This window comes from Molossus molossus, unplaced genomic scaffold (genome assembly GCF_014108415.1).
Source record: "Molossus molossus isolate mMolMol1 unplaced genomic scaffold, mMolMol1.p scaffold_m16_p_2, whole genome shotgun sequence".
Taxonomy (NCBI): domain Eukaryota; kingdom Metazoa; phylum Chordata; class Mammalia; order Chiroptera; family Molossidae; genus Molossus; species Molossus molossus.
The window spans coordinates 3,572,877-3,643,952 of NW_023425355.1; the positions used below are offsets into that span (position 1 = coordinate 3,572,877).

The following is a 71,076-nucleotide window of genomic DNA, read 5'->3' on the forward strand; positions in this document are numbered from 1 at the left end:
ATCTGGGGATGGATGATGGAGTTCTCACCTGTGACCACAGAAACCACAAGGGGGTGACAATATTTCTAAAATCCCAATAAAAAGAGCTGTCAACCCAAAATTCAATGCCCAGTGAAAATACCCTTCAGGAATGAAGCAGAAGTAAAGACATTTCAGACAAAAGAAAACTAAGAGAACTTGTCACCAGCAGATCCATTCTATAAGAAATTTTAAAGACAGTTCTTCATCTGAGAGGGCAAAGACAGAAACTTGGGACAGGAGTGGATTTGCTCCTGTTTGTCCTGCGGGCCCCCAGCACCCTCCCCGTCCTCTTACACTTCATCCCAATCTGGGTGCCCAGCCCTTTGCCCCCTGATGGGTCAGAGTCCTGGGCCCGGGCCCAGAGGCTGGGCAGCAGGCTAAGGGAATGTGCATGGGGTGTGGGATTTGGGGATGCACAAGGGCACTGAATGCCACTCCTGACTTGCTGGGAAACCTCGGGCAGGTTTTTTGTCCTCTCTGAGCTTCCCTCTATCTGGCTAGTGGGGATAATTGCCCTTTTGTGTGGCTGAGACAAGAGGGATGTGTGGATGTGACACAGCCATCCAGATGTGAGGGGTGGTTAGTATCACGCCTCTGCTGGCCTCCCTCCTTGCCAACCAGCCAAGCATCTGCAGCAGGGGTTGGAGGCAGGCCACTTAGCAACTTGGCTTCCTTTTACTTCCTCCCTGGGGCTTTTGCAGTTCTGGGTTCCAAGGCTTTGATGGAAGGGGTAGGAGCTGCCTCTTCGATTGAAGCCTGAGCTGCCTCATCCAGGCCTACCTCTTTCCATGATTCTTTCTGGGCCCAATAGTTCCTTCACGCATGCTATCAAAAGAGAAGGAAGTAGGCCAGAAGTGGGGTCTCTTCTGCCAGGGGTAGCTGGGGGCACCATCTAATGCTGGTGTGCTCTGTGTTCAGATGGCAGGTTGGGGGCTTCTCCAGCCGGAGGCTGGGCATTGAGTGCCAAGCTTGAAGACAGGATGAAGAGGTGAGTAGGTGTAACAGCTGCTGTGGCTGAGTTACAAGGTGGCAAGGACAGGAATGCAGCTGGGCCTGGACACAGAGCCAAGGCTGCTGGAGGAGCCCAGAGATTTTGCTTTTAAAAACAAACCATAGCCCTGGCCGGTTTTGCTCAGTGGTTAGAGTATCGGCCCACAGACCAGAGACCTGGGTTCAGTTCCCCCTAAGGGCACATACCTCAGTTGCAGTTTGTCCCTGGCCCTGGTTGGGGTCATGTAGGTGGCAGTCACTTGATGTGTCTCTCTCACATCAATGTTTCTCTCTCTCTCTTCCTCCCTCTCTCCCTCCTGCTCTATCTGAAGATAAATGCATTAAAAAAAATGTCCTCGGGTGAGAATAAAACAACAACAACAACAAGTCACTTGCCAGTTTTTGGCATTCTCCTCTCCTTCTCAAGCCTCAGTTTCCCATTTGCACTGTATGTACACGTGTCTGTGTGCATGTGTGTGTAGGGGACTGCTGGATTCCTAATGTCTAAGGCCTCCTCAAACTCTGACACACCATGGTTCCATGTGACTGAGTTAAGGCCTGAGGCGGGAGGCCCAGGGGAGGAGAGTGTCCTGAAAGCTATCTGGAGGAGCTGATACAATGTGGTCTTCAGTAGAACACGTAGTTGTTCCACTGAGGACCTGGGAGTTCCAACTCTGCTCATTATCGTTTTACATAACCTTGGGCAAGTCATATAATGTCCCTGATGTCCCAAGCCAGCTTTGCCTTTCCCGCACAGCCCCCACCTTTGTAGGTCATTGCTATCTCTGTGGGCCATATGGAGGATAGAAGATCCCCTTTGCACCTGATCAGAGGGTTTGCAGAACAGCTATGAGAGGGGGTCAGCACCAGTAGGCCCCCAGTGTGGTTCCCACAGCCAGCTGGGCCTGGCCCCCTGACTCTTTGACAGGCTGGCACCAGGCTCTCTCAACCCCTGGAGCATTGAGCAAACCCTTCTAAGTGATTTTTCTGGGGGCAGGCACAGGTCTAGGCCTTACTGTTTCATTAGCAGGTGCCCTTCTCAGCAGATGGCAGAGGGTTTTGGTACCCTACTTTCCCTGTTTATCTTGTAGTGACGTCACATGCTAGTGCACAGGGCTTTGAATTAGCCTGGGGTCAGGCTCAAGGTGATTAGGACTAGTGAGGAAGGCAGGGATGTTGGCCCCTCCAGATGTGACCCTAAAGGACACCCAGGGAGAGGAAAAAGAAGTTGTTTAGAGACATAGCAAGTTCAGAAAGCCTGGAGGTTCTTGGGGAGCTGAGAGAAGCCCAAGGGCTTGGTCAGTTAGAAAACGAAGTCAGCTTGTGTCTAGGCTGGAGTAGTTGGATGGAGAACGGCAAGGAGAAAGGGGAGTCTGTGTGGGCAGAAGGCCAGAAAGCTCAGAGTCCCCTCTCCGAGCACCCTAACAGCCAGTAAGTTGCTCCCCACGTAAAGAAGCAGGAGCACTTGCCCAGTCAGTGTAGCTCAGTGGTTGAGCATCAGCCAATGCAACAGGAGGTTGCTGGTTTGATTTGGGAACCCAGGAGCTCCAGGTTGTGGGCCAAATCCCATGTGTGGGGCAGGCAGGAGGCAGCCAATCCATGTTCTCTCTCATTGATGTTTCTATCTCTCTCCCTCTCCTGTCCTCTCTCTCTAAAATCAATAAAGAAAATAAATAAATAAATAAAAAGAAGCAGGAACACTTAGGAAATGATTCCCAATTTCAGCGTTAACTGGTTGGGGTGGGGGTGGAGCAGTGCCAAGAGTACCCTTGACTCTGTAACATTCTTCTCTGCCTCCTGGGTGCCTGCCCTTCTCCTGAGGTTGGTTCTCCACTTTCCACAACCAGACTGTGAGCCACCCTAAAGTCTTCCAGTAGAGTCTGTTTCAGTTTAATTTAGCTGAAGTCAGATTCAACCCAAACCTCTGCTGCATAGAATCCCTGCCAGGTGAAAGTTAAGAACCAGTGTCCCCACCTAGTTCAAGAACAGACTCAATACACAATGAACGATTGTGCCAATTCATATCTAGGCTCTTTGGGTTGTGGAGCAACACATTAAGGTGCCCTATTTCCAAGCCCTGAGGCTAAGGCACATAGTAGGTGTTCAGTGATGGATGAATGGATAAATGAATGAGTAAATTGCCTTCGCTCTCAGCTATCCCATCCATCATGTCCTTGGTGCCAGACTACATTTATTCCTGCCCACCTGACCTCAGAGAGAAGGAAGAGAAAATCACAGTTACTCATGGGAGGGCAGAGCTGACCTGGGCCTTATTCTGTAGTGTCCAACTGGCTCAGTTGGGGCAGCCAAAGCCCAGAGAGGTGAAGAGACTAGTCAAAGGTGTTAGGACTTGGCTCTCCTGCCTCCATCATAACACGTCAGGAATTTTTGTTATATTTGTGTTCTAGAGGTCTCACTCCAAAGCAGTCCCTTCCCAGAATGCACTAGGACTTCAAAGCATGGCAGGATGGCATCTGGGCTCTCCCCACTCCCCTTAGCCCCCGGCACTCCTGGGGCTAGAGGGTAGGAGTGCCTTTGATCAGCCAGGAGTGTTGACTGTCCTTCACTGGGCCTGACAGCAGAGATGAGCCAGAGGCTGGCCCATGCCCTCTGCATGCCGGAGGAGCACACAACATCACTAAAGAGAAAGTCCAGCCTCCAGCCTGGGGCCTCCCGCATCTGGGGCGCGCCACCCAAAGCCTGCACAGCTGGCCAGCAGGGAGGCCCCCAGCTGGGGGATGTTTGTGCTAATCCCCAACAATGGAAGCAGCTTGATAGCTAGGCTGAAGTCTCCAGGGTGGGCTGCCACTTAGTGCTGGGGGCTTTGCTTCCCAGAGACTTTCCATTTCCACATTCCTCCCCTCAAGTTCCTGCCTCCTGCAGCCCACAGCCCCAGCTTCTCCCACCATTTATCACCACTTCTTCATATAAGGTTATGGGTGTGGGAGAAAGGGCCCTGGACTGGGAGTCTAGAAATTTGCCACTGTCTTGCTATGTAATTTCAAGTCAGTCCCTTGCCCTCTCTGGACCTCAGTCTGCCTAGCTGCAAGGCGACTGAGGTAGATGCAACTGTCATGGCATTGCTGCTCTGTGAGTCTCTGAATCAAGGGATGTGATTTGTAACTGACAATGACCCATCCATATCTAAGAGTTGTTTATTCTCTGTCTTGTTGGGCTCAGTTGAGAGGTCTCAGCACTCTATCCCCTGGCTATGTCCCTGAACCCAGTGTTATAGGAATAAGGAAATAAGATGTCAGGGTGGCCTTTGATCAGGCTGGGAGAAAAGAAGAACAGAGGGAAGTGGAGATTGTGTACTCAACCAAATATGTCCCCTCTGTCCTTGCAATATACCCAGGAACAAGGTGTTCTCCATTAAGAACAGGTTTTCTAGGTCCAGAGCTTACACCCTGTTCCCAGAGCTAGTGATGCTCAAGCAAAGTGCCCCTTCTTGGGAGAGAAGATCATGCCATAAGACCTCCCCAGCCAATGAAGGATGGAGGCCTGTGCTTGTCTTCCCAGGTCAATCTACAAGATTCCTGGAGGCCCTAGTGCCCAACCACCACTATGACCTGTGAGACTGGGGAAAACCTGTACATCAAGCCCCAAACTGAGACTGTCTGGCAAGGGGGTTCCCCACCAGGCTTTTCTCCCTTGGGGATTCCTCAGGACTTTTGGGTAATGGGCTGGGAGAAAAATAAAGGGGTAGAAAGCTTCCTGGGGGTGGGATGGTTATAGAACCATCCTTGGGGGTGTGCTGTGGATCAGAGGCCTATGAGCATGGAGTGCCACTGGGAAAAGGTGGTGTGTTCACCCTGTGCCCATCATTTCTTTATTCAGCTCTGACAACCCAGAAGAGAGATCTTCTTAGCTATATTTTCTAAGCAAGGAAACTGAGGCGTTGTGCAGTCAAAGGGATTTCCCAGGTGTCTAACAGCTCAGAGTCAGAAGTCACCTCTAGGTTTGTCTGCAGACCTAGGTCTCTCCTGATCCCATATCACACTGCTATAGTTCAGAAATAGCAGAGCACGTTCAACAGGAGAGACCATGAGGGCTTCTCAGAGAAGATGGCTTAAGGGTGGACATTTGGGATAGATAGATGGGAAGGAGGGGACTATTCCAAGGGTGTGGGGGATGGGATTGTGTATACTAAAGACAAGGGGTCAAAGTGTGAAAAGGCACGTTGGAAGGACAGCAAGGAGTCAGATTAGCTAGATGGGGTGGATGGGAGAGCAAAGGGAAGGCCTCCTCTTCCTTTCTGGGCTCTTCTGGAACGAGCAGGGGAGACCTGCTTGTAGGCTCCAGCCCTCGGCCGTGGGAAGGGTGGAGGACCGAGTAGCAGCCTCATATTCCCCAGTGATCTCAGCTGTTCAGCTCTCCCAGGGTGCAACACGGGGCAGAGCTGGACCCTGGACTCACACCTGCTGTGGGGTCCAGGGATGCAGATGGAGCTACCTGGGCATCCCTGGGCTACCATGCTTGTGCCCAGCAGCTCAGCCAGCCCAGCTCTGCCAAGGGCCCCCACAGAGGCCAGAGCTCCAGGCTCCTTGGGTTCCTGTCTTCTTGTTGGCCGGAGGGAACATAGTGGGACAGAAGGTCAAGGAGACATGTGACTAAGGGAGGCTGGGGCTCTTGCATTGAGAACATTGGATGTGGAGTCTGGGCAGGGTGAGCCCCAGCTGATGGGCTGAGCAGGCTTAGACAGATGACCTTTCATCCTTGCTGTCAGCAACAAATTTTATTTGAATCTCTTTTATGTGCCAGGCACACAGAATTTTTTTCATCTCTATGATACCTTTTCGAGAGAGACATTATTATCCCCATTTTGCAGATGTAGAAAACAAGGCCCAGAGAAGAGAAGTGACTTACACAAGCTCATGCAACAGGAAAGTGGCAGAGCTGGTATTTAAATGCATGTCTATCTGAATCCAGAGCCCATGTGCTCTCCAATGTGCCCGGTCACCTCCTGCTAAGAAACTAGAGGAGGAGGAGGAGGAACCCATGGTTGCTTCACCAGTGAGTGGCTCAGCCCAAGGGGCAAAGCCAGCGCTTGTCCTCCCCTCTGCAGCTCAGTGCTTATCCTCGGCTTCATGTGGGCTCCTTCCTACCAGCAGCAGCTTAGGTGGTCATTTTATGTCGCAGAGCCTTAGCTTCCTCCCAGGCAAAATGAGGATAATGTTGCCCTAGTCTGTCATGATGTCATGCATATCAACCAAAATAACCTGGGAAGGAGCTGAGGTCCCAGGAGAACAGGGAACAGGGAAGAAGTGGTCTGAGAGAGTTTGCCAAAGAACAGTCTCCTGTACTTCCAAGGCCTTTCTCGTTCTATTCAACAACCAGATGCTGGTGATGGTGTATTGGTGGTGGCAGTGGTGATAGCTGGGGTGCCACCTATGAAATGAAACATTTATTCCCTTTGATCTAGCAACTCTGCATTAGGAATCAGACAAGTATATGATGGGTGTTTATTGCCTTCTTGTTTGTATTAGCCCCAAATGGAAAACAAACGAAAAGCCCCACACTAGGGGATTGGTTAAATCATTTATGATTATGGTATATAGAGTGCACACAATAGAATTAGAATACACTTCCAGTAAAGGTGGTCACAGTTGCTTCTGTACCAACCCCATTTGGAAGGTTGATCAATACACTGTAAAAACAGAACCCCTTCCCAAACACTCCTGCTCAAAAACTGAGATCCCAGCCCTGGCTAGTTTGGCTCAGCAGTTGGAGCGTCGGCCTGTGGACCAGAGAGTCCTGGATTCGGTTCCCACTAGGGGCACGTACCAAAAAACAAACAAACAAACAAACAAACAAAAACTAAGATCCCAGCATGCACAGAGGCGCACAGCCATGATCACTGGTGCAGTCTGCCATCCCCAGGTCAGAGCGCAGGTAATCAGGAGTGGGGGTCCCAGAGCTCAGCTCCTGGGGGCCTGCAAGCACACCGTGGGTGGGAGACTGAATCCAGGCCCACCATGGAAGTCAGTGGGAGGAGGGAGAGGGCTCTCCCAGTAAGAGCTGGAAATACCAGCTGCTGCTAGGAGTTCTGACTACAAGGCTAGGCCATGGGGAGATGGGAGGGGCCAGACCCAGCCTCATGACCAAGAAGTGAAATGAGCCCAGAGGTTACAGCAGGAGACCCCTGACATCCCCTAGGACAGAGCCCTGAGCTGCCATTATAAGACCTGATTCTGGGTTTGGAGGTCTAAGGGGCCAGTGGAGACAACCACAAAAGCACTGAGGGAGAAAAACAATGAAACATAAACACACGGAAAACACCAACTCTCCCTCTGCAAACGAGGCTGAAACCAAAAATTCCAAAACACATAAAGAAATCTAGCACTCAGAGAAAGCCAAAAAAATCTACAATCAGCAAATAAATTTACTCCAGATGAAGTTTTGGAGAGCAGGCTGACAAATTTTGAAAATAAGCATGTCTAGGATGTTCACAGAGATAAATTAAGGCATGATATTCCTTAAAAGGATAAGATATGAGTCAATAAAAATAGGAAGAGAGATAAGAAAGGAAAATCAATTTGAAATCTTTGAAATAAAAATATATATATATGATTGTTGGGAAAAAAAAGGAGACCTCAATAAATAGGACAGCTCTAACCTCGACCCAGTCATGAAAAGAATTAGTGAATTGGAGGCTAGGACTGAGGGAATCACACCAGCATAGAGACCCAAACTTTGAAAGAGCAGGTAACAGGCACGAAGGTGGATACCAAGAGGCCCTAGCTTAACTCTAATAGAAGGTCCAAACAGATAATCGGGAACAAATGAGGAAAAGGCAATGGTGACTCTTAAGAGACAATAGCTGAATTTTTCATCTCTATGATACCTCTCCAAGAGAGGCCTTATTATCCCCATTTTATAGATGTAGAAACCAAGGCCCAGAGAGAAGTGACTTACCCACAAAAGCCACTGGAGAAGTGACTTTTCCAGAATTGAAAAAAGGTGTCAGTTCTCAGGAAGAAGGGGCACTCACTCCAAAGACTGAGCAGAATAAGTAAAAAGTCTATATTTGGACACTTTGTAGAAAATTGAGGTAAGAGAAGACCTTACAGGCAGCAGCAGAGAGACAGCTGTCCAAAGGAACAAGCCCACCTACCATGCTGACATCATGCGGGCAGGGTGTTGTTGAGGCTTCCCTGGTAGGCCACCTTGAATAACGGCCAGAGACACAGTTTTGCTAGCTTTGACCTGCCCCTCTCTGGCATCCTGCTGACCTGCCACTCCCTTTCCAGTCCTTGTTGTAACCAAGCTCAACGGTTTCTCCTTCCCCAACGTGGTCCAGCCATTTTCCTTTCTTCACTGATAAAGCAGCCCTTTCTAAGACCACCACCATCTCTCCAGACCTGACACATGAGAGCAATAAAGGGCAGGCCATGTGAGATCAATAGTGTGTCCCACCTACTTGATAGTCACATGCACTCAACTCTGAATCCCTGCATTGTGACTTCCCAACGACATGCCTTTGATTAGGCAAATTATTTTTGGGTTGATGAAATGGGGATAATAGTTCATTTCCATAGTGTCATTGTACAAATAAAGAGAATCCTAGAAATTAACGTGTAAGCTATAATGTGGGAGATGATTGTGACCATCTCTCCCTATTTCTAGCTTGTATGGAATCTAGCATCTTTCCCTGTCATTTCAAGTATCCTCACTCACAACAACCTTATGGGATAGGTGATATTATCCTATTTACAGAGGAGAAAACTGAGGCTCAGAGCAATAGAAGGTCTACCTCCCTGAGAACTAAGTGGAGGAATCAGGACTCACGCTCAGTCTGCTCTTTCATTCAGGGCCTGGCCTTGGCCTGAATTCTAGGGTAGCTGGTGGGAGCCCCTATTCTTCAGGGAGACTGAAGAGATAGGGCCCAACTTCCCGGTGGATGTTTGGGGACAGCTGCAGAGCAAAGGAGTTTGGGAGATTGGGGTGGGGGAGGGTATGCAACGAAGGGGAGGGATCTTCTGACTGCACTCTAGTCAGGTACCACACTAAGCAAGCTACCTGCCTAGCCAATCCCTGTAAGTTTCAGCCCAGCTCCAGTCCACAATGCTTGTGTCATCTAGGCAAGTCATTTACTGCTCTGTGCCTCAGTTTCCTCATCTTTCTGTTAGGGATAATAGCAGTCCCTGCCTCCTGGAGCTCTGGGCAGAATGAAATGAGGTCACGGGTGTTAGCAAGGTGCTCACAGCCAGTGGTGGCCTCTCTGCACCCCTTCCCTTGCTCCTTGTTCTAGACTGCCTGGCTATTTGAAAAGGGCAGTTACTGTGGCTGGGCAGGCCTTTGATCAGTGAGAGTGGACTAGTCATTCATTCTTGTATCTGCTCATGTATTCCAGTGTTCATTGATCACCTACTATGTGCCAGGTACTGCTCCAGGCACTGGTAATAGAGCAGTGGGCCAAACAAACAAGGGCTCTGCATGCTAGACATAGATACTCAACTTCCACCCAGCTGCCCGGCCCTGGGCCACTGCAGAGAAACTGAGAGGTCATGTAATCTGCCCTCTGTCTCCAATCAACTGTTCCCGCCCAGACTGCTAAATCCGGCTGCCGTCTATCAAGCGATGTCTCTGGAGTCCAGGACGTAGGATGCGAGCCTGATGCTGCTGCTCCTTCACTTCTAGACCTAAGACAAGTTGTGTAATGGCTCTCAGCCTCCATTTTCTCTACCAAATGGGCAGAAGAACAGTGCCTACGTCACAGGGTCGCTACGAGGATGAAATGACATAACATGCACTGTGCTTGAAACAGTGCCCAGCGCATGGTAAGTGCCCAAGGCAGGATAATGGTACTATTCTTGCCATTCGTACTATTGTCCTTATTCTCATTACCTGGTCCAGGGTGTCACAGGCCTTTGAATCTGTGCCCAGCTTCAGTTTAGAAAGATATGCCTCTTCCTGGCCCTGTGACCAGGCCAAGGGACCAGGAAGCCCTCCTACTCTGGTCGTTGGGGAAGCCAATGTGAATTTGGAGCCCACTCTCAGGTGTCCCCAGTCACGGTGGAGAGAGCACAGTGGGCTTCCCTCCAATGCCCCTTCTCCAGAAGGTGTGCTGTGACCAGTGCATCTGAAATTGCCAACTCCCCACTACTCTCCCCACCCCCTCCATGGCTTTCTTTTTCTCCCCAACACTTATCACCATCTTTCATACCACATATTTTCCTTATTTATTCCTTTTTAAAATTGTGGCCTGCCTCTCCGCTCTAGAATGTAAGCAGGAAGAGACTGTCAACTCTGTAGGCCCAAGGCCAAGAGATAAGCCAGATACCCGGCCTGCTGGTTAATAACTACAGGACAGTCTCTGCCTTAATCTCAGCCTCAGTTTTTCTAACATAACCACGAGGTGGGTGGAACGGGTAGTTTCAAAGAGCCTCCTCGGCTCTGACTTAGAACATTCTGTGCTTTGGTGCAGTTCTCACGGTGCACAGAGCAGAGCCCTGGCCTTCACTTAGACCAGCCTGTGATAGGAAGCCGTGACACAGGCCATGTCAGGGCCACAAGCAGAATTCTATCCCTCTTCAACCTGGCCTTCCCCAGCCCCAACCTTTGTCAGGAAGGCCCTGGGCTTATGAGCAGGGTGGCTGGTCCCCCTTCCAACCTGAGCTCCCTTTCCTGGCTCATGGGGCTTCAACCTGTGCCCTCCTCCCCTCTGACAATATTGCCACATGCACCACTTGAAGGCAACATGTTTGGTCATGATGTGAGCATGTGTTCTCATGAGCTGCCCTCTCTGTTCAAAAGCTGTCTCGTGGTTTACACGTGGGGTAAAACAACCCCATTGCACAGTTAGCTTGTTCAGAAAACACCAGCTCCTGGGTGTAAGTCCTGCCTTGAATTCTGTCTTCCCTCTTATTCTGAGCACAAGACATCTGCTAGGGCCCCGCATAGGAAAGGCCAGACCTGGCACCTAGCACCCAACCCCTATCTCAGCCCCACTGCCCTGCCAAGAAAGAGGCCCCATCTGGAGGAGGCAGCTGTCTCCATCCTAGCATGGGGCCCTTCCATTCGCACAGTTGACAATATTTCTTAGGTGACTACTGTGTGCTAAGAACTGCCGTATGAGTTGGGGCAGAGGTGGCAGTAATACATGGGCCTAAGGCATCTTTCAGAGACCCACAGTTGGCACATATACGGTGGTGGAAGCTACGGGCAAGGATAAAGTATCTGAGGAGAGAATATATAGAGTGAGAAGAAAAGGGGCTTGGGATGGAACCTGAGAAACCCAAACCCGTCAGAATTGGGCAGAGAAAGAGATGGTAGAGAGGAAGTGGTTGGGGGAGGGGGCTCCTGGGCATCAAGCCAAACAAGAAAGTGGATTTCCAGGAGGGAGGAATGATCAACCATCAAATGAGTCCAGTGAAGGAGATGGGGGCTCAAGCAAGGGCTGGGGTTTTGTGGTTAAAGAACAGTGTTGTTGAGCAGTGCACATGAAAGGCAACCTGTCATGTCATGGAGCAAAGAGGACACAGTGAAACCAACAAGGGAGGAAAGCAATGTTTATTGAGCACCTACTCTACGTCAGGTCCTCTGCTTGGCATACTGTATGTCTCATTGTTTCATTCACTCAGTCAACAAGCTTCCTAGATGCAGGAGCTTCATGAAAAGCAAAGACAAGTAAGACCCTTGCCCTCATGGATTTCATAGTCCCCGGGGAGGGGGGGGGGCATGGGAAAAAGGAGCCAGACATGAATCAAAATATCCAACAAATAAATGTGAAGTGACCACGGGGACATGGTTAGGAAGGAGAGGCATAAAGTGTTACTGAGATGCTATAATCCTGAACTGGAAGTCAGCCAGCAGGAGCAGCGTGGAGAAGGAGGAAGGCAGAGTGAGTCAAGGCGAGGATAGAGGCTGGCCAGGGGGGCTAGATAAGGCTTCACAGGCCATCATGTGGGGTATTGCCTTTACCCTAAAAGCATGGGAAAGCCATGGTAACATTTGAAGCAGAGAATGACATGCTCAAAGCTGTGTTTTGGAAATTCCACTCTGGCTGTTATGTGACGAGAGGGCAAGAGACCATTTGGGCTGAGCAGTTGGGAAGTGATTTGCCTGAGTCCAGTAAAAGATAGTGGTAGCTTGTACAAGAGTGGAGACAAAGAAGACTGAAGCAAGTGGATGGATTAAAAATATGTTTAGGTATTATTTACAATAGCAAAAGATTACATATAGCTAGCTGGTGCTCACAAATAAGCGACTGGTAAAATAAACCATAGTAGATCCAATAGTCCATGTAAACACACTGAGGAAAGTTTCTAAGTATGGAGCAGAAAGATTGACAAGATACATGGTGAAAAATGCCAGGTACGGAAGGGTGTGTATAGCATTGTGTATTTGTGGAAGAAAGGCAGAACTAAGAATATGCACTGTATTCATTTTTCCATAAAGATGCAGGGCAAGGCTACCCCACAGTGACTTGGGAAGAAAAATGATCGGGATTGACTATGGGGTTGGTAATGCGGGAGATTTGGAGAATGACTCTCAGGCTGTCACATCTGGGGAGGAAATGGATGTGATTGGTTTGGGACAGGCTGAGTGGGAAGTACCTTCAAAGAGTGAGTTGAGAAGAGAGAGGACAGTAGCTGGAGAAGGAAGTAATGTCAAGGAAGGTGGTTTGTTTGTTTTGGGGGGAGAGATCTGAGCACTCAAAAGCAATGGGGAAAGACCCATTTGAAAAAAGGGGTCACTGGTGGGGTCATACTCTCCAGGGGAGGCAGAATGACAGGAGACCCAAAGTCTAAATGGGAGTTTGGTATTAGATAAAAGGAAGTTCCTCTGTCATAACAGGAGATGACTGTCCAGGGAGGGAAATTTCAGGAGTCCATCAGGCTGTGGCCTCGGGCCCAAAGGCTTGTAAGGATCCCTACAGCCTAGAAGCCCCAGCCCTGTGCGGATGCCTGAGGTGGGCCCTGTGGATGGGGTGACTGGGGAACCATGGGTCCTGCTATTATTGACTGACTGCCTGCCACTCCTCAGGCCGAGGCTCACTACTTTAGACATCTTGTCTTCATAGCAGCACTGGGCGACATGTTATTATTATTAATTCCATTTTAGAGTTGAGCAAAGTGAGGCTCAGGAAGGCTCATGGTCACATCACTAGTAAGTGGCTGATCCAAAATGAACCACATCTCTTGACGCCTGGACCGTGGAGCCATGCAGAGGCTCTGACCATATCTGTGTAATCTGAAATCCCTCTAGAGTGGGTTCCTCACTCAGGGGGCCACTTTGCTCCCCCAGGGGACATCTGACAATGCCTGGAGATACATTTCGGTTGCCACAATTTGGGGTGGGGGGTTGCTACTAGCACCTAATGGATAGAAACCAGGGATGATGTTAAATGTGCTTCAGTGCACAGGACAGTCCTGGCAACACAGGTGGGGACCCAAGTGCCAAGGTGCCAAAGGCCTGCTTCAGAAGCTCTGGGGCCAAGCAGCTTGTCACTGTCCCCCCACCCCCACTCCACAAATGCAAGTGTCTTCATTGTTCATTGTTGCTACCGCCTTTTACTTCTGTAATCTGCATAGATTGTAAAACATCCCAACAATGCGGGAGTGTTTCAAGTAGTCAGTAAAAGCCGTGCCTGCTGTCTCCAGCCTCACTCCCCAGAGATAATCCTCGTTCCTGTAACTTCTAGTGAACAGGTTGAACTCCGGAAGCAGATAAAAGGACATTTTCTCCCTCAACTCCCTCTGTGACCTATTTCTCCTCGGCTTCTGGGATGAAATCTCCTGAAGATCCGTAACTTTTTCAGCCATTTTCAAAGATGTAAAAAAACCCTCCTCCAATTACTCTCAGGAACAAACTCGTGCAGCCTTGTCACGGACGAAACCCCAAACTTCACTGAAAGTTAGAGCTTTTCCCCACTGGGCCGCCATCGGGGACATGGCTGTGCTGTCTTGTCCCTGCCTACTGCTTGTAAGGCTGCACCACCACTTACTTAACCAGTTCCCTACTAATGCTCTTTGAGGTTGCTTCCAGTTTTTCACTCTTAGAAGCAATGGTGTGACAGCCTTGTACATATGTCTATCTGTGTATACTTATTAAGTGATGTCTTTAGGATAAATTCCTGGAAGTTAAAATACCAAGCCATGCATATTTAAAAGAGTGAAACACATTTCCAGATCATTCTTCACAGCAATTATATCAGCTTATGTTCCCCCCAGCAGAGTATGAGAGAGTCCATTAAGAGTCTTGGGCTCTCTATCTCCATTTCTATCTGTCTCTTTCTCTCTCTCTCCCTCCACAGTGCCTGGCACATGCAAATAAGGCTAGGCTGACATTAATTATTGAATGAATGGGCGTTGAGAGACTTAGCTGGGCATCCTGAAGCCCATGAGGAAAGTGCAAACTCTTTCTCCCAACCTTCTTCCTTCTCCTGAAGCCCCCTCCTCAGTCACCTTGTGCTCCTTACCCTCCCTTACCCTCCCACTTCTCTAGATTCTCTTGAATCTGTCATCTTCTCTCTGTCCATGACCAATGCTGAAATTCAGGCCTCACCATCTCTTGCCCAGAGTTCCCTGCTGGTCTCCACATGTCCAATTTTGCCATCTCTGAGACATTCTTGATACCTCAAGAGTAAAGGTTCTAAAATACCCTCTCGTCTGCCTCCCCCTCCCGAGGCTGGCTCTCCATGACCCACTCCATGGGCTATGCTATAGTCCATCTTTTCCCTGTTTCTGTCTCATCAACTGGGGGCTTCCCCTTCCCCCACTTACACTCCAGTCACACGATGCTGCCCCTACCTCAAGCACTGCAGTCTTTGGTTTTTTTCCCATTTGGTTCTCTCTGGCTGGACTCTCCTCCTCCTCTTTTCCTGTCATCAGGCAGGGAGTGGACATTCACTGCTCTGTGGCTTTGCAGCGTTCATTTTTCTCCCTTCCTTAGACTCCTGTTTCCTTTAAGTGAATTGTCTGTGCCTCACTGTGGGTAAGGTTGGTTGAACAGTAAACCTATGTATCAACGTCCTACCATGGAAGACAAAGGGACATAGCCTTCCTCTCCCCAGCCCAGCTTGGTCACTGGACACAGTCTTAGAACTTCAAATATGGAACAAGCAGTATAAGAATACAGGAAACAGCCTTTGTCCATTTCAGTGTGAGCATTCTGATGAAACCATCCTGTTTCCTATATCATCCCCTCCCCTCCCCCAATGTTGCCTTTTCTTACATCTATTTCCCAACCTGACTCTCTAGCCTTTTCCTTGATCTTGTAAGGTCCCTATAGTCTATCTCCAATCCCACAAATCCCCTTTACAATATTTCTTTATTGATTTTTAGAGAGAGAGAGTGAGAGAGAAAGAGAGAAACATTGATATGAGAGCAAAATGACAATTAATTGGCTGCCTCCTGTACACCCCATACCTGGGGTCGAGCCTGAAACCTGGGCATGTTCCCTGACTAGGAATTGAACTGGCAACCTTTCGATGCACGGGATGACACCCACCCAACTGAGCCACACCAGATTGCCAGGACAGATTGCCTTTCCTTTTCATTTAGTCAGATAGAAAGCTCAGCTCAAATGTCCCTTCCTTTGAGATAGACGGGGGGGGGGGGGGGGGATTAGAGAGATAGAGAGGTAGAGACAGAGAAAGAGAGAGACAGACCCAGACTCCTGGTTCTGCACAAGCATACTCTCAAAGCACTCCATGCAAAATGCAGTTCACACCAGGGTTTTTTTTTTCTGTCCCTTTCACTACGGAGGTTGGTACAATGGTCCTGTCCTTGTGAGCTCAGAGATAGCTCAGTACATGGTCCAGAATCAAATATTTAAGGCAACAAACATTTAAGGACTAAACTAATACACTGGTAGCTCCCCTTCACCCCCATCCAATGGCCTCAGTGGCTTGGACAGACTCTCATCGGGCCACAAGAATGATGCCAGCCCCTGCTTCCCTCATCAGGTTGGCTGGGTATAACATGGGCTAGCTTCTGTTTGGGACCCTCATTCTGTCTGTGCTGTGGGAAATGGGTAGGGAGGAAGGAGGAAAGCAGACAGGAGTGGGAACAGGAAGGTGGCTGTTGGAACAACTCCGGTAGAAGATGATGGCGAGCTGGGTTAAGATGGTTGCTGTGGGAATGGAGAGGGGAAGGGGCCAACTGATGAGATCCTGAACTGAGCACTGAAAGTGACTATGAAACTCAATACTTTCTGGCGATTCTCGAAACAAAACCTGGCCACTTGAGATGGCTTCCCTCAGAAGGAGGTGGCGAGGGAGCACGTGTGTGTGCACGGGAGCATTGTTAAGGGCGGTGTTGCACCGTCTCCAGCATTCCCCTCCTGCCAACAGGCAGGACCACGTGGGGCTGCCTGTCCTGTTTTCTAAAGAGCTTCCCCATGCAGCAGGGGAGAGGGGAGAAGGGGGGCTGGCCAGCAACACCACTCGGCAGAGGTGAGCTAAGGAGCATCAGTCTTTCAGGTCCCCTCCCCCCAGCCACTATAGGCTGCCAGGTGCCTTGTTTGTGATGAAAGCTTTTAAAAACCCATGTGCATGCATCCATTTTTGTTCATTTAACTAATACTCACTGAGCCTGGAGCACGCAATGGTGAGCAAAGCCTGCCATGGACCCTGCTCTCAAGAAGCTCGGAGCTGGCAGGGGAGAAGATGCGTAATCAGGCAATTAGGAACCAGTGTGAGCGGGAGGTAAGCGCTGGTTGCTATGGGAACACAAGGAGAGGCCACAGCTGCTGCTCCTCTCTGAAGAGTGGTGGCAGGCGAAAAAGGAGGCGTGAGGCAGGCCGACCTGCTTGCCAGGCCCAACTCTGCACAGCCTGGCCAACTAGTCCAGGATGAAAGCTTCTGGCACGACAAAACTGTCACCTCTCTGCCCCTCCATCACCACACCTGAGAAATGAGGAAGAATTGTGATGCGCAGGCCACATGAGACCCTGTATGTCTGTGCCTGGCCTCTGTAGGTCTGTGATACGTGGTAGCTACTAGGAATTTTTTTTCAAGGAATATTTGTCGGCTGAAAGTTTTCCAGGCAACTGGATACCAGACATAGAGCTGTGAACAATATCAACGAGGCCTCCGCCCTCATGGAGGTTACAGTAATTTGACAGGAGAGACAGATATGGAAAAAAATCACAGCAGAAGTAACAACTATTGGGATGAGTTTTGTGATGCTATGAGGGTGGTTCAGAGTAGGAGCTGGCATACCCTAGGGAGCCAGGAAGAAAGACTTCCTGGAAGAGGTGACAGTTCAGCTAAGAGCAGAAAGAACAGCAGTCAGCGGACAGGCAGGGAAACTGTGTTCCAGTGTGGTGAACAGCAAGAGTGAAGACGCTGACTCAGCAGGGAGTTTGGGATGGTGTCTGCAAGAAAGGAGGTCAGAAGAACCTGGGGCACAACAGAGGTGGGAAGAGAGGAGGCTGCAAAGATGGGCAGGGCACCCATGAATTCAAGCCTCCAGGCTGTGGGAAGGAGTTTGCGTAGGTGCCTACATGACCCCAAAGTCTCAATGTTACTCTGACTCCCACAGCTGATCAACTCACCTCTCACTACCTGAGGCAGGGCTGAGCTCAAGGGGCTTGACTCAGCTGACCTGTAGAAGATTGTGGAATATGAGAGCTGTCAGAGCCCTTGGAGGGCATTTAGGCCCAGATTCCCATTGTGTAGATGGAAACACTGATGCCTGAGAGGAAGAACTTGCCTGGAGTCCAGCATAAGAGGCCACCTCGTGTCCCACGCCTCCGCAGAAGACCGAAGATGGGTTTTGTTTTGGAGGAGCTGTTTTCTCTTCCTCTCGGGGCAACCAGCACTATTTACAGCTCTTTCTTGCCTTCTTACACTCCCCCCCAATGTTCTTCTTTTCAAAAGGCACATTTTCCATAACCTCAGCTCCCCATTTGCTCATCCTCCACCCTCCTATTGTGAACGGGGTGGGGGTGGGGGTGGGAGGCAGGGCTTGGCTCCTGGGCAGGGCCCAAAACAGCTATTCCCAGGCCAGCAATTCCTGTGTCCCAGGCTCATCCCAGCTCCTGCCCGTGCCACACCTTCAGTCATGTTCTGTGGGCAAAGCCCTCCCACTGACATGGCCACAGCGCTTCCCTGCCCAGGAAGGCCCTGGCACACATACACTGGCAGAGTTGGCATGGGTTTCAGCCACCCCATAATTCAATCTCTCCATTGCTGGGATAGGAAGAGTGAGACCCAGGGAGGGGAAGGGATCCTCCCAGGGTCAGGTCCAAGTTGTTAGCTGTGGAAATGGGAGGTGCTCCAGCTTTCGCAGAGAGCAGTGTAGCACCATCTAGTAAATTCAAAAGACGGGCATCATGCGACCTAGCAATCTTACTTTTGCGACATGATTCTGTGAAAATGAAGGCCCTGGTACCTAAGGACTGATATATTCAAAGACATATATAACAGCATTGTTCATAGTATTTAAAAAAACCTGAAAATCCCAACTATCTAGCAGTGGGTTGAGCAGAGCCGTGCCAGTTGTTCTCAGGCGGTGTTATTTTCTCGTTTTTTGGTGTGTGTGGGGGCTTTGACCATCTCTCTCTTTATTTTCATTTTTCAATTATAGTTTACATTCAATATTATTTTGTATCAGTTTCAGGTGTACAGTATAGTGCTTAAATCATATACTTTATGAAGTGCCCCCCCCCAATATTTCCAGTACCCACCTGGCACCATACATAGTTGTCACAATTATATTGACTGTATTCCCTATGCTGTACTTTATTTTATTAACTGTTTTGCACTCCTTTTTCACAGAATTTATTTTACACCTATTATACAAACAGCATTTTAAACGCTGACATGTAAGCTCCCTAATAAGATAAAGCAAAGACAAAAGCATTTATCTTATGACAAATGAGATACACCATCACTTAGAGTCTTCCAACAACATTGCACTTTAATTTTCATAATTTGACAATGCATTTATGAAACAATCTGCAGACAACTAGTTTTAACAAAGTAAAGAACATGTTTAAGCAGACATGACTGTCCTAAATGGTTGATTAGCTAAGGATTTTACAAACATTACTTATATTAGCAGTAATGGTGGAGCTGGAGAGTTATTGTGCCTTCTCCAAGCTGCACAGTGAGAACCACCAATAGTGTAGTGGAACTGTGGCCTATTCCAAGGCCACGGTTCTTGTGGCCTGTAGATTTCAGCCCTCTCATCTTCCTGTTTTTGTGGACAGGTTCGGTGATCCACTGGGTGTCAGAATTCCTTCTGATAGCCTTATAGATTGGATCAATGAGGACAGCCTCAAAGACTTTGTATGTGGAATCTTCACCAACCCAGTAAGAATTCACTGTGGACTCACAGTGGGGTCCAGCGCACTCCTTGGCAAGAGACTAAAGGCTTTGAGCAAACTTGAGCTGGTTAACACTATGATGGACAGCCTTGCCAATAGTCACACCCTTAGGAACAGAGTGTTTGCGGCCACCACTGTGCACACAAATCCAATATGTGATATAACATAATTCTGCCTTGTATCCCAGCCTGCTCGCTTTATTGGGCCAGGTGGGGCCAGTGCAGGGTAGGGGTGGGGGAGGGTCCATGGGGCTCAGAGAGCTGGCAGTACTGCCAGCAGCACACCTGAGAAGGAAGAGCATTACATGAGGCTGCTTCTTTCTCCATAGCTCCTGGATATACTTGTAAGCACCCATCTTTGCTTACCTTTGACATAAAACTGATGGCTGTAGCCAAACAGAAAAGCCCTATATTCCCATGACTATTTTGTAACTATCGTTTTGTATTTCTCAATCACTTCACCTTTTTCCCCTGTCCCCCAAACCCTGTCTCCTCTGGCAACCATCAGTCTGTTCTCTGTATCTATGAGTCTGTTTCTATTTAGTTTATTTATTTTGTTCTTTAGATTCCACATGTAAGTGAAATCATATGGTGTTTGTCTTTCTCTGTCTGACTTATTTCACTTAGCATTATACCTTCTAGGCCCATCCATGCTGTTGCATTGATAAGATTTCATTCTTTTTTATGGCTGAGTAATATTTCATTGTATTCATGTACCACCACTTTTTTATCCACTCATCTGTCGATGGGCACTTGGGCTGCTTTCATATCTTGGATTTTGTAAATAATGCTGCAATGAACATAAGGGTGCATATAATCTTTCAAATTAGTGTTTTGGGTTTCCTTGGATATATAATGAGAAGTGGAATTGCTGGGTCATAAGGCAGTTCCATTTTTATGTTTTTGAAGGAACTCCATACTACTTTTCACAGTGGCTGCTCCAATCTGCATTCTCACCAGCAGTGCACAAGGGTTCTCTTTTCTCCACATTCTCACAAACACTTGTTGTTTGTTGATTTATTGATGCTAGCCATTCTGACAGGTGTGAAGTGATAGCTCATTGTGGTTTTAGTTTGCATTTCCCTGATAATTAGAGATGTTGAGCATCTCTTCATATGTCTATTGGCCACCTATATATTCTCTTTTGAAAAGTGTCTATTCAGGTCCTCTGCCCATTTTTAAAAATGGATGGATTGTTTCTTTGTTTCACATTGTATGACTTCTTTATAAATTTTGGATATTAACCCCTTATTGGATGTATCATTGGTGAACATCTTTCAATAGGTAGGTCTTTTTGTTTTGTTGATGATTTCCTTTGCTGTGCAAAATCTTTTTATTTTGATATAGTTCCATTTGTTTATTTTTTCTTTGGCTTCCCTTCCCAAGGAGATATATCAAAAAATATATTGCTAAGAAAAATGTCAGAGATTTCACTGTTTTCTTCTAGGAGATTTTTGGTTTCGAGCCTTACATTTAAGTCTTTAATGCATTCTGAGTTTACTCTCGTATATGTTGTACAAAGGTCATCTGGTTTCATTTTTGCATGTATCTGTCCAATTTTCCCAACCACTTATTGAAGAGACTGCCTTTACCCCACAATATTGTCTTGCTTCTTTTGTTGTAGATTAATTGACTTCAGGGCTGTTCTGTTCCACTGTTCTATAGATGGCTCTTGTGCCAATACCATGCTGTTTTGATCACTGTGGCCTTGTAGCATTGTTTGATATCAGGTAGTATGATTTCTCCTACTTTGTTTTTCTTTCAAAATATTGCTGTGGCTATTCTGGGTCTTTTGTGGTTCCATATAAAATTTTGGATTATTTGTTCTAGTTCTGTAAAAAAATGCCATTGACATTTTTATAAAATTTTCATTGAATCTATAGAATAAATGATGTTAACTCTTTCTCTCCATGAGCACAGTATATGCTTCCGTTTATTTATATATTTTTTCAATTTCTTTCTTCAGTGTCTTATAATTTTCAGAGTACAGATTTCTTACCTCCTTGGTTAAATTTATTATTAGGTATTTCATTTATCTTGATGCAATTGTAAATGGCATTGTTCTATTAGTTTCTCTCTGATAGTTCATTATTGGTCTATACAAATTCAACTGATTTCTGAATATCTATTTTGTATCCTGCTACTTTACTAAATTCACTTGTCAATTGCAGTAGTATTTTGGTGGAGTCTTTAGGGTTTTCTATATACCTTATCATGTTATCTGCGAATAATGATAGTTTTATATCTTCCTGTCGAATTTGGATGCCTTTTATTTCTTCTTGTCTTATTGCTGTGGCTAGGACTTCCAGTACTATGTTGAATAAGAGTGGTGAAAGCGGCCCTGGCTGGTTTGGCTCAGTGATTAGAGCATTGACCCGTGGACCAGAGAGTACTGGGTTCGGTTCCCACTAAGGGCATGTATCTCAGTTGCAGTTTGTCCCTGGCCCCGGTTGGGCTTGTGTGGGTGGCAACCAGTCGATGTGTCTTTCTCACATTGATGTTTCTCTCTCTCGCTCTCTCTTCCTCCCACTCTATCTAAAAGTAAATGCAAAAAAAAAAAGCCCTCTGGCTAGAATAATAAAAGAAAAAGAGTAGTGAAAGTGAACATTTCTGTCTTGTTCCTGATCTTAAGTGAAATGCTTTTAGTTTTTCCCCATTGAGTGTGATGTTGGCTGCAGGTTTGCAGGTCTTTACTATGTTGAGGTATGTTCCTTCTGTTCCCACTTTGCTGAGAGTTTTTATCATAAATGACTGATGGATTTTGTCAAATGCTTATTCTGCATCTATTGATATGATCAGATGATTTTTATCCTTCATTTTGTTTATGTGGTGTATCACATTATTGATTTGAGAATATTGTACCAAACTTGCATTCCAGGAATAAATTCTTCTTGATCATGGTGTATGATCTTTTTAATGTATTGCTGGATCCAATTTGCTAATATTTTGTTGAGGGTTTTATTAACATCCACATTCATCAGGGATATTGGTTTATAATGTTGGCCTCATAAAATGAGCTTAGGAGTTTTCCTTCCTCTTGAGTTTTTGTGAATAGTTTGAGAAGTGTAGATGTTAGTTCTTATTTGAATGTTTGATAAAATTCACCTATGAAGCCACATGGCAAGGAATCAAAGCCTGACAGCAACTACATGATTGAGTTTGGAAGTGGATCTTCTGAGGCCTGCCAAGAGCCATATAAAAGAGCTTGGATGTGGATATCCCGCCCCCATTGAGCCTGCAAGTGAGACTGCAGCCCCAGATGACAGCTTGAGTGCAACCCCATGAGAGACAGTGAGCCAGAGGCACTTAGCTAAGCCATTCATAGATTCCTGACACACAGAAACTATGATATAATATGTGTCTGTTTTATTTAAATTTTAAATTGCTAAGTTTTGGGGCAATTTGTTATGCAGCAATAGATAACTACTACATATTCTTTGATGCAGAAATTCAATTTCAATGTATATACACTAGAGCAGTTTTTTTCCAATTCTTTTCACATCAAAGCATATGTTTAAAATGCTAATATGTATACCAGCTCACTAGGATGAACACAGTCTGTTCTTAGCCAGACAACAGTCTCCAGGGCAGCAGTTGAGTGAAGTCAGATCCATCTTCCTGGAAGGCTAAGGGGATCAATATATCAGAACATCCATTACTTAGTTGGGAAGCTCTGCCCAAGGGAAACTCTTCCATATGGCCACAAGGAACCATGTTCATTAAATCTCCATTTATAGTGGCACAAAACAGAAACAACCCAAGTCCATCAGGAGGGAAAGAGATGAAAGAAATTGGATAATTCATGCAACAGAAGTCCATTCAATAATATATTATAGTAATATCATATTGGAGAATTGACACAATAGTATTCAGCAGTTAAAATGCATGACCTTAATTTAAATGCATGAAACTGCTAAATTTCTAAAAAAAGAAAAATAAAAAAAAGAAAATAAGTAATATTTTAAACTGCGAAGGATATATTTATTATGTTACCATCCACAGAATTTAAAATGCATAAAACAAGAATGTGTATCGGTTACAGATATCTACATGTGTAGAAAAAGAAAACAAATATGGATAAGAAGGAAAAGTCTAAATGTTGCTTCTTTGGGAAAAAGAAGTAAGATGAATGGGATAAAGTGAGGGCTTCAACTGTTATAGTTTGCTTCAAAAACAGAAGGATCTGAAGAGGTGAAGAAAATAATATTTGCTCAATCTGTGTGACAGTTACATGGAAGTGTGCATTTTATACTTCGTACTCTTCTGTATGTTTGAAATGTTTTAAATATTTTAATAAATGCATATACATTAGATCAAGCTTATTAATCTTATTGATTGTGTTGTTCAATCCCTTTATATCCTAATTTATTAGTCTGTTTGATCTATCTATATACCATAACAATTTTAAGTCTTTGCTATAATTGCAGACTTTTTGATCTCTGTTTATATTTCTAACAATGTTTGCCTCATATATTTTGAAATTACATTGTTTGGCATATAAATGTTACCGACGGTATCTTCTGGGTGGATGGAGCAAGCTGTTTTGTTCTCTTTAATGCTTTTTAGGTTGAGTTCTTGATTCTTCTTGTATTAACGTTACTATGTGTCTCTTTCCTTATTTCCTTTCTTCCTTCTTCCCTTCTCTTTATTTCTTTTAAAAAAGTATTTTCCTTACCATCCCTCCCACCTTCCCTCTCTTTCTACATTTCTTCCTTCCTTTCTGCTAGTATTTAACTGCAAAAATTTTCCTTCTTACTTTTGCTTTAGGTGAAATTCATATAAACAGCATGTAACCAGATTTCTAAAAATGAAATGCTTAAAATGAGAGTTTGTTTTTTATAGGAGATGTGAACCCATGATGCATACTGATATATTTAGATTTATTCCTGCCCTTTGGCTTTTTTTTAATATCCGTTCCTGTTGCCTCTTTCCCCATTTCTGCCCTTTGTTAAACTGGGTTTTTCTCTTGGTTCTGTGCATTGTTTCTTTAATGGTTTGAAAGTCATACATCTTATTTCTATTCTGTTGGTACCCCTAGGTGAACTCGCGTTGGGCTTCATGACTGATCATTTCTTTTGGATAGAGCAGCTTGATTTTGTGATTAACAGCAAGAAATTCTCCTGTAAACAGTTCAATTTGTCTCAAGCAGGTACAAAAATGTAAGCTTACTGCAAACCCTCAATATAGTTTCACATTTTTAATGCTTCCAGTACAAACCATAACATGTAACATAGGATATATATTAATATAATTACTTTCACATTGGAATTAATCAGAAAGAATTTGCAGATTTCATTTTATTAAAAAAAAACAACAACCCAGCACAGAAGGGAATATGGCTAAATGGTTAACATTTGTTAAAGCTGGCTGTTGGTTACATTTCTCGCTGTCCTTTTCTGTATCCTTGGCGAATTCATCATTTAAAATGAAATAAAGCTTTCAGGCCCACCCCGATTTCTCTGCAGCAGCTGCCACCCCCGCCCCATCAAGGGGCGGCCCCAGCTGTAGCTGCCGTCACTTCCGCCGCCTCAGTCACCGCCCTCCTGCTGTTATCTGGCGGGGAGGAGCCGGACCCGGAGCGGCGGCTCCGGCGGTCGTGGCGGTCGGAGGTCCGAGAGCACTGCTCCTCCCGAGAGCGCGCGGGTGTCCTGACTGGTGAGTGGGAGGCCGCGGAGGGCCTGCATCCATGCAGACGGGGCGGTGGCGCGAGCGGCCGGGCACCGGGGGACGATTTGGAGGAGCTCTAGCGGGCAGATCTTGGGGCTCGCCCCTCGGGAAGGGGTGGGGCGTTCGAGGGACCTGCCCGCAGTAGGAGGCCTGTGTCCTGCACCGATCGGCCTGTTTGGGAGCCCCAGGCTCTGTCCCTCGGCCCCTTCCCCGCGGCGCGGCCCCCACTCGAATGGCTCCCATCACTGAGAGGGAGCAGAGGTCTCGGCGCTGCCCCACCTCTCCCGGCCTCTCCTCCCTTCCCAGCCCCTTTGCGCAACACTCCGTGGCCTTTCTGCCCTCGTTTTGCAGTTGGTTTGCTGAATGGGAAATTGCTGAGATTTTTAGGTAAATATATTGTTGTCAGAAAAAACAATTATTTCCAGGGGAAAACTATAGCCATACCCGTTCTTTCCCCCTTCCCTGCCACATTGGTGTGGACCTGCCATTGGAGCTGATAATGGTTGCCCAGCTCTCATTTTGACATTGCAGACCCCTCCCCCTCTCCCTATCTTCCCCTCCCCCTCCCCGGGTCTCAAGCATGCTGGGACACACAAGCATGCACACACACAAGCACACGTGTGCGTGCACAAACACACACAGAGAAACATCCCATTGAAAACCTCCCCATATTCAAGGTTCCTGTGCGGCCCCTCCCCCACATGCATGGACACAGGCTCACACACTGTCACACCCTTCAGTGCCTTTCCCCAGACACACACAGCACATACACCCATACCCTCACCCTCCAGGACCGACCACATACATACATAAGGATACCCTCAGAATGATGGTTCCTCTTTCCTAGGCCCCTTACATACAAATGTGCCCTGTACCAGTCTTCACACACCCCTTCCGAATGCTCCCCTCTCCTGTCCACTAGGTACGTGCACAAACAGCCCTCCTTTGCTGGTCCCTGCGGTGCACATACTCACACTTGCAGAAATCCTCCTTCAGGGACACTGACATTTCTTCATTGTTGCCTTCCATTTTGACAAATGCACACCACACACTCATGGAGACACACATATAATCACACATGCACGTTCTCTTTCTCTCTTACTTACCCACGCCCCTCTCCTGAAGTCACGCCACCCACACCTGTCATTTCTGTGTGACACGCTTCTTCTCAATGCCACTGACACCTGCACCTTCCCCCTACAAACAAGCATCTCTCCATTGCGTGATTGCGGGTCCCCCTTCCACCTGCCCCTCTCCCTCTTGCAGACATGCATGCACTCAGTGCACACACAGTGATCTGTTTTTTCCACCCTATTCCAATTTGCAATTCTCCTGTATGTCCGCAGGGCTCAGAAAAACGCAGACACTCCATAAAAAAAAACCACAGCAGTCTTTCCTCTTCCCATGTTGGCACAATTCCACAGTACTTCACCCACCTACCCAGCATCCAGTCACCCCCCCCCATTTTCTGTCAGATTCTCCCCTAAGTCTGGCTTTCCTGCAAACCCAGTTTTGTGATCATTTTGCCAACATGAAAAATGTGTCCCAGGTCTACACCTGACAGTCGCTGGAATGCTACTCCAGGCTTTGGAAGAAAGGGAAACTAATTCGAAGGGGCCCCTTATTCTTTCTGTTACCTGCCTGCTGAGGTGGAAAGAATCTCCCTGCTCCTTTCTTCTGAACTGATTCGATCTTCCCATCTCCAAAGTGTGTGCAGGGAGCAGAAACCTTTCCACTTGAGCCCCGGCTTTACTGGAAGCCGCGCTAAGTCAGAGCAATGGGTCAGGAAGCTAGCAAGCTTCGATGGCCCAAGCCAGCGGAGGGTAGCAGTCCCATGCAGGCAGGAGGTGTGGAAGAAAGCATGCTTATGTCAGTTTCAGGCCAGCCACGAGCCAGCAGGAAAGGATTTCCAGCCAGAGAAAGACGACATCTGCAGTCCCAATGCACAGATTAGCCCCCAGTCAAACCAAGAGGAGCAGATCGCCATTTTCCACCAGTCGCCGTTGTTGGAACGGCAGTGAGAACTCGGGAACCAGCCTGAATGTTGATAATGAGGACTACTCCAGGTACCCGCCAAGAGAGTACAGGGGTCTGGGTAGCAGAAGAGGAATGGCTTATGGACATATTGACTCTTTCGGGGCAGATGATAGCGAGGAGGAGGGGGCTGGGCCTGTGGAGCGCGTGCCAGTGAGAGGGAAAACGGGCAAATTTAAAGATGACAAGCTGTATGACCCAGAGAAAGGGGCTAGGTCTGTGGTCGGGGTGCCTCCCCAGTTCTCTAGTTTTAACTGCGATGTGAAAGAGGAGCTTGACAAGCTAGACCCAGCCCCTGCAGCCAGACGTTCTGCTGGCAGGGCTGAGTTCCTGCAGCAAAAGAGCATGGCTCCTCAGACCTCTGCTTCTGACAGCAAGGTGGCTACAAAGGGCGACAGCCTGGAGAGGGAGAGACGGGAGCAGCATTTACCTGCGTGTCCCAGCAGGGCTCCTGTGAGTATATGTGGTGGTGGGGAAAACACCCCAAAGGGTGCAGAGGAACCAGTGGTGAGGCCCAAAATCCGAAATCTGGCCAGTCCAAACTGCGCGAAACCAAAAATATTTTTTGATACTGATGATGATGATGATATGCCACATAGTACTTCCAGGTGGCGGGACACTGCCAGCGCTGGGGAGCGCCGCTCGGGTGGCCTGGCACGGAGAGGCAGAGGGGAGAGTTCAGGCGGCTACTCGGAGCCGAAGTACCCCGAGGACAAGCGGGAAGCCAGGAACGACCACGTGAAGCCAGAAAAGGTGCCCAGACGGCCATGGACCACGGCCGACCGTGACTTCTGGACATTCAGCGATGACTACTACAAATACTGCGATGAAGACTCTGACAGCGACAAAGAGTGGACTGCCACTTTGCGTCGCAGGTATCGAGGTTGGGAGAAAAACCTGTTCCCCGGTGCAGAGAACTGGGAGACTCTGCCAGGGAAAGAAGAGCGTGAACCTGAGCCAGCCAGAGGGAATGCCAGAGGCAGTGCCAGAGGGAATGCCAATGCCAGCCCCAGTGCTAGTGCCATCGCAGGCAGCGGAGAGCGCACTGAGCTTGAAGAAGTTCGAGGACCGGCTCTTCAGGAAGCGGAGCGGGCATCGCCGGAAGAAGAAGCCCCTTGGTCTGGGTACAATGACAACGAGAGCAGCAGTGAGGGGGATAATGATTCTGGTCAGGAGTTGCTGCAGCCTGGGGTCTTCATGCTGGATGGCAACAACAACCTGGAAGACGACTCCAGCGTGAGCGAAGACCTGGAAGTGGATTGGAGCCTCTTTGATGGCTTTGCAGATGGGCTGGGGGTGGCCGAAGCCATCTCCTACGTGGATCCCCAGTTCCTCACATACATGGCACTTGAAGAACGCCTGGCCCAGGCGATGGAAACGGCCCTTGCACACTTGGAGTCTCTCGCGGTGGATGTGGAGGTGGCCAATCCACCAGCGAGCAAGGAGAGCATCGACAGCCTTCCTGAGATCCTGGTCACTGAAGACCACGGCGCAGTGGGCCAAGAAATGTGTTGCCCCATATGTTGCAGTGAATACGTGAAAGGGGAGGTGGCAACCGAGCTGCCATGCCACCACTACTTCCACAAGCCCTGCGTGTCCATCTGGCTCCAGAAGTCGGGCACCTGCCCTGTGTGCCGCTGCATGTTCCCTCCCCCACTCTAAGACCCGGGTTCTTGCCTCCTGGTCTCCCAGATTTTCCCCATCTGCAATCCACAATACTGCAGGAGCCCTCTCCAAACTAACCATTGAAATGAAACCAATCAGCCCACTAATCTACTACACCCGTTGATTTCTTGTGATCATTTCCAGTGTGAAGCAGTTGTGTGCAATGGCATTAAAAATCATAGTGTGTTTTAGAGGTTAGAAAGGCAAAACTAAACTTTCTAAATGCTACCTGAGATTGCAATAAGAACATTACATTTTCTAACCTGAATATTGAAATCAGTGGCATTTGTTTCTGCAGGAGAATATGTCCCTGTTAATCATATCGCGTTCATCTGTTAAATATGTCCAAAAGGCATCACCATTTCTGTTGCATGTTGTGGGTTAACGTTCCTGTAATTGCAATGCCGTAAAAGCTTATTAAAGTTCTTCTGGTTTTACATGCGATAGTGGAAGTGTTTGGTTTTGTCTAAAACAATGGTACTAAGTGATTTTTTAATGGATCCTTGGCATTTGCCATATAAAAGAGGGTTTTTGGTGTTCCGAATAGTAGAAAAACTAGTTTCACTGGAAATGCTGACTCTGACAACAGCAAAATTAAGGGTAATTACTTCTAAAAGTAGGAATAAAGTATATGTTTATCAAACTACTATGGGGCAAAGGCTGCGTGGAGAACACCCTGTCAGGATATGGGAAGGCGAAAAGGCATGGTAAAATGAAAGAACAATGGTAGGATTAGATCCAAACTGGGTGTAGGAGTGAAGGAGTTAAAATCCCCTTTCAGAAAACAGAAACTCCCAGAGGGAATGGGCAAAAAATATAAAACTGAGTGTAGATTGTCTACTCTAACACAGCGATACAAAGGGAATAGAAAAATATATGCCCGACAAGTGCTGAGTTAAATATGGGGTGTCCCCAAAAAATGTATATACAACTTTGAGTAATTATAAAGCCAGTGTCTATTAAAATACATTTCATTGTTGCCCTGGCCAGTTTGGTTCAGCGGTTAGAGCATCATCCCGTGGACCAGAGAGACCGGGGTTCGGTTCCCACTAAGGGCACGTACCTCAGTTGCAGTTTGTCCCTGGCCCTGGTTGGGTCGTGTGGGTGGCAACCAGTGGATGTGTCTCTCTCATGTTGATGTTTCTCTCTCTCTCTTCCCTCCCATCTCCCTCCCACTCTATCTGATGATAAATGCAAATATATATATATATATATATATATATCCTCAAGTGAGGATAAAAAAAATACATTTCATTGTTAAAATGTAATAGAATCTACAGACACCCTGTATACAGTTTTTGGGGACATCCACCTACACAGAGTTAATGGGTCTTAGCATTTGGCCATATTGGCTCAGCTCTCTCTCTCTCTCTCTCCAGTAAAGAGAACTTTTTAGGTACAAGTGAAGTTCCTCACCTGTCATATTTACCTTCCTCCACAGAGGTAAGCACTACCCAGGAAATGGTGTGTTTACTTCTTGTGTGTTTTTAGACATACATGTGTGTATGTATATGCGTACATATGTATGTATATGTGTGTATATAAGTATATATGTATATATATATGTGTGTATGTGTGTATGTAACCAAAAAGAGTGTTTCTGTTTTTTAAATGGACATAATAGAATGTGTGTATCATTTTTCAACTTGATTTTTTCACTCAACATTGAAGTTTAGCCATTTTCATACATGTTGATCTAGTTTGTGCATTTTAACTGCTGTATACTAAATAACAAATATTATGAATTACCACAATTTATTTATCCGTTCCTATTGGTGGATATTTAGGTTCCTCCCAGTATTTTGTGGCAGTGAACTTACTAACAGATGTCTTTAGGGGTAAGTATATGGAGAAGAAATGTCTGGACCTTAGGGTCGGAGGTAAAATTTTGGGGCCTTAGGGTCTGAGCATCTTCATCCAAACTAGATATTGCTAAACTGCTTTGCGAGGTGGACTCATTTCTGCTCCTCCCAGCGGTTTCTGAGAGCTGTTTTCTCCAGCAGCCTGGATATTGTTCATGTTCAACCTCAGAGGCAATCAGTGACAGGGAAATTAACACAACAATGAAACATATTGTGTCCGTGAGAGAGCAATGGTTTTCCTTTGTGATAATATCTAGTTTGGGCTATGAAGAGAAGAAATGGGAACACTCCTGCTGTTGGTGTGAATGTAAACCATAGCAGTCATTTCGGAGAGCAGTTTGGGGAATAGCTATCTTTCAAAATCTGAAGTGGGGCCTGTCCTTCAGCCTGACTTAAATACTTTGGTGGCGTGGGTTAATATTGTGCAGCAGTTAAAAACCATATGTACTGGTATAGAGAGATTTCCAAGAAATAATGTTAAGTTAAAAAAGCATATTGTAGCCCTGGCCAGTTTTGCTCAATGGTTATAGCATCGGCCCCCAGACCCAAGGGTTGCACATTCAATGTCTGGCCCCTGTCGGGGATATGTAGGAGGCAACCAATTGATGTGTCTCTCTCACATCAATGTTTTTCTCTCTCTCTCCCTCCCTCCCTTCTACTCTATCTACAAAAATCAGTGGGAAAATATCCTCGGGTGAAGATTTTTTTAAAAAAAAAGCATATTGCAGAGCAATATGTACAGTATTTACGTAAAATAAAACCCTACAAAACCAAACTATATATGAAAATGCAAAGAAGTCTCTAGAAGCTACATATGTAACTGATGGCAGTGGTTACCTCTGGGAAGGGACAGAGAGGGTTGGGGAAAAAAGTGAGAGGGGCTTTTGATTTTTTCAGTGGAAATAATTCATTTGCTTGATTTTTTTTTTTTACAGTGTCATGAATATTAACAAAATTAGTAAAATCAAAACTTTTCCAATTAAAAAAAAGACAGATTATTTATTCTCACTGGTTAGAAGCCACAGCCCTTTCTTTCTGCACCTGGTCAGGCTGGTATTTATAACTTCATCCCCCAAGACATTCTGTGTTCCCCCTTGGCCTTCTGCCAGCACCTCAGCTGTCATGAGACTCCAAAGTCTGACCTTAGAGGGCCCTCATTGGGCGGCGTGGTGGTGGTTTGCCTAATATTAACCTTTGCTGCACCCAACAGGCACTGCACAAGGAGGTAGGTTAGGAGCACCCATGGGTCCTGGTCATCTTCCTGCTCCTTGCATAATGGGAGCACTAATTACCCTTTGAGTCAGAAACAGTCCATCCAGGCAAGGGGACTCCTCCCCTGTGCCTGCAGCCCCGGGCCTCAAGGAAGGAGACCTGGGCCCCAGGTCCTGAGCAGCCTGGACTCGGGACCTCAGCTAAGAGCATCAGACACTAGTGTTCAGCACCTGAAGTCTGGAGGGAGGAAGTCAGCCGAGCCGGGCTCACCAAGCCTTTCCTCCCGTGCTGCTGGTGTGGTCCGAGCTAACAGTGCTGGTGTGCAGGATGTGGCTGTGTCCTTGGCTGCCCAGTTCCCTTGTTCCTGCCAGTTTTGGAGTCTTCAGCGTCCCAGAAAATTCCCCAAGCCCCACCCCCCTCATAGCTTTCCAATAAAACGGTTCTGCTTAAATAACTAGAGTTGGTTTCTGTTGTTTGTAATAAAGCTCTCCAAATGGCATGCTTGCCAATACCATAGGCCACTTTTGTGCCTGTTTTCCTAGTCATGTGATATATCCCAAATGGCCAAGGGTCAGGCGATTTCTGTTTACAATGCAGTGGACCCATTATTAGTACCTGGAGCCATAGTTCTAGAATATCGGGCCATCGGGGGAGGGTCCCTACACACGAAGCGGTAATTTTTTTAAAAATTTTTTTCCATCACCATCTACTCCCTCTATGCCTTCTTCCACCTGTACCCACCCCCGCAATCACCACACTGTTGTCCATGCCCATGAGTTCTCCCTCTTGTTTTTTTGGAAGTGGTCATTTCTGAGAGTAGGTCATCTGGTGGATTCAGCAAGGTGCCACCCACCACACTACACTTCGTGGTTCCTGGCTGTGGTATAGACAGCCTCACAGTTTGGTCACTGATTTGTAGCATCAACCACTATGTATCTCCAGAGAGCACCCCGGCTTCCTGAGGCGGTGCCCCTAACTGGCTCTACAGCTGTACCCCCTTAAGGCCCTTCCAGGATCCAAGGCACTACCTTCTCAGCCCTCTGCTCCAGTTAGATCCTAGGTTTGTTCCTGGACCTCTGACCTGAAATGCCCTTTCCAGCCTTGTCAATTCTCCCTATCCTTTCGAAAGTACTGTTCCCAGCAAGCTCCTGAAAACAGTATTTCTGATCGCCCTAGGTCCTTCCCTCTCTGTGTCCCATCTCCGTGGTCCCTGAGGTTGGGAGCTAGCTTGTCTGAGTCCATTTCCATAGTCCTTGTGCCCAGTGTTTGGCTCGAGTTCAGCAACACTTGCTAGCGGGATGAAGAACGAGTTTCTGGCCCTGGCTGGCATGGCTCAATGGTTAGAGCGTCTGCCCTGGAACAAAAGGGTTGCAGGTTTGATCCCCAATGCCGGTTGGGCCACATGTGGGAGGCAATCAATAGATATGTGCCTCTCATATTGATGTTTCTCTCTCTCCCCACCCCCCACCCTTAGAAATCAATGGAAAACATATCTTTGGGTGAGGATTTACAAAGCAGTTCCTCTCCCATGGTAGGCTCAGGACAGGGGTTGTGTTCAGAGAGCTCAGGAGGAATCATGGAGACTTGGGCCAACCAGATTCATCAGACCCAGCCTTAGCCCCACTCCCACCCGCAGCTTCTGCGGGCCCTGGCAGCCCTCCTATCACCCTCTGTCCCCTTTTCTGTTGGTCCTGCTGTGTCCTCAGAGGTTCAGAGGCTGTTCTCAGGTGCTCATCTTATAGAGGAATCTATGACAGCAGCCTCAGTGTACCCCTCTTTGGCCTGGATTGAACCCCTGACAAACACAGAGCTGGTGGGGTGCTTGTCCATCTGCCACCTGGCCCCAGCCTTTGACGAGGCCTAGCATGGAGCAAGACAGGTTCTGGATCCCCTGAGCAACGCTTTCAGCCTGCCTTCACATTCACTTCTGCAGAATGGGACTTGGCAGCTAGGCACGTAGCTGCAGGTTGCTGCTGAGCCTTGCATGCCTACCATGCTATTTCCTCCTTCTGGAGTTTTCTATCTCCCAGGGGGGTGGTCAAATGTTTGTGAGGCCTCATCACCCCTTCCATTGGAATAAGATGTCCCCGGATCCCTTCACATTCAGTGATGTCACTGGATCCAGCCATCAGGGCAGAAGGTGAATGATAAGGAGGCTCAGAATGATGGTGGCAGTTGTGAAGAGAGAGCAGATGATGTGCGCTCGGTAGTGGAGGCGGCAGGGGTGTCTTCTCCGTGCCCGTCCCAGCCCCAGTGTGGTGAGGAGTGGGTAGGGGTCTGGTTCTCAGTATAACAGCCCAGACTGGCTCCACCTAGATCCCCTACAGTGGCTCTGGTCACTGGTACAGGCCCCAGCCTCCCAGCAGCATACCAGGCGAGAGCAGCCTGAGGGCACCCAGACAAGAGGGCACCAGGCCTTTGGGTGGGAGGAAGGGGAGAAACCAGACACCGGATGGGGGGATTCTTCCACAGGAGCTGGGGACTCAGAGACTGGAACTGTTTATAGAGTCAGAAGAATGTGGCCGAAGTAGGGTCTGGGAGCCAGCCTGAAGGAAGAAAGGTAGGGACAGGGCTCGAACACCTGAGGACAAATCTCCAGGTGCCCAGGGGGACCAAATGCAAAGCACTGCTCAGCCCAGGTCAGGCTTGAGTTCAGCAAACACGTTGCTACCCACTGTGCACTCGGAGCTAAGGATCGGTGCCGACTAGTCTTGTGCAAGAAATCCAAGGGTGGGCAAAAGTAGGTTTACAGCTGTAATACAAAAAAAATAGTGCATTCAGTAATCAATAATAATACAAGAATAAACTGCGTTTTGTGTACCCACAGTTGTAAACCTACCTTTGCCATCCTTTTGTGTGTATGGACCTGCCTGTGGTGATGTGTTGGATGGGGCCCTTGAGAGATGAGTGAAAGCGTAGTACCTCCCTCAAAGATCTCATAGGCTGGTGTGTGAAACGGGCCTGGAAAGAGAGGACTACAGACTTCTGTGGACGGCGCTACATGGAGGCAGACACACAGGGACCTGGGAGCAAATATCCTGGCTGGCTGTGCTGGGCAGGGAGGCTGGTCCTCGGAGGCATGCTGGGTGAGGTCACTTGGAAAGCATGAGTAGGCATTAGCTGGGTAAAGAAAGCGGGGGAGGGAGGGGAGGCTGGGCCTTTCCAAACACTATCAGTAGGGGTGTCAACTGGTGTGTTGGAAGGGCCCCTCAGCAAAATGCCTTAACATTTAAACTCTGCACATGGTGTGACCAAGCAATTCCACTAGAATTTGTCCTACCTGAGCAGAAGTACAAGGTTGTTTGCACAAGGATATTGACTGCTGCATTGTTTGTAGTAGCAAAGACTGGACGGCATTTCAATGTCCATTACTGGGCCTGGGGCCATGAGTGATGCATAGCCTTCAGGCGCTGCACCGGACAGCCCCAGCCAGCGTGCTGCAGACCTTCGGCCAGAGCATCCAGAAACAAGGAGTTCCACAAGTGAGGCACAGAACAGTTGCCGCTCATGTTCACAAGACACACATAGACCTGGATACTGCCTGCACCGAGCGTATCTCTGGAAAGATCCACCAGAAACAGGTGCTGAGGTCAGGGGTGAGAGGAGCCTCACTTTTAACTGTATGCCCTTTGTTCCTTGGTAGTTTTGGTTAATTAGATTTTTTAAACCATATGTAGACATGGGGGAGAAGAGAGAGGAGAGATGAGAGAGGGAGGAGGGCAGAGACCTCAGGCAGAGGGAACTGAATGAACAAAGGTGGGGGTGGGGTGTATGAAATAGTATGACAGTAAGGCATGTACACATGGCCCCTGGGAACCAGAAACTTTGGCCCAAGCAGGCCAGAGAGGGAGAAGAGAAAGCACAGTTCAGCTGGCCTCATGAGGACATGGGGTGGGGACTGGAGGATGGCCCAGTCCCCAGAGCAGGTCTACTACCACCTCAGGTACCTAAAAGAGGCCTCTAGAGTGTGTGTGCAAAACAGAGATTATCAGGAAACCCACCATCGTGTTAGCTAACAGCACTCTCTCTCAGTGGGAGATTATAGGGAGTTTTAATTTTCTTTCCACTTTGAGGGCATTTCTCAAATTCTCTCTGACAAGCAGGTGGTCATGGAGAAAAAGAAAGAATCAAATTGGGCTGTTACTGGGACTCTGACTGAAGCCCCTGAAGACTGACTCTTCCCAAGGGAGTCCAGGCGGGCCCTGGCAGGCGCCCTGGTCCTCGGCAGTGTGTGTGCTGCTGGCAAGACCGGCCATCGAACTAGTCTTCATGCTAATTAGCTGTGAGTGGTGAGCAAGGCACATACCCTCTTTTCAGCCTCAGTTTGCTTATTCTCCCGGCTGTGGGCTCCAGCCGGGGGCTGAGACCACAGAGACTGGGCCAGCCTGGGCCTTAGGTGTCCAAGTGGACCCGAGCAGTGCCAGAGTCTCAGGGACAGGCCAAAACCCCAGGTCAGAAACAGGGCTCAAGTTTAAGCCTGACTAGGGGCCCCGGGGACTGAAGACCCTGAGACTCCCTGAGGTCAGAGACCATCTTGGTTCCTTCTGGATTCCCCAGTGCTCCACAAAAGGAAGCAATGAATAAATATAGGAAGAAAATGCCACTCCGAGAGTGGCCCCCATATACTGCCACCGCACTAGTCCCTCATGTCGCCTTCATAGCAGTCCCATGAGGTTATCATCCCCTCGTGGGAATGCGCAAAGTAAATAATGGATGGACAAGACCTGCTGTCAGGGGACGTGGCTGTGAGTTGTTCCCATTTCTCTAGGCTCTTTTTTTTCTGGGCTGGAGCAGCAGGAGTGCAGGGCTCAGAAGAAAACCCACGAGTCCCTGGTGGAAAGACCCCCCTACACACACACACACACACACACACACACACACACACACCGTTCTCTCTTCGGCAACTTAGCCAGGCTGACTCCGGATGCCTGGGCCCGCGTGGAGAAAAATACTTAGCAGGGAGTCCAACATTCCCTTTGGAAACAGAGTGTGGCAAAAGGGGGGAGGAGGAGGAAGCAAAATGTTTGCTATTTTTTTCTGTGCAGTTGACTCTGCCGGCCGAGGTTCTTTGCTCACCGCTGTCTGTGTGCACAGATGGCGGCTGAGCCCCTCTTGGTGCAGGGCTTGGCTTCCTGTGGAGCATGCCCACCCCTCCAGGCCCGCTGAGGAATGTGGGCTGTCCTGGCTGGATGGGCTCTGTGTCTGCCCTGGCTCCTCCCTGAGCCCCAGTGTGACCCCTCCTCAGGCCTAGATGAAGGAGCTTCTGTGTCATGGGGCCCCGCCTGATTAGACATGGCTTCTGCGTTGACTCCTCCCTCCCAGGCTGGGCACTAGGGAGAGAAAAGCCCAGGGCTTGCCCAGAGTCCTCCCAGCTAGGAGAGTGGCTGCCCTGGAGCTCGGCGTGGTGGTGGTAGGGGTGGTCTGAGTTCCTGCTCGTCCCAGTTCCCAAGTGGAGGAGCCCCAGGGTGTGGGGGTCAGGCCAGTGCATGGTGGGGGCCTCTGTGGCCCCAGTCTCAGGTTGTCAGCCAAAGCCTAGAACATACACATGTTCTCATGCATCTGAGGAATCCCAGATTCTGAGCTCGTGTGGGTTCTTCAGGTAGAGCTGGTTCATGGGCTGTAGGTGGAAGCGGTGAGGCCCCTGTCACCAAGGAGTGTGTAACTGGAGCGCTAAAATGTCCCTTCCCCCTCTGCCACTGATGGAAGGTGATTTTTTTTTTTTTTTTGTCTTCTCTGTGTTCAAAGAGCCACTTAACTACTTATTAGCTCTAGGTCTTGAATGGGCCTCAGTTTCCTCCTCAGTAAAAGAGGATGATAACCTCATGGGACTGCTATGAAGGCGACATGAGGGACTAGTGCGGTGGCAGTATGTGGGGGCCACTCTCGGAGTGGCATTTTCTTCCTATATTTATTCATTGCTTCCTTTTGTGGAGCACTGGGGAATCCAGAAGGAACCAAGATGGTCTCTGACCTCAGGGAGTCTCAGGGTCTTCAGTCCCCGGGGCCCCTAGTCAGGCTTAAACTTGAGCCCTGTTTCTGACCTGGGGTTTTGGCCTGTCCCTGAGACTCTGGCACTGCTCGGGTCCACTTGGACACCTAAGGCCTAGGCTTTCTCTTGCTGGCCCAGTCTCTGTGGCCTCAGCCCCTGGCTGGAGCCCACAGCCTGGAGACAGTCCTCCCTGGGCAGCAGGCCAGCCTGCTACCCAACACTTCTGGAAGTGGATTGCGCAATTTTCACAATAGCTCTACAAGGAAGGCGCTTTGATCACTAATCTCAAAGGTACCTGCTTTCAGGTCCCAGCTCTGCATTTCACTTGCTCCGTGACCTTAGGCAAGTGCCTTAACCTCTCTGTGTCTCAGTTTTCTCTTCTAGAAAAGGGGAGTTCATTTACAGTCACTCCCTTTGAGGGGAGCAGTTAAAGTGCTCATGCCTATCAAGCTCTCAGCATTTGTTCACTGCCATCCTTAAGAAACCTAGGCTCAGAAAGGGAAATGACCTGCTCAAGCTAATTAGGACTCGGATTTCCCACGGACTTCTTTTTTTTTTTTTTAAATGTTGGTTTTATTTTTTTTTATTTTTTATTTTTTTTATCCTCACCCGAGGACATTTTTCCATTTTTTGGTTCAGACAGAGCAGGAGGGAGAGAAAGGAAGAGAGAGAGAGAGAGAAAAATATCGACGTGAAAGGGACACATCGAGTGGCTGCCACCCACACGACCCAACCAGGGCTGGGGACAAACTGCAACCGAGGTACATGCCCTTAGCGGGAACCGAACCCGGGTCTCTCAGGACCGCAGGCCGGCGCTCTAACCGCTGAGCCAAACCGGCCAGGGCCCCACGGACTTCTTGCCTGGCCACTGCAAGCACCTTCTGCCAGACCCTTGCCTCCCAGGCAGGCCTCCCTCTGGGCTCCTAGAACTGGATCAGTTAATCAGGCCTTGCTTCATTCTATACTTAAATAAGAAAATTAACAAGGCTAATAGAACACTGTGCTTGCACTTTAAAATATTGGACATATTCAATCCTTTGAGCAGCTCTATGAGGTAGGTGCTACAATCTCCCCTATTTTCCCTGTAAGAAAGCCTGAAGCACAGAGAGATTAAGGGCTTTGCCCAAGGCCATACAGCTATAGGTGGTAGAACCAGAATCCAAACCCAGGCAGGCTGGCTTCAGAATCACTGCTCTTATCCATTACGCTCCAGAGGGAAGAGTTGTGGTCAGCCCCACCCCACCGTAGTGAGCCTGGCCACATCTGATACAAAAGTCCTTGGGAGCACAAGCCAAGTCCGATCTGTTTACAGCTCAGTGGCTAGCGTAGCACCTGGCACATGGTAGGTGCTTAATAAATCATTGTTAAATGAGCGAATGAATGAAACTGAAAGAGGGTGTCGGCCATGGGGAGGGAGAGAAAAGACAGATTGGAGAGATAAGAAAGAGAACTGGCCAGATTAGAGACTGACCCACTTGGGGATATGAGGAAGTCTTGGATGACTCCCAAGATTTGGACTTTTGGGTGACTGGATGATGAGGTCAGTTACTGAGATAGGAGCCCTATAGGAGGGACGGAATGCAGGGCTGGGAGGGAGGCACTGATGAATTCAGTTTAGGATGTCGAGTATGAGGTGCTTTTGATACATGAAGGGGGATGTCCAGGAGGCTGTAGGATACAAGGCTTGGAGCTTAGAAGAGGGATTTGGGCCTCCTGCCCCCCTCCCATTGCCCCACCTCCTTCAATCATACCCTAAACCGCTGGCCCAGTGGCCTTTACTCTTCCTACTGGGAAGGAAAGGAAGGGATCTTTGATGGTAGGAATGGGGGGTGCTTTTCTAAACCAAACAAATGCACACACAGTGCCTGCTTGTTGAGGATCAGCTAGCCTGGCTCTGGGCACATGCAGGCTGGCTTCCAGGGTGGACCCCCTCCCACCACCCGCCGGCCCCTGCCGCCTGCTCCCTGCCAAGGTGAGCTCTGACAGGGCGACTTGTCATCTTTTCAACACCTCATTTTTCCCTCCTTACTCACTGCCCGGGGAGAGGTCCTTCCTGTTTGCACACCTCGGGGGCTAGGCCAGGAGGAGGAACAAAAACAGCCTTCATGGGGCAGGGGGAGGGGAGGGCAAAGGGAGAGGGCTGAGGGGAGAGGAAGAGGGGGAAGAGATGGAGGGGAGGAGGAGGGGGACGAGGAGAAGGTTAAGGACCCAGCTTCTGCCTCCCCTCGGGCAGCCCATCACACACACGCACGCACCTGGGAGGCTGAGTCCCAGGTCAACCCAAGGAGGTCAAGATTCCAGCTGGGTTTGGAAACCAGTTACCACATCTTCCCTACCTAGAGTTGCTCAACCCAGAATACCCTGCTCTGTCCCCACTGCCAGCCAGCCCGGGCCCAGGGCCTTTTTTTCCAGCTCCCGCACCCTTTATCTCTGTGCGTACAGCTCAGGCGGCCTGCGACCCCACGCCCAAGGCTCCCTTGGTGCCCATCCCCGCTCCTGGCAGGTCTCCTCCAGGGAGCCCCGCCCCCGCCGCGCGACCGCAGGTAATCCCCTCCCCCTTCCTGCTCCCGCAGCTCCAGCCCCTTCCAATTAGCCGAGTCTCGGATCCCTCAGCTGGGAACGGCTTCCCCCGGCCGCCCCTCCCCCACTCGGCTCCCACGTGGGGAGCCCCGCTCCCAGGCCTGGCTGCCCCATTCACAGGGCCCTCCTCCATTGTCCGCGGCCTGTCACTCACGCAGGGCATTAGCATTTCTAAAGCCCACTTCTCCGCGTCGCCGCTTTGGCACAGCCTGGGCAGAGGAACTGAGCCCCATAGAACAACAATTACAACTAACCTTCAAGAGCACTTTAGAGTATATAATTCACATTTCTACAGAGCCGTTTCATTTACTCTTCACAACAGCGCTTAGCGGTAGGACACTGACATCCCGAGAAGTTCTGTGAGTTGCTCAAGGTCACAAAGTAATTTCTAAAGCCAGGATTTCAACTTAGGTTTATCTGATGCCAGAGGCCACATTCTTTCCACTACCCACCTCGCCTCTGTCAGGCTGAGCTTACTTCTGCGTGGCTGGGCTTTCTTAAGAGGTGAGCACGGTGGTTTGAGGCCCCTGGGGAAGGAGGGCTGGGTTCAGCCTGCAGAGGAGGTCCTGGGTGGTACCCTGTGTAGGCAGTGATTCCTTCAAGCCAACACCTGGGGAACACGGCCTGGACTAAAATGCAGCGCGGGAAAGTGGTGACAGGCTCCAGAGCCAGATGCCAGGTTTATATTCCAGCAGCAGGGTGGCCTTAGATAAGTGACCTAACTTCTTTGTGCCTGGGTGTTCTCTTGCATACAATGGGTTGGACTTTCAGTGAGTGAATATGCATAAAGGACAGAGAATGTGCTCAGCCAACGGTCCTCTTGGGGTCCGGAGCAGCATGGCGTGAGCAGAGAAAAGCTTTCTTATCAGACGGCCTGGGATTCAAACCCTGGCTCTGCCGTTCACCAGCTGTGTGACTTGGGATGAACAACTTACCCTCTCTGAGCCTCAGCTTCCTCAGCGGTAAGATGGAGATAATAATAGTTCTCACTTTCCAGAGCTGTTATGTAGATTAATATTTACCAAGTGTTTTCTCAAAAGGTAGACTTCCATAGACACTACATTCTTTAAAATTATTATTAATAATTCGGTTCAAGATCCTATTCAAGATCGTTACCTCCTTTGCCTCTTTCTGCCTCACTTCTGACTCAGGGATGCCTCTCACTCCTCCTGGGCTCCAATTGCTTCCCAGTGTCTGAGCCATCCCTGGACTATAGTAGACGAAACATTTCCTGACCCTCCCCATTGACACAGAGCATGCAGGAGATAGCCAGAGGACACAGGAATTTCCATGTTTGTACCCCGGTTCTCCTCTGGGTGGGGAAATAAGCCCTCACATGTGCTCAGCACTTGGAAGCCTACAGAGTCCGTTCCCACCTGTTAGTTATGGCATCGGGCCCTCCCTCACAACAGCTCTGGGGCACAGCAGGGCTGGGCAGGGCAGGCTCTGCTTAGTCCTTTACAGACGAGGTGCAGAGGCTCAGAGAAGGGAAGAAACTGCCTACAGCTCCCATAGCCAGGAGCTGAGACCACGTCTGAGACAATGCTCTCAGGGGTAATGTCCTAGCAAAATGTCCTCTTCTCTGTTTCTGGTACCCGTTTACAAGGTTTTGCTCCTCTAAACACATATGTTGGCCCATTGTACCCTCATAAAGTCTTGAATCATGAAAGAAAAGGCATTTCATGAACTGGAAGTAGAATACGTATTTTAATTCTATAGACTTGTGACCTTGGTGATAAGAAGGTCAGCTAACTGCAATGATGACTTCAAACAGGCTATATTTTCTTTAGAAGAATCATTTTAATAGGCCAACCCTGTTCCAGTTGTACTATAACTAGTCCAAATCACTTGGAGAATCCTTTGTCTCTTCAAATCTCAGGCTCAGAACCCTAACAAAACGTCCTCTAAAGGCTGTAGGGATTGAGTTTAGGCCATGGACTCTGAGCTGGGCCAGGAGGTAGAGATGTGGGGGTGGGGGATTGCAGAATTCCCAAGGGTGAGTGTAGTTGGTAAGAGCCGATTCAATGTACCTATCCCCCCACCCCCATGGTCTAACTTCCAGAAAGTCAAGCTTGTATCCAAAGCTTTTTTGGTTGGTATTGGGCACCTAGAACACCAAGGGGTGATGATGCACATGGATCAAGATTGAGATGTACTGAGCCATCCAGGTTTTCTAAAAAGCTGAGAATCGACTGCTTGGGACACCATTGGACTTGCTTCTGCTCAAACTTTTGATATTGGAAAGATGGCCCGGCTCGATTTGCACAGATTTAGGAGTCTGTCTGTGATAGTCCAAGGCCAAGTCCCAGCATCTGCTGGTCATGAGGAATGAAGTGTACAGCTCCACTTAACCAGGGATATTTCCAGCAGAGTCCGTGGAGGCCACCGTTTTAGGTTCTGGAGAAAGGGTGCTCATTGATAACTACTAGCATGGTGTGTAGGGGAGACAAGGAGGGGTGTGGGTGTAGGATATTCAAGCTAGAAGGGTGTTTAGACCAACCCTCTTATTGTAAAATCCAGGCAAGGTGAGGGGTTTAGCCAGGATCACCAGTGGCTTGGCATCAGCACCAAGAGTGGACCAGTTCTTGGAACCTTGGAGTCAGCATTCTTCCCTGCTCCCCACACAGTGTGCCCATCCCCCTAGCCGCTTAGCTCAGTTATCCTCTGTTTCTGGGCTCCTTCCAGGCCCACACTCTGCCTCCAGATCTGTGCGGTTTGATATGGTGATGCCGCTGTTGGAACTGCGATGTGCTGGAAGTGTGAAATACATACTGATCTTGGAAGAGTGAGTGTGAAAAAAAGAAATTAAAATACCTCATTAATAATTTTTATTTTTTAAAAAATGTGCTTTTATTGATTTTTTTGAAAGAGAGGAAGGGAGAGGGAGAGGGAGAGGGAGAGAAAGATAGAAACATCCATTAGCTGCCTCCTGCACGCCCCCTACTGGGGACTGAGCCTGCAATCCAGGCATGTGCCCTGACTGGGAACCAGGACCTCTTGGTACATGGGTCAATGCTCAATCCACTGAGCCACACCAGCTGGGAAATAATATTGATTACATGTGGAAACAATACTATGTGAGTGAAATAAAATATATTATTAAAATTAATTTCACTTTTTCTTCTACTTTCTGAACATAGCTACTAGAAAATTGAATATGTGCCTTGCATTGTATTTATGTTGGTCAGAACTGTGCTAAATCTCCAGCAGACGTTACCATGTTGTCAGTTCCAAAGAGAGGCTGGGATCGTGCAGGCAGGGAATGGAGCAGAGTTCCAGCAGATGGCAAGAAGCTAAGGCCCAGACTGGCATGCAGGGAGGCCAGAGACCCTAGGGTTTGAGGCTGGGTGGGAGTCAGGCTTGTGGGTGGTATGTAGTAAGGAGAATCTGATCTGCAGGGCATGGAGGCAGAGCCACAGGGCATGGGATTGGGAGGCCTGACTGCAATCCTAGGAAGGCTGGGAGGATGGGGAGAGGGCAGCAGCCCTGGAAGGCAGTGATTGTAAACTTGGAGGCCCAATCTCTATAGTGGTCTGAATCCTAGTTCTGCCACTTGCTGTGTGACCTTGAAAAAGTTACTTAACCTCTCTGTGCCTCAGGTTCCCCATCTGTAAAATGAGAGTGATTCTGAGAGTTCCAAAGTCACGTGATACATGTAAAGCTCTTGGAACAGTGTCTGGCACATACTATCTACTCAAAAGGTGCTAGTTTCATTATTATCATTACTTGTCAGGGAAGCAAGCCAGGACTGTATTCGTCTTACACCAACCAGCCTTCTGCAGCCTTAGGATGAGCGCAGGCTGATGGGCTAGGGGTTAGCTGTTGGATCTGGGGTACAAGGCAGAGGCACAAGTTGGCGTGAGACCAGTGGCAGATGATGTTGATCCCCCACCGGGTAAAGCTTCATCTGAAGTTGGGGGTCAACCCTAGGGCCCAGGGTGGTGGCTCTGTGGCTACAACTGTGGACTGCAGGCCCAGGAAACCAGGCAGCTTGGCCCAACTCTGTCTCCACTGCTCTTTCTGGGACCATCCCTAGATGTGAGAGGCTTTGTCCCAGCCCTGCCACGCACAGGGATTCTGAACCTCAGCTCTGCAAGGGAAAATCACATGGAGACATATAAATCCCTCTGTCTCTAGCTCAAATAACAAGGCCCAGCTCTTGCTGCAAAGCCAGAAGCAGCACTTGACTGCTCCAAATGCTGCCGTTTCTGTCTGTGCTTGTCTCTAGGCTTAGAGAGCTTGTATAGGCAGACACAACACTCCATTGATATTCTCAGTCATGCCCAGGAATGGAGCTCTTCTTCCCCCCGATAATGGAGTCGCAGCCTGGGTCTGGCTGTGCAGAGAGCTGAATCCTAGAAAGTGTGTCCTGTTCCCCTCCCTCCTCCTCCACCCCCACTGTGTCCGAGGCCCTGCAGAGAGGAAAGCACAAGTGTCAATAGTAGACTAGGAACAAAGGGTGTAGGAAATACTTTTTAATGTCTGCCTAATCCAGTGAGGCGTGAGACACGAACAGGAGAGCCAGCGAGGCTGGGATGATCCAGTCTGAGGAAGGGAGTGACTCTGGTCCCCCCATGGTTGATATTCCCCTCAACTTCAGAAGTGGGAGAGAAGACTTGCCCATCTGTTTGGAATTTACTGTAAGAAAAAAAAAAAGAGAGAGATGGGGAGGGAGGGAGGAAAAGAGAGAGAGTAAGCTTAAGAGAGAGAGAGAGGTTGAGAGATAGAGATTGAGAGGGAGAGAGGTGAGAAATAGAGATAGATAGATAGATAGATAGATAGATAGATAGATAGATAGATAGATAGATGATAGATAGATAGATAGATATACAGGGAGAGAGAGAAAGCACGTACACTTTCTCATTCCCTTGGCCACCATATCCCCAAACCTGTTCTTTAACCTTGATCCTTGGCAGCATTGGCATGGACACCAACACAGTCAAGACTTTCAAAGCTCCCTAGGGCAAGGGCTTTGAATGGACAATGTGCCATCGGTTCCTGACAGGCTGGGATTCTTTAATGGTAGAGTGAGGCTTTGCCAGCCCCGTAGGCCCAAGGAGCAGAGCAACCATCACCAGATGCTTCTGGAAATAGGATATGTGTGCACACACAGTGTCTGCGCATGTGTCTGCGCGTGTCTTCTGGAGCGCATTCTGAAGCTCTGTCAGGAGCCTAGAGGGCATTCAGAGACAGCCTTAGCCTGGCCTCTGGTGGGCATGGATGGAGATGAGGGCGAGAGCAGACTTGGCAAGGAGGCAGGCAGATCTAAAAGGAGGGAGGAGCTGGGCAGACCACAACAGGGCTGAGCATGACACTCTTGGTGCCTGGGGAAGGCCTAGTTTGTGGCAGGCTGGAAGCCATGTCGCCAGAAACAAGGCCACTGGCCACATCAACTGAGCTCAGGTGCTCACCATTTGACCACACTGTCCACAACCAACTGTGGGTGTTTGAGGCTGACCTGGGCAGGGCAAGGGGGGAGCATTAGTATAAACCTCTTCATAGGAGGCCATGATTTTCAAGCAAATCCAGAGAGAGCTTTTAGAAGTCACAGAGATGCCAGGAAAGACTATGCCCAGACCCTAGGTTTGAACCAGGGCGAGACAGACTGAAGGGGTAGGGAATCTGCTTGCCTACAAAATCGGAACACCAAGAAATGGGGGCAGTGGGGAGTGAAAGGAGCATTGGATGGGGAGGCGGGAGGCCTCCCATTTTCAACTTAGTCCGGAGTCTGATCTGCGCAGCCCCTCTCTGGGCCTCACAATCTTTGTCTCTGAGTGAGGGTCGGGCTCCAAGATCTCTAATGCCAGCCCTGATTAAGTCAGGACTCACTGAATCAAGATATATAGAGTCTCTTCATGTCTGCAGACATCTTTGAATCCTTTACATCTGAGACTCAGTGGGACCTCCCAGAGCAATCATCCTTCCAGGCACAGCCCTTCCCCCCAGCAAATGCCCAACCCCAGATAGGAATCTTTATGAACTTGTCTTTAGGGGAAGGGGTGAGCTGTTACCCCCCACCTCTCCCATCTCACCTGCACCTCCGGAAGTCCTTCCTGTGTCTCCCTTTCATCTCTTCTTTATATTAGGGTTCTCCTGAAAGTTGTGTCTCTAGGGTCCCATTTTTAATTTCTTTTGTTTCCCCCAACCAAGAAGAGGAAGAATCTGACTGCACATCTGTTTGGAATTTGGGGGTGGGGGTAGGGAAATGAGGCAGCTTGCTTCTCCTGCACTCGGTGAGTTCCAGGGTGGGGAGAACCGGTGAGAGCCAGGGCCTCCCTGCACCCCTCCCCACCCCCCATGGTCCTTGTCAGCTGCCTTCTCGGCCTTTCTCATCTCTGAGACAAACAAACAATCAGGATGCAGACCTGAAACCTCGTGCTCAGAAGGCAAACAGTGCGGCCGGTCTCCGGCCTTAATGGGCCCCAGCCCTGGCCTGTCTGCTTCTGCCGGCCTGCCTGCCTCCAATGTGTTTCTGATTTGTACTGAGCTAGGGGCTCTGCCATGCTGAATGGGACAGCTGCCTCAGCCCCGCCCCTCGGGGATCCAGGGGTGGGAAGGTTGGGAGAAGCCAGCTTGGTGCAGAGGCCATGGCAGAAACTTCTGAGACATACACACAGACGTGGCCGGGGGAAGGGGTGGCAGTAAGGATGGATTTCATCTGGTTATAAAAAAAAACATGCTTCTCATTTAGGGACCCAGGGGTGCCAGTCATCAGATCCTCCTTACCCATTTTTCAGGGGGCAGGCAGAGCAAGAATCGGAGTGGGGATGCTTGGAGACTAGAATGGGCTCTTTTCAGGGAGTCCCACTCCCAAAAGGTGATGGCGACTTTCTGAGGATGAAAGGGCAGAGGTGAGCAGGAAGACAATGAAGCTCCGGGAAGCCCGGCATAATAACTGAGCGGCAAAGGCCAGGGAAAGCAATGTTTCTGACTCCCATTCCCATCCCAAATCCTACAATGGGGCAATTTCGGTTGCATGGGGCCATTCACACTATACAGTGTCTTGGCCCCAGGGAGCAAGCATCCATCACAAAAGTGGTCCCTGGGTCTGGATGGCTTGGCCCTGGGCCACTAAGGGAGGGCATCATGGCATCTCTGCTTGTCTGCCTTGTACACCCACAGCTATGTTGAGATGGGCATCTTCTTGTGCACTCGGGTTAAGCATCTTGACACGTCTTCCTTTGCCTTTTTATCCTGGCCCTCTGCTTTCAAATCATGCCTAACCGTTCTACAACGCTGAGGAGCCAGCTGAGCAGATGAAGAAGTCAGCCACTTTTGGGCCAAAGTAGTTCTCCCAAATCATCTGATAAAATCGGTTTTCTTTTATCATTTTCCCCAGGCCCTTAAGCCACTGCTTCCCATTTCAGAGATCACTTTATTAATGGGATTAGGGCTTAGACTAGGGTCAGGGTTGAATGGAAACAACTGGCTTCACTATACAACCAGGGTGTGTGGAGACATCCCTTAGCCCCTGGCACAACACTTGCCCAACCGAGGTCCTCCCAGGCTGGACCCTGCAAAGAGATCGGACCTGGTGGGAAGCCAGGCCTGGAGGGCAGTGGGCTGCGAGGCCAGCTGAGCAAAAGATGAAAAGCTCCGGAGACCCTCAGGCTCTGTCCGCAGAGGAAAGCCCTGTGAGTCATTAGGCCCGGTCGGGAGGCTGACATGAGAGCCTGTTCTACGGTGCAGCCCCTTTCCAGTCCCCCATTCATGTGAGTGTGGGAGGGTGAGGGAGCAGGACGCCCTCAGGAAGGCAGCCCCTGGGACCCTGTGGCTTTGTGGCTCTTTATTCCTCCTCCTGCTTTTTCTCAAGCCCTAAACATTTCTCACAGGGTCTAGCCAGTTCCAGTTATGCAAGCAGCATTGTGTTAACAAGAAAAATCTCCGTCGGTGGGGTGTGGAATCCCAGGCCTTTGTCCCCCACACCACCCAGTACTTCCCTTCCAGCTGCAGTGCCAGGTCCTGCTGTGTGGTAGGGGATGAAGACTGTCTTTAAAATCCTTGCCTCTGTCACACAGTGGGGTTTATATGCTCCGCCCGTGCGTGTGCGCTGTGTGCTGTGCGGGGGGGGGGGGGGGTGCTTCGGGAGGGAGGGGGGCACTTGGCTTGACCTCAGAAATATGGGGGGGGCAAAAGGACTGTGGCAGACGTCTCCCTCCTATATGCACTGTCCCTCTTCACGGCCAGGTGGCCCCTGCTCTGCTTCCCCAGAGAAGTTCATCTCTCTTGATGCTCTCTCCACCCTTCCCGGTTTCCCAATGGCTCTCCTAGGCCCAGAAGCCATTGGTCGGATCTGAGGCTGAGAGTGCTGCTTGCAGAGGCAACAGAGACAGGCGGTAGCCAGGGGGATAGAAACAGCAGGTTGCCCACACCAGGTGAGAACAGCGAGCGCCAGGCTGGGCTCTGGCTGCCAGTGGCCTCCAAATCTTGACAAATTCATCCCCCAATCTGAACCTCAGTTTCCCCATCTAAACTGTGGAGGGAGGGGGAAGGTTAGAGTAGATGGCCATGAGGGGCACTACAGCCCAGGCAAATGATGAGCCAGGGCCCCGCCTGCTGTGCACCACTAGGCCAGACCGCCTGGTACTGCTAGCAGTGCCCAGGGCTCGGGTTCCCCTCTCCGGGCTGCAGTCGCTTTAACCCTCCCTCATGCAGCCAGCCACATCAAGCCAGCCCTGGCTGTGCGGTGGGCTCGGGCCCAGGCTCCTTCATGATGATAAAAGGAGACAGAGCCCATTCATTCATTAACTCATTCACTCGTCTAGTAATCATGTGTTGGCACCCACAGTGTTCCAGGCACTGCCCAACCACATCCACCCCAAGACACTTACCACCCTCCGACCTCTGGTCAGAGGCCTCCACCTGGCCTCTCCTCAGCTCAGCTATCCCCCGCCCCCGGCTCTAGAGAGGTTGCCCCCCACTTGCACTCCTTCCCACCCCAGCCCAGGCTCATGTCCCGTGGCCCCTGAGCTCCTACTTCTTGGATGGCTGCCTGGCTGCTTTTCCAGGATGGGTCCTACCTCTGAGGAACAGGCCTCCAGACCTCCACTCCTGGGTTTATCTTCCACAGGCTCTTAAGTCCTGTCTCCTTTTCCCTCCGGCTCTCTCTACAGATTCCTCCCTTTGCCTTGCTTTATTGAAGGTGTGGCTGGGCCCCAGGCCGCCCAGTGCAGCCTTCTGGATCCAGCTGCCTGTTGTAGGAACACCGCGCGCACACACAGCTCTGTGGCACAGCCCCCACCCCTCCCCGAACACCTCCCAGCCTGCTCTTCTCCGCGCAGCTGTGGGCAGGCACATCGACAGAGACCCAGGGGCAGCCAGCAGGGAGGGGCACATGATTCAGTGTGGGACTGGCTGTGCACTCGGCCAAGGACGGTGCAGGGGCTGTGGGGTGGAGGGGTAGGGGGTGGGTAGGTGCTGGTGAGTGGCGACGGAGGAGTGCGTGTCAGGGGACAGCCAGCTGGGGTATGTGTCAGAGTGAATGGGCCGGTGTGTGGCTCCATGTGTGACCCTCCCAGCAGCCGTCAGCCTGCATTAGCGCACACATGGGTGAATCTGCATGTGGGCGCAAGAGGCAGCAGGGGAGAGGGGAGCGTGGAAAGGAAAAAGAACACTGGCTGCAGGGGCCAAACCAAGAGGTTTTCTAGTCCTGGCTCTGCTGCCAGGTTTCTAAGGCCCACCCCCCATCTCTGGGCCTCAGTTTCTCCATCTGTAACCCGAGAGGGTTAAACTGGAGGTCTCTAAGGGCAATCGCATCTCTCACATGCTCTGCTTCCTTGATGTCCTGGTACTGGGGCCGACCCGGAAACCCTTCCTTTATGCAGACAGCGGACACCAAAGACACACAGAATTCTCTCTGAAACTGGCGTGAAACTTCCATCACTCTTGTACAGGGCAGACTCTTTATTGTACTTCATCTTCCTACAACCAGTGGAGGGGCAGAGGTGGAGGAGAACGGGGCTGCATCTTCCCCTCAGCGAGGAGGGCTGGGGGCCAAAAGAAGGCACCCAGAGGCGCTTTGTATTCATGAATGCAGAGTTCTGGGAAGATTGCAAGGAGCCCACGCCTGCCGCAGTGTCACCACCCATGTTTCTCGGGGGGGGGGGGGGGGGAGGACGGGGGCTGTCTCTGGAGGCCAGCAAACTGTTTGCTTAGGCAGGGGTCGGAACGTCCGGCCCGCGGGCACCATAAGGCCCGCGAAATCAATACCAGCTAACATCATGCGCCTCACCAAATTAGCCTGACCAAATATAGCAGGCTAATTCTTAAGTTGATAACTTTGTATGGCCCACATATGATGTTATAAATATCCAAATGTCCCTTGGCAGAAAAAGGTTTCCCACCCCTGGCGTACAGGTTGGGTGTTACAGATAAATAAAAATAGAAAAGTTTTCTGAAGACACTTTTATTCACACTCTACATAGGATTTTAAATGTGCATTTATTATTATTTCTATTTCATTGGGAATGGCTTAGGGGGCTGATGGGAACTTATAGAGGGTTAAAATCGCCCGTGCCACCCTTGGTACCATCACTACTAAGCTGGATTTGAACCCTGACCTTACCACTAGCTTCCCTGGATGACCTTGTGCAAGTCACCCCTCTTTCCTGCACCTTGGTTTGCCCCTCTGTGCAATGCTGGAGGGGCCAGGGGTAGTTTCCATTGTCCCCAAGGGCGTTCCTAGGGAACCTTCACAGACAACAACTCCATAGTTCTCCCCAGACCAAGCTGCAGGAGGGGAGGTCAGTTCCATTCATATTCCAATGAAAACAAGAGGCCAGGCAGGGAAGTACACTTTCTAAGTCTTGATTTGAAATCAGAGAGGTGAAGGGACTTGCCCAAGGTCACAGAGCAAGTGGGTGGCAGAGCCAGCCCCAGACCACGGCTTCTGGGTCACAGTCCAGTGCTCCTCCATTGTCCCCCACCCATACACAACTGATTTCTTTCCCTCAGGGGTTCTAGGAAAATGGGTGGGAACTATGAGCGCTCTCAAGACCCACAGCTGGGTCTGAGAAGGTTAAATTCCCAGCTGGAAGCATTCATCGAGGCCTCCAGAACCCGGGCAGTCCTTACAACTTGCAAATAAGTACTTCAGGCCACAGGAAATGATCCCAGACCACAAGGCCCAGGATTGCACCAGAACAGTACTGCCTGCGTGTCAGCCAATGTGTGGGAGAGGCAGCTCGGGGTGGGGAGGGGCAGAGGGCATCCTACAGAGCTTGGTTTTAGGCCTAACTCTGTTCTTTCGCTGGCTGAGGATCTCTGGGCAAGTCATCCCCTCGCCCCATTTGTGAAGTGGGAAGAACAGACAGTACCTCATGGGGTTGGGAGAGGAACGGCTGGACTCGCAGATGTGCAGACACTGCGAACTGCAAAAGCTGCTCAGGTGGGAGGGGCTGTTCTGTTCTTAGAATTGCTGCTTTTACTGTGACCTCTGTAGAACTTCGGAGGTCACCGCCCAGGGCCTTGTTCCAGGGCCACTGCCTCAAGTGTTGGAAGAGTGGGGGAAGCACTTGATCTGTTCTGGTGTGTGTGTGTGTGTGTGTGTGTGTGTGTGTGTGTGTGTGTGTGTGATGGGATGTGCTCTTGGGGGGGGGTGGAGAGTGGGAGCTGGGGGCCTGTGGAGCAGCCTTTCATGTGGGGGCTGAACAGAGGGGTCCTGAGGCAGAGCTGGGGCCTGTGGGCAGGAATGCAATTCCACAAAGCCGCCCCACGTCGCTGAGTCCCGCCATGACCGCAGCAGCGCATGGGGGACCTGGGGGCGGGGGCGGGGCTTCTGGCCTTTTCTCTGGGAAGAATCTCTTTCCAACAGGGTCCGGCTAGAACACAGGATTTCCATTTCAATGCTCCCTGGCAATCTGCCCTCCCCAGAAAAAGCTGCCCTCCCCAGAAATCTGCTAAAGGCTCACGGAAAAGCCTTTAAAAACACACTAATTGCAAACAATTCCTCGGCTTCTCCTGATTTCCCTCCACGCGGCACTGGGGGCGGGACTGGGCTGGAATGGGGAAGGGATAGAGAAGGGGAGGGCTCGCTCGCAACTGCAGCTTTACATGAAAGCCCAGTTGGGGCCCAGCCCAAGCAGTGGCCTAAGTGGGCCAAGACTTGGTCTTCTGCTTCCATCTGGGCGCCCCAAAGGCCTAGCTGGCTTGGGAGGCTGGGAGAAGCTATGGAAGCCTAGAGCAGGTGCCTGGGGAAGGCAGTGGGTCTCCAGGAAGCCTGTTGCAAATGGGGCCAGAAGAGGACCTTCAGGGGACACTGTGTGCCCTCAGCTGGCTAGGCTTGGACCCCAGGTGCGGGCCCTCCACCCTGCCCTGGCCCCTGATTTGACTGGGCGAGTGAGCCAAGCCCCTGTAGCTTGTATAAATACGGGGGCCAGAGTTAGATGCCTGACAGATGTATTCCCCAGTTCCTACCTCTGATCCCCCAGGGAGGGAGTGGGATGGTGGGTCATAGTTCTGAGCTATCCAAGCCCACCAAAGCTTTTTGCAATGGTTCTCAACAGTTCTGGCCTGATCTGGGAGAGAGCCCGGGGCATCTTGGCTCATGTTGGGCCTGCACACAGCAAGCCCTACAAGCAGGGCCCCAGCCCTGGGAGGGGTCATTCAGTGCCTTTAGGAAGCTGCATGAAAGGAACCCCATTAATCTGTTCTGACTGGCCTCCACTAATGTCTTTGTTCATGGAGTGGATGTGGTGCCTTGGGAGCAGGGGCCCCTATTTCATGCCTTTTGGTTCTTTGTCCGAAAATAACAATAATCACCCATACTCCTAGAGCATGTCCTCTGTGCCAGAAGCAGTTCAAAGCACTTTACACATACTCCCTCATCTCATCTTTGCAACCGGCTTTGTGAGGAAGAATCCCAGGTGCAGAGAAGTGAAATGACTTGTTGAGCATCACACAGCTTGACAGGTAAAGGCAAAGATGCTGGGCTTGGAACCCAGGTGATATGGCTCCAAAGTCTTAATGACTGTGTCTACCATGGTTAGTGACTGCCTGTGCCAGCCATTCCACATATGTACTTTCACATACAACTCAGTAAGGCAGACACGATCCATGATCGTCTCTGTCATGCATACAAAACAGGAAAGATGTCACAGGGGTTTCCTGCATTTCTCAAGACTCAACAATTGGTAAGGGGTAGAGGTGGTATTTCCAAACCCAGTTCTGCCTGCTTTTTGACACATTGACTTCATGGAACACTTTTGTCACTGTTCCAAGCATTCCACGTATTCAGATGCAGGTTTGTGTCTGTTGGGTGTTTAGCACGCACCAGGCATTTGTTTGTCTGATTGTTTTGCCTGTATCATCCCGTTCGAGGCCACACCTGCCATGGGAGATTGGGGGTGTCATTCACATTTGCAGATGAGAACTCTGAGTCTTAGAGACCTTCTATTTGGTCTCTCCTCCCTCTGGGGGGGGGTGCCCCAAAGCATTGCAGCATTACATACCCATTTCTTTGGTTAGAATCCCCCCCCGGTTCTAGTCCCATTCTCCTCAGACTGCCAGCTGGAAGGAAATGGGGCATGTTGAAGACTTTATGTGGATTAGATGTTGGAGTCCCATTTCTGTCGCTCCAGACCTGGGCAACTGGGGCAAGTCACTGTCCTGAGCCATGACTACCTCATCCAGGTGTATGAGGCTGGTCATATGACAACATGGGATGGGACAACATTCTGTAAAGTCAAGAGGACTGCAAACAGGTAAGTGGGGGTTCCGAGGCCAAGGGACTCATCTCTGGGTTTCCATCCCCAGTATGACCTCATTGCACAGATGTCCAACACATGCGCTAGCAACTACTATTGAAACACACATACCAGCACCAGTAAGATTCAGACAGATGAATGGGAGGGGATTGTCCTTGCCCGCAAGTCCTTGCTGCTCCAGGCAGAGCATCCACTCACTCCTTTAATATTTCCTTGTAGGACAAGGTTTCGAGACGACACCCCCCCCCCCCCCCCCCGCCCAAGGCAGTGAGGCCAAGTAGAAAAGATCATGGGGTTTGGGAATCATGCAGACCTGAGTTTACATCTGTGTTCTGCCTATTTCTAGCTGTGTTATCTCAGGAAAGTCCCTTTACCTCCCTAAGCCTCCATTTCTTCATTTGCAAAATGGAGATGATATTAGGGCTATCAGGCTGGTCAGAGGCTCAAGTGCAAAGTCCTGGGATAAGGAATAGAGATGCAAAGACAAATAGATCACAGTGCTTGACAGCAAGTAGCAGGAGAATAAGGTCAAGCAGATGGTCTCAAGTGCCATGATGGAATTTAGCCAGGGCTCTAGGGGCCAGAAGAGGGCCACTTATCTTCATGTCAGAGGAGGAGGTGGCTTCACAAGGATGGTAATGTCTGAGCTGGTCCTTGGAGGGGGGAATAATGGCTAATAACAGCCAACACTTACACAGCACTTAATGTGTGTCAGGCTGTTCTAAGTGCTTTACAAGCATGATCTAATTTACTCCTTTATGAGATGACTACAACCTACTGAGATAAAACAAACAAACAAACAAACAAAAAACTCTTGTTGTCCCCATTTTACAGACAGGGAAAGCAAGGCACAGAGAAGGTAAGTGATTTGCCTATATTGGCAGTCAGGCTCCTGAGCTCACTCACCACCCCACCAAGCTGCCTGTGTGAGTAGGAGTTTGCCAACAGAACGACACCAAGAGCACCATGGTACATGCCAAGGCTAGGAGATGAGGTAGGTGAGCAGGGCCAGACCCTACAGGGCCTTGTGTGCCAGGCTGCGGAACTTTGACTCTGTTCTGGAGACAATGAGGGGGGGTTTAATCAGGGAATTGCATGCTCAGATTTGTCTGCAGAAGAGGTCTTTCTGGCTGCGGTGTGGAGGCTGGCCAGTGGAAGACGCACTCTGGCGGCAGAGAAATACATGATAAAGGCCTAAATTAAGACAGTGTTTGTAGGGATGGAATGCTTGGGATGGGTTCCAGAGCTATTAAAGAGGTAGAATTGGCAGGTCATGGTAATTAATTAGATGCTAGGGGTGAGGGAGACGGAGAAGCAAAGGTCTAGCTTGCTAAATGAAACTGATGGAAGTGTGGCCTGTGAAGATGATAAGTCCTGCTTGGGGCGAGGTGGCTTTTAAAGTGTCTTTGGACATGTCCGCAGGGTAAATATCTATACTGGCTGAAGCTCGGAGGTGGGGTCCAGGCTGAGAAGCTGTTTGGAATTCACTTGCTGAGAAGAGGTGGTTGAGTGTGTCTATGGAGTATCTGTGGGGAGATGCTTGTGAGCAGCACTTTGTGGGGACCCAATATTTAAGGGGTGTGCTGAGGAAGAGGGGCCGGGGAGAGGGATTGAGAAAAAAATGGTCAAAGGATTAGGAGGAGAACCAAGAAAGCCACATTTAAGTAGAGAGTATAGAATTAGGGAGTAGAGATTTCCCTGAAGCAGGAGGTCGTCAAAATATCAACTGTGGCTGAGTGGTCCACCTAGTTAAGGAGAGAAAAGCATCCACTGACGTTTGTAATTGGATCTCTGAGGTTGGGATGAGAGCTGACGTAGGGATGGGAGCCTGAGAGCAGTAACCTCATTGGGCAAGGGCAGGAGAAGTGGGCGCAGGACTCTGGGAAAAGGAGATAGAAACACAGGGTCAAGGGGGAGCCAGGAGCACATTATGGAAATGTTAGGCTCTTCCCTCTAGGCTCCTTTGCTCCCTGTCTCCTACCCCCCACTTGGTTCTCTGCCCTGGACGTGCTGAGGTTTGTCAGTGCCTTTCAAAAACGCTGGGCCCTCCACCTTTCCTCAGGCTCCCTCAAGTCTCACATCAGAAACCTCCCCTTGCTTGGCTCTGGAATAAAGCCCTGGGAGAGCCGATGAGACAGCAATTAGACCAGTTGCAACGGCCATCCGCTCACATCTTTGTGCCAGGGCAGGCCTGCTGGCACCCTGCCACTCTTCCTGGGCCAGCCCCACTGTCTGCTCTCCCTCCCATGTGGCCCCCATCGGCACCATCTACGGAGGGGCCTCCAAGGGGCTGGGAGGCTGGAGGTGGCCTTGCTAACCTCTCCCGCCTTTGTCTGAGCTGGACATCAGTGTTTTCAGGAGCCAGGTACAGCCCTAAGAACCCCAGGACTGAGCCAGTGGCCACTAGTTTACGGACAGGGAAGGTGGAGTGAGAGGTAAAGGGCAGGAGCAGGGCTCCCTTCATCACCCTGGGAGTCATTCCTTGCCCATCACCAGCCCCAGCTGTAGCCCACTCTTCCCTTTTGCTCTTTCAAGCTTGCACTCAACGGCAGCCCCCTGCCCTTGACTTCACCCTTGTCAAGCTGCTATATCCTACAACTATCAGAAAATGTCCATCTCAACAGTTTTTGGTAGAATGAAGGCTATGGATACCTCAGTCTATGTTGCATGGAAAAGACCCTCCCTCTCCCCTCCCTCATCTCAGTCTCTGGCTCTGTGTTCCTGGGAAACAGAAACGCATCAGAGATCACCCCTGGCCTTACGGAGCTCACCATCTGCTGGGAGACACAGCCAGGCTCACCGATAATTCCAATGTCTTATTTAGGTGTCGTGCTGGGAAGCTGTTCAGAGTACAAGGGAGGGGGTGATGGGATTCTCACTAGGCACCTGGAGGACCCGCAAGGTCAGGAAATGTGTGGGTGATGGGGGCAAAGGTAGCAGTATGGGAACAGACCTGGAAGCCCACAGTGGCCTAGTGTTTTTGAAAGATGGGGCCTGGGTTCTGAGCACCTCTCATGTTACAGACGGGGACACTAAGCTTTGGAAAGAATGCTCCCCCCAAGATTTTCTCCTTATGAGATCGAGTGAAAAAGCAGGGGAAAACTGCGTGAGCCGCAGCTTGAAGACTGGGGTCACCAAGTGGACTGTGGGTGCTGAGGGCAGCTGGGCCTGGCAGAGATGGGATGTATAGTGGGCCGGGGCCCTCAGACTCCTCATCTCTAAAATGGGGACAATGGCACATATTTTATATGCTTGATATGAATCCTTAGAAAAGGGCATTGGAAATGTGAAGCTGTGTCCATTGGAAAGACTTGTTATTGGGACCCCTCTTTCCATTCCTCAGGTTAAAAGCTACCACTCACAGGAAGCCTTCCTTGGTCCTTGCAAGCTGGCAGTCATCACCCCTCTTCTGACCCCTCCTTGTACCACATCCATGAGTGCTTGGAAGGCAAAGCCCAAGTCTGACTTCCCTCTGCATGGGCAGGGCCTAGCCCTGGACAGTTTCCTGCAGATCAAGACGCAGGTGCACATGTGTTCTGCCATGCATGCACGTGGCTCATTGTACGAGCGTGGGCAGGAGTCCAGGTACCCACACTTGGAGATGCCCCCATGGACACAGGTGTTCTTGGGCATGAGCACCAGTGCTCACATTCACATGTACTCGTCTCCTGGGCACCGCCTCCCCATCACATGTGTGTGCCCCCTTCTGGTTTCCCTGCGGTTGTTTTTTGAACTCAATACCACATACTCCAGTTTACAGACAACCAAGTGAGGCTCAGAGAGCTGTCCTGCCGGCAGGAAAGCCTCACGTGGAAGCCCTGGTGGGCACACGCTTTCTCAGGGTGTGCCCTCAGCCTCATTTGTGCACACGAGCCCCCCAGGCTGACCAATTTCGGCTCCTCATAGGACAGCAGAAGGCTTCAATTGAACCTTGGGAAGTGCGCACAGAACTGGTCACTTGCTGGGAGGGCAGAGCTGCTGGTGGGAGTGGGGTGGGGAGGGTGGGGGCAGGGGTGTCAGAGTTGAGGAGGGGAGGAAGGAGGAGAAAACCTGATCAAAACCATGTCACAAAGGAGGGAGGAAGAGAAGAGTGAGAGGGAGAGGGGGAGAGAGAGAGAGAGAGAGAGAGAGAGAGAGAGAGAGAGAGAGGTTTCCATTCACAAAGAAATCATTATGGTTAATTTAATTCATTGTAGCGTTTAATACAGAAAAGCTTTTCTACAGAGACTGGGCATCAGGCCAACATTTATATATAAATGGGTTTTATTTTAAAAGCGAATGCAGTGAGGGGGATAGACTAGGGCTAGCCCTGTCACTGCCTCTCTCCTTTCCTCCCCTCTTCCTTCAGCTACCTTTCTAAGCTGTGTACATGAGGACTTGGGTCTCCCACCAAGCAGGAACCCCCTACTCCCCACTCTCGTGGCCCAGAATGTCTCTTGTTCTTCCCAAGCCTTGGTTTCTCCACTCCCTCAGGATCATAGGGAGCCCCTCATCAGCGCCCAACCCAGAGCTGCATTCAGGAATTAAAGTCCTGGAATGCTACCCTTAAGATAGCACTTAGAGATCACTTCACCTGCTGTGTCCCCATCCAGGGAAGCCTCTAACTACTACACAGATGAGGACGCTGAAGCTCAGCAAAGAGGCCTGGCCTGGCTGTGGTCATATAGTTTGGCCAGTGGCGATGGCAGAATTCGAACCTGTGTCTTCCGTTTCCCAGTCCTCTACCCTGCCAGCTCCTCAATCTTTGCCCAGCATCTTGAGGGCCTAGCACTGATTCCTTCTGCACCAGAGGCAGCCCAGATCTTCCCTTCCAGGCAGTTCCATGTACCTCTGAAATGACACCCCCCCCCCATGCCCATCACTCCTAGTCCTTCAGCCAGCTAATCAACTAATTCACACTGTGGTGTCTGGCAAATAATCACTTACTCTAAAGTGCTCATGGTGCAATTTCAGACTCTCTAGGCTTGTTGGGGGCTGGAAAAGAGCTGTGGGGATAAGAAGACCTTTTAAGAGGCCATCACATTATATTACGAACCACTTATCTGGCACCCTGTTGCCATATATTGATGAAGTGCCATTGGTCTGGGATCACAGCATACTGATGGACATGCTGCCATGGCTTGAGTGGCATCAACTCTTAAAGGAACATGTCCAGGGAGGCCCCCAGGCTTGCTTACCCTCATTTTCTTCGCAGCCCTCCAGCTCCAGCAGCAGGGACCCAGACCACCTGGGCAGCCGCTTTCCTCCTAGTTAGTGCAGCCTGGCCCTGGGGGTGAAGGGAGCATGTAAGAATGAGGGACCCCAGCACTGACCTGAGCACTCCAGAGGCTTGGCTTCCTCTCCCTCTGCCCCAGCAGGTGCCATGTTCAGCTTTCAGGACCAGGATCTGTTTCCTCACAGAGTAGAACTGCCTCCACATGTTGTTCCCCCCTAGAAAATGGAGGTGACATGCCCATGACAATAGGACACAGTGGAGCTGGAGTTGGATTCAAGTGCAATGATCCTTTGACTGATGAAAGCCCACCCACACTCTCATCCACAGACAGAGGACCAGGTCAGTGTCAGGGCTTGGAGCTTCTGATCTGAACAGGAGCACGTAACTTCTCGGGTGGGCCTCCTTAAGCTACCCATCAGGCTGTCCAACTCCCATGGGGAGGGAGCTGGTTGCCCGACAGGCTTGGCGTCAGGATGAAGAACTGAAAGAGGGAGCAGAGGCCTGGGCCAGGCCCCCGAGCATGGCTAGAGAGGCTTGAGGCTAGGTTCTAGGCTTCAAGGAGGCCAGGAGTCCCCCCACAGCCCTCTTGTGTGTCCCCAGGTCTCCCAGTGGCCCGGCTGGTATTTGGGATATTTGGGGTTCAAGCCCAGCGCTGTCCCACATCTGGATCGCATTAGCTCGCCGCGTTCCTTCTTGGCCAGGAAGAACGTGTGCAACACTGGAGGAGTTGCCGGACCCGGGCTTGCCGCTCGGACAGGCTATCAAAGCAGAGTGGCGGGCAGCGGTCCCCTGGGGAGGGGCTTCCCCGGGCTCTCCATCATCGCGCTGCAGCCGGTAGCTCCGGGGTGGAGCAGGGCCCTTTCAGCAGGCGGAGGAGCAAGCCAAGCGGTTGGGCTGCGCCTGGGCAGGCCCGCTGCTTCTGATTAGCGGCTCACCCGCTTCTCCTGCCCCCCTTCCCCCGCAGCCCGAGCAGACGGGAGCCGCCCAGATGCTCCCCCAAATCCAAGGCTGCGGGTGGAGAAGGGGCCCTCCACTCCTACTCAGGGCAGGCGGGAGCTGACCTCTGTAGATCTCTACCAGCTTCAGAAAGCGGGCACTTGGGTTTTCCATGCCAAATCTTTGTTCGAGTCCCCTTTCTGAAGTGCTCAAGTCATATACAGCCTTAGCCAGAGGCGGGTATTAAAAAACACTACTGAGGCCCGTGCAGTGTTTTATAGCACAGTGCAGTGGTTAAGAGCCAGGACCCCTGGGTTTAAATCCGGGCTCTGCTACTTCTTTGCCCTGTGACTTGGGGCAAGTTAGTGTCTCTGTGCCTTAGATCTTCCTCAAAGCCTCTGTAAAATCACGAGAACAATAGGTCCCTAGGTCATAGTATTGCTGTGAGGCTTAAATGAGTTGATACTTGTCAAGTGCTCAGAACAGTGTCTGGCACATAGTGGGCCCACAGTAAATTATTATTGTTACAAAGTTTATTTACATCGTCGACTCACTGGCGTCTGGAGCAAGCCCGTGATGGAAGCTACAGGGGGAGGGCCTTACCCCGAGCCACACAGCCCACAGGCTGGGAGGCACCAGGGCTTTTGTCCTACATTCCCACCGCCCACGTAGCTCCTTGTATTACCCATGCGGCTCCTTCAAGTAACAGTGGGAAGGAACTTGTGTCCAGGCTGAAAGTCTCACTTTTGCCACATGGCTGATGGGCCAGGAGGAACAGGTCAAGAATTTCTAAGTGGTGATTACAGAGAACTGCTAATACCTCAGGGCCAAAGCTTCAAAGCCAGTGGCCTCCACTTGCCTAGAGCCCTGAAAAGATACACTCAGGGTCCCTAAAGGGGACTCATTGCCCTAAATGGGCAACTCACCTACTGTGAGTGACAAGCCAGGAGTCCATGATGAAGCCAAGTGTCTGGAGGGTGTAGAGGCAGCAGTATCACCGAAGTGGGTGATGAAGCATTGAACAGTCAGCTTAGACGATGGGCAGGGTAACAAGAGAACCCAGGAGCCCACCCTCTGGCCCACAGGATACCCTCTTATCCCTGGGGTGCCCTGGGGTAAGTTCTGCAGCCACCTGCCACTGTCCTGCCTTCCAGGCAGTCCCCGGCTTTCCTCACTTGCCTCCTTGCTACCTGATGGGGTAGTAGGTAGGCGAAAAATGGGAATGGGATAGGGTCCCAGGCCCTTCCCATAGCCAAAGGATCCGGCCAACCCTGCAGGGAGCTGGTGGGAGAACCTCCAGGGAATATGACGACAGCTCAGAGATTTGCTGAGGATTGAGTTGTGGAGACAGGAGAGAGAAAGGATGGAGAAGAGAGACCTTCAGAGGGTGCTGCTGATACGGAGCTCGCAACAGATCCCAGGGAGGAGAGCAGAGCCTGTGTCCTGGGTTCAAGTCCAGATTCAACCACTTGGGGTAGGTGATGACACTGGACAAGCCACTCCCTGACTCTGGACCTCCAGGTCCTGGTCTGTAAATGGAAGTAATAATGCCTGTGTCTTGGGGCTGAGGTGAGTCTGCAGGAGAGAGATGGTATTTGGGAAGAGCCCAGTACAGGGCCAGCACCAAGGAGGTGGTCAATAGCTACTCCCCACAGACCCTATGCTGCCATTGCCCATGCCCTCAGCACAGATAGCTTTGGGGTGCTGTGTCCCAGCTTCCCTTGTCACAGTCATTTGTCAGTTGGGGGCTGCCCATCTCCCAATGGCATCCTGATTTCTTTTTGATAAATTATCTTTCTCCATTGTATGTGGTCTTAGTGGGGGGTAATCTAAAGCAAGTGCTTCAGAGCAGATCAAGGGGGCTGGCGTGATGAGCTCAGTGTAAGGATGCTCCCTCTTTGAGGAAATGCAACAGTGGAGGGGTGGGTATTGGCCACCGTTGGCTGTGTGGCCGCCAAGGCATCCTGGCCAGGCTGTGCTGCTGGTGGAGGGGGGGTTAAGACTCAGGTTTCTGGTGGGCAAATAGGGGAGGGAGAGGAGAGACCTCAGGGAAGCTCCGAGCTTCCCTGGTTCTCGCTCACTCTCACGCTTCTGTAGCTCCCATGGGTACTGAGAGCACCCCTTCAAGAGTCTCGGTACAGATTCCCTTTCTGCTCAATGGGACCCAGTTTGGTTTCTGTGTTTGCCCCCAAACCCTCCCTCCTTCGCCTCCCACCAGACTATGGGGACTGATACCTTGTCCTCTGATCCCCCGGGTACCCTCTCAGGGCCCAGCAGGGCACGCGAAGGGCCCACTCACTTGTGCACTCCTGGCCCCTGACTAGGGAATGGAGCTACGCTTTGTCAGAGGTGGGGCAGGTGCCTACTGCTCTGGGGGGGAGACCCTGCTTGACCAAAGTTGTGGGAAGAAGTCATCTGCTGTGGAGGCAAGGGTCAGGACGGATGACTTCCAGAGGTGTTGGGCATCCTCACTGGGGAGACCTTAGCCACCCTCGGGAAACACATGTTCAGTCCTAGCAAAGGCTTGGTCCCCAGCATGCACCAGCTAGCTTACGTGATGTTCTGCCCTGTAGTTCTGCTACTAAGGACTAAGAAGAAGAAGCACAGTGGAGAAGGATCAGGCCCCCACCTGCAGGCCAGGGCTAGAGAAGCAGTGCAGGGGCCCAGGAAAAGTCTGAAGTTTGTCTTATACATCCGCACACATCCATAAGGATGCATGGAATGTAGAAGTGGTTTCGTTTTTCAAATGGGGTTCTACTCTATAAGTACGCGTGTTTTACAATTTACTTTTAAACCTTAACAGGAGGTGTGGGGCATCGTTCCACGGTGTATGTGTTGATCTAATTCTTTCAAGCACCCACACTGGATCCCATAGTATGGAACAATCTTTCAAACCAGTCCCCTAATGATGGCCATTTAGCTTGGGTACCATTTTCCGTCTATTACCCTGCATGTGTGAATCCTTCTGGAGGATGGTTCCCCAGGAAAGGAATACTGGGTTAAATCCCTGTGTTTTCTCTTCTGGCAATTTTGTCCCCCCAAATAGACTATAAGCTCCAGGGACAGGGTCAGGGTCTTGCAGCACAGCGGGGAGGGAGACAGACAAAGAAAAGATCAAGAAGGCGAATATGCAAACCTTCTGACCTGCAGGTAGGAGGCTGTGGATTTTCCACCTGGTTCTCCTGGGAAAATATCTCCAACACCCGTTCTGGCCTTCGGAGGATGTCGGGCACTGAATCAAGAGCACCTTCCTTGGCCTCTGGATCAGGTCCACCCGTAGGCACTGTGGTTGAGCCAAAGCAGAAGCAGGCAGCCTCCTTCCCCACAGAGAACTGGCACAGACTCATAGGCAGGGTAGCACCTCTAGCCTCCCCTTCATGTGGCCCTGGGACTTGCATTGCCCCCAGCCCTGGAGTCCCTCCCCTGTTTGCCCACCAGAGACCTGGGTCTTAACCCCCCTCCGCCAGGGCTGCACACCTCCAGAAGGCATGCCTGGGCATGGTAGGGCAGGGAGTCCAGAGAGATTACAAAGTATAGAGCCCACTGGAGGCACCTTGAAAGGGGTGGGTAGAGTGGTGGCAAAAAGCTGGGGATTTTTCCTTAATAACAACCTGGTGCCCCAATTCATCAGCGGCTCTGCCTGCCTCCAAGCCGGCTTGCATCCCCTCCCTCCTGGAGGAGCCTTCATCTTCAAAGCTTTTTGGGAAACGGTTAATTAACCCCCACAGCCCTACCGCCTGCCCAGAAGGCGGCTGATTCCCTCATCTCCATGGGGCAGGGAAAAGGGAGGGCCGGTGAGACTGAAGCCTAGAGAAAGGGTGGGGAGCTGTGACCCAAGTGATCCCTGGATCCCAGACAAGGAAGCTGTCTTCTCTTTGAATCCCCCCAGCCTCACCCCTCAAACAGCTGATGAGACCCCCAGAGGCCATGCCATGTAGCCAAGGGGCCAGGGGCTGAAGAGCTTATTTTGCGATACAGTTTATTTTGAATAAGTCATATCATCTCTCTGTGCCTCAATTTCCTCATCTTTAAAATAGAGACATTACCAGTATCTAGTTGTCAGGACTATGGGGACAACATAATGGGAGTTGGGAAGAGTAAACACTCCGGGAACTGTGGGTCCAAACAACTGGATTGGAAGAAGTCGGGCATATCTGGGAGCTGTCTCATGGATGGAGAGGGAGGCTGAGTAGGAGAAGGGCCGTAAGGGAGCAGTGAGGTGGGTCCCTTGCTCCCTGGCATCTTCTCTTTCCTTGTCTTCACCCACTCTTTTTCTCCTCTAGGTTTTACATACATACCCATGTACATATTCATGCCTGTCGTTTTATGCATATATATACACAGACACAGTCACAGACACACACACACACACACACACACACACACACACATGAAGGTGCCCAAATGAGCAGGAGCAGCCCTGGGGGTTGTCTTGTAACCTCCTATGTGGCTATGCACACAGTGTGCAGCCACAAAAAGATACCTTCACACAGGTGTCCACCCTCAATACTTTATGTGTCCCCCTTGCTTAGGGCAAGTATCACAATTCTTCTGTTCTGGTTATTTCTCTACATATCCTATTTCCTCTGTAAGACTGGAAGCTTCCTGAAGGCAGTGATGGGGTCTTGTTTCTCCATGTCCCTGACCAGTGGCACACTGGGAATTACCATGTAGTGTGTGTCCCTCTGGGGCCATGCAGCACGGCTCTAATCTTCACATTCAAGTCAGCCTCACCTTCCACATTTACACATAAGGAGACTGAGGCTTAGCACGAGGAAGTGACTTGCCCAAGGTCGTGCAGCTAAGGTAAAGAGAGTCAGGACTCCAGCCAAAGCCAGTGTTCTGCCGCCTTTTCTTGCAGCATGTTGCTTTTCCTCTGGGAGCTTCCAGGGGCTCCCTGGGCTGGGTGTGCAAGCTAGGTAGGGCCAGGACCTCTTCTGGGGTGGGGGAGGAGGGAGGCCCAGAGAGGAAACATTCTGGCCATTGGTAGCCAAGTCCCCAAGCTGGAGCCAGACCTCATGGGGGTGGGCTGGGAGAGGCTGAGCTGGGGCCAGTGGTGCTCTAGCCTCCTGCGCCCCACTGAAGCCAAGCCAGGGGCTGGGCCACTGTGGCCAGGCCCTGTGGGTGGAGGAGGAGGCAGCCTGGCGCCTGGTAGGAGGGGCGGCCAGGTGAGCAGCCCTCACCCTGGAGAAGGAGGGGACTGAAAGTCCAGAGCGGGAGGCTTGTTTCTCTGGAAGGGAAACCTTCAAACACTAATTGGTAGTTGCAAGTAATTAAAGTAATTTACTCAGATTATAAAGAAATTTCTTAAGAGTGATTAAGCAACTCCGGCTGTGTATGGTTGTTGGTAATGACTTCCCCAGGGGGATTAGTGCACTTGGCAGGGTGTAATAGGGATGCTCACACCAATGGGTTCTGATTCCTCAGGGTGGGGGGTCATGGAAGTTGGGGGTACTGGGGACCGCCATCAGCCCTCGGTGTGCACGGTGCTCCATGGGCAACGGAAGCCCTCGGCTGCAGGTGTATGTGTGGACATGCTCACTCATGTGCACAATGTGCATGTGCTGACACACAGAGCCCCAGATCTGAACACGTGTGTGTACACTTTCCTCCAGCTGCACAAAGAGAGCCTGGCAGTCATGCCTCTGTAGACACAGCAACTTGTATAAATCACACACATGGTATTCTGCACACCTGGGCACCCACACAAATGAGTGTCAACAGGCACACCCAGATACCACAGAGATTGTTGGACCTGCTTAGAACCAGGCACATACACGATTGTAGGTGTACCAGGGACAGACACATACATACAGGAAGAAATACACCACACAGTGCAGGGACACATGTGGATAGACACATGCATACAATCAGACGCAGTTCCAGACGTCTGTCAACCCAGACAAATGGAGCCCCAACTTTGCAGACTCACACATGTACAGAACCTCATGCACAACTGCAAATTGACCTAGACATTACCCAGCTATTACACATACACACACGCACACACATGCACAACCATACAGAGACAAGACCTGTGCCTGGCTGGTGTGGCTCAGTGGTTGAACATCGACCCATGCACCAAGAGGTCGCCAGTTTGATTCCTGGTCAGGGCAAATGCCCAGGTTGTGGGCCCCATCCCCAGTGGGGGTGCATGCAGGAGGCAGCCAATCGATGTTCTCTCTCATCAATGTTTCTACCTCTCTCTCCCTCTCCCTTCCTCTCTCTCTAAAATTAATAAAGGAAAAAGTTACAAAAAAAGACTTGTACACAAGGTCTCACACACATGTATCTGTTCCACAGTGTGCTGAGAGCTGGGACACAACTCCTTGAGGTACTTAGAGGACACGGAGTCAGGACTTAGGTGTTCCCAGGAGCACTGCTTTGTGGAGCCCTCACCTGGCCACTCGTGTCTAGTTCACGCTAGGTGAACTGGAGATGGGTTGGAAGTGCACGGGGAAAGAGTATGGGCTGGGGCTGGGACATGGCTGAGATGAGCTCTGAGGAGTTCTCTGGGGCAGTGAGACATAGATAATAGAGCACAGGCTCTGAGTCCCAAGCATCACTTCCTAGCCCTGTGACGTATTCACATATGTCTCCTTTCGCATTTCTGACACTTAGCTCATCTGCAAAATGAGGACAATAATGCTGCCTTTCTCTTGGGCAGGTTGGTCATGGAGATGAAATAAGCCCACAGGGGAGCCTTTTGCACACAGTAGACTAGCAGCAGATGGGATTTCCTTCTCTTGGGCCTCGAGGGACTGCCTAAGCTGGCCCTTACTTAGGGGAAAACCTCCTCTAAAACCCCCTTCATTCATTTGTCAGGAACTGGCTCTGCTGTACCCTCTGAGGCTCTCAGGCTCAGCCCATCAGCTCTCAGAGTTGGAAAATCTGATCAAAAGCAGCAAGCAGTGAGAGACCTTTGAGCCCTGGCCTCTGGTTCTGGCGTGGCTTCTGGCTCACTGTATAACAGTGGGGAGCTCCTTTCCCTTCTGTATGCCTCAGTTTTCTTCTCTATTTCCAGAGAGTGTCAGAACAGGGGGAAGATGATCTCTAAGCTCCCTCCCAGCCCATCCATTCCAGGTTTCATGTAAATGACCCACTTGAGTCCGGGTGAACATGAATGATGGAATTGGGATGCCTATTATTTTGCCCTAAGAGGGTCTCTGCTACCCCCGGGGCCTATTGATGGTGAGAAGGGATGGGGGTGGGAGCTGATCATGAGGGCGTCTTGCTGGGAAATCCAGGAGCCCCAAGCTCAAGCATAAAAGAGGAAGAGAATGAAGTTACTAGCAATGTCCAGGGGACTATGGAAGAAAAGGAGTCTGGGAAAGGCCTCTGAGAATGGCCACTCCAGTTCCATTTCCATTTCAATGAATGCCAAGGGAAACTGGAACTCTACTCTCTTGACCCTTTGAGGTTTCCCCATGGTTGTTATTCTGGTGACCATCCCACCCCCCACCACCAACTTGTTTCTCTGCCCAGAGTAGCCATAAAGTCCTTAAAACACAAAAGAGCCTGCAGATTTATTGCAGACGCAGCAGGAAGGAGACACGCTCTTCCCTGGTGGGCAGGGACAGAGCAGGTGGGATGGCTGATGCGTAGTAAGAGAGCTGAGCCTACTGCTATTGGCTTGTGGAAGGAAGGGAGGCCCTCTCGAAGAAGAAGTGGGCACTGGAGTGGCCAGACCCCAGGCCCTGAGGATTTCCAGTTCCTTCCTTTCTCCTGCTACCCTCAAAGAGCTTAGACCTCCTCACTAAATTGTCCTTTGTTTGGCCATGTAGATTCTAACACTTAATGAGTCCCCAGGTGCACAGTATCATCCCCGGCATCCGCACATACATTCTATTGTATCAGCCTCTCAATAGCTCTGTGAGGGTGGGGACCAGCCTCCTTGAATTTCAAAAGGCACTACCTTGAAACTGGCAAAAAGTCCCAGATACCCTGGTGGAGCTATACCTTGAATGAGTCCAGGCCTATTTTCAGCAACTCCTGAGCTTGGGAGCCTGACACGTGCCCTTTTTGGAACCAGAAAGGGCTCTAGTGTAGACACTGCCCCCTGCCAGCCCTGGCATCCAGATTGTGATGCTAAGGTCAAGAATGCTTGGGGCCTGAGGAGCTTCACCTGTAGAGGCCTGGCCTGATGCACGCTCTTCCCCTCTTCTCCGCCAGCAGCAGAGGCCCAGCTTGTCATTGTTGTCCTTGGACACTGAGGTCTGTAGGGCAGTGGAAAGAACACTGACTTTGGAGCCAGTTCAAGGCTCGAATCCTGCCATACTATCTGTGTGTGACTTTGAACTGGTTGCTTCACCTTTCCAAATGAGCCTGAGGTTCCTTATTGGATAAAATGGTCACAATAACCACTTTGCCTCAAAGGCTTGCCTTCAGGGATGAAGGAAATCAATAGATATAAAAGCACCTGGCACAGTTGCTCTTCCACAAGGACTAGTCCCCCTGTGGCCACCCACAGTCTTTCGAAGGAGCTCCTTGCACAAGGAAGCCCAGACTTCTATTGCAGGACTTCACACGGCCTCTTCCTTCTAGCTTCCTATCTGTGTCTTGCCCAGTGTTGCTTATCCTGCGTCTTCTTGTTTCCTGAGCTCCTTGGGGTCATTGTATACACCTGGATTCCAAAGAGAAGAACTCTTCGTCCAGATGGAACTGGAGTAGATGATCTGCTCTTAGAGCTTTCTAGAGGAGGCTGCCCCTAAATCTAGGGCCTCAGGTTTCTGTATCACTTGGCTCCCTAGGTCAGAAAACCACAGTCCCTGCAACTGCACTTCTCATCCGCTTCTTCTTATCCTGCTGTCAGGGAGAGAGGAACAGCTGGTTCCCATCCTCCGAATAATAAGCCTGCCGTGCAAATCGGTTTCCAAAATCATTAGGCCACAAAGATTCTATTCAGCTGCGATGTTTGCATTGGCCCCGCCCTCATTTCCCAGAGGCTGGAAGACATTCACTCCCAGAGACACTGGCACAGAGACGCACCCGAGAGACCAAGAGCTTGCAGGTCAGAGGCCTGTATGAATTTTCCCAGAGAAAGAAAGAACCAGTACAACAGATTCAGAAGAGCCACAATGGCCCTCCACCTAGAGCTTAGGAGGGGTTTGCAATCTTCACATTTTTGGAAGGACCCTGAGCAGCTGCCCGACCACAGAAGCAAGAACCTGGCTGGACTGAAGCTTTCCAAGTGCCCAGCTCTGTGCTAAGAGAGGAGAGAAGAGATGCAGGGATGTCCTATGCTCTTGGGAATCTTGTAGTGTAGTTGAAAGAACAGCACACACCACCCCATACACAGAGATGCACACTACATTAAATAATACAGTGTTTCCTAACAACAATGCAAGAGATGTCACCAGATAACATATGCTCTGCACCAGATGGAGGGGTTTGGGGAATAAATGCAAGAGGACCACAGGGCAGGAAGAAAGCACAGTTCCTTTCCTTGGCCAACTCTGCCACATTTGCCCAAGGCATCAGGGAAGAGCTACTTTCCTCTCTCCCAGCCACAAAGAAAACATCACCCTTTGGCATTCTAGAACAAGTAAGTATTGACCAGTGCCCAACTTGGAGTTGTCCCAGTGAATTGAGTCAAATGGCAACTTGAGTCTCTTGGCCACCTAGTCTCCTACTTGGGGATGTTTGGGTGCACAGATTGGGTCAGGTGGTGGGAAAGGCTGTAGTCTCTAAATGAGGTTCAAGGAGAAAAAGGAACTACTAGTCATGGAATGTCCACTGTGGGCTGGTAATGGTGTCAGGTACAGTGTAGAAACATGTCATAGAATTATCTGCTAACTCTGGATTATTACCCATTTTCTAGATGAGAAAACTAAGGTGCAGCAAAGTGAAGGGACTTGAGCAAGGATTCAATGTGAGGAAGTGGTTGAGCTTGGACTCCAACCTAGATTTGTCTGACTTCAAAAACCCTACTTTTCTCACTGTACCACAAAATGACGGGCTGGTCCTCCCCCAAGAAGACCAGGTTGGTATTACTGACCCGGGGTAGCCAGGCAGGGGTGAATCCCTCCTCATGGGCTTCTGGGTCACTTTCTTTCTTTCTTTCTAGAGACCTCAGGTTACCAGCTCAGAAGGCCTCAACCTTTTAGGGATTCAGAGGCCAACCCCTCTTGCTCCCAGCTAGGCTTCTAGCCCAGGAAGATTTGTTCTGTCTTGCTGGAGACAGAAAAGAGCCTCATGTACTCCATGATTCAGCCTCTTGTCCTCTAGCCACTACAGGGCGTTCAGATGCAAGAGACGTCTAGAGTCTGGCAAAGTGCTCTCCCTAACTGGGTCTCTGTGAGGCCCACACCTGGAGATGGACAAGATTGAGGAAAAGGGGCTTGAGAGTGTCTAAGTTGCCTGAAACCAGTTTGAGTCTGAACCCACTCTGGCCTGGAACAGAACCCTGTGCCAAGAGGCCCCCAGAAAAGTCACATACATGGTTTACCTCTCTCCCTCCAGTGAGACCTAATTGAACAGATGTCACCATGACAAACCTTTGGAACCTGCATGTTTAGGTCAGTTCCTGGCCAGGAAGCTGCTTTCAGGGCAAGCTGTGCACCTGCCGAAAGTGCCTTGGTTCTTTGAATTTCTGTGGAGCACATTTTCCACATCACCAAAGATAGCTGCCTGAAGCCCACACCTTCAGCCTTGCCACCACCATGACCTCCACCAGCATGATTTTGTCTACTCTCATTGTAACCATTGACACTTCCATCACCATCATCACCAACTTAATACAACCTGACATCACTGTCTTCATCTGCCTCAATATTAACATTTATATCCACCACTGTTATCCTCAACAGCCACCAACATTGCCACTCATATAATTTCTACTCACTGTTACCTCCTTCATTACCTTCTCTGGAAATACGCTTACTTACTTAAAAGGCTAATTGCCGTTGCTTTCCTTTCAGGGGAA

General features: G+C 50.1%; 1 protein-coding gene and 1 pseudogene across 2 annotated transcripts; one reads left to right on the forward strand and one right to left on the reverse strand.

The window, feature by feature from the left end:
- Window positions 1-19,018: 19,018 nt before the first annotated feature.
- Window positions 19,019-19,645, reverse strand: LOC118636055 (annotated as a pseudogene).
- Window positions 19,646-24,848: 5,203 nt separating this feature from the next.
- Window positions 24,849-29,092, forward strand: PJA1 (praja ring finger ubiquitin ligase 1). 2 transcript variants are annotated; one of them, XM_036271783.1, is made up of 2 exons: window positions 24,849-24,944; window positions 26,831-29,092. In XM_036271783.1, the coding sequence occupies exon 2, from the start codon at window positions 26,898-26,900 to the stop codon at window positions 28,650-28,652; it is 1,755 nt and encodes a 584-aa protein (XP_036127676.1). In that variant the 5' UTR covers window positions 24,849-24,944; window positions 26,831-26,897; the 3' UTR covers window positions 28,653-29,092. The 2 variants fall into 2 exon arrangements, with proteins under 2 accessions (XP_036127676.1, XP_036127677.1); XM_036271784.1 differs by having other exon boundaries at window positions 24,862-24,944; window positions 26,837-29,092.
- Window positions 29,093-71,076: the final 41,984 nt, after the last annotated feature.

Coding starts and splice junctions, on each gene's coding strand:
- PJA1 (XM_036271783.1), top strand. CDS start 26,898: ATGCACAGATTAGCCCCCAGTCAAACCAAGAGGAGCAGATCGCCATTT.